At 42.9% G+C, this 72,089-nt stretch overlaps 1 long non-coding RNA gene across 1 annotated transcript; it reads left to right on the top strand.

Annotated features, from left to right (window-relative positions):
- Nucleotides 1-25,630: 25,630 nt before the first annotated feature.
- LOC121270022 lies at nucleotides 25,631-48,597 on the top strand. Its single transcript, XR_005941459.1, has 3 exons — nucleotides 25,631-25,747; nucleotides 46,162-46,202; nucleotides 48,520-48,597. It is a non-coding gene; the product is annotated as an uncharacterized LOC121270022 (long non-coding RNA).
- Nucleotides 48,598-72,089: the final 23,492 nt, after the last annotated feature.

Below are 72,089 nucleotides of genomic sequence, written 5' to 3'. Positions count from 1 at the left end.
GTGCGGTAACAGATGGCTCACCCACCCTTAGTAGCAAAGTCAGCGTGGAGCCAGCCCAGCACACCCTGCAGCCATAATACCCTGCCAGCAGGATAAACAAGGGTCAGGTCAGACGTCCATCCCTCACTGTAGAGCAGATCCCGCCCTCAGGGGCTGCTGGCCAATCCCTTTGGCTGGCAGCTCCATCAGTCCCGGCAACATGAAGGGCACGTTAATTGGCGCTGCCAGGACTGCAAAAGGAGGAGCAAGAAGGCCCAATAGATCCCTGGAGCCAGGTAAATCCACGGTCTTGGGCAGGGAGGGTTTGGGCAGGTCAGGGAGTGGGGGGTGGTGGGAGTGTTTGGGATGGGTTGGTTTAAAGGTTTAAAGCTCTGGACAGGTAAGAAGAAAGTGGGAGGCTCTATCTTAGGGGGAGCACCGATCTGATCGGCAAAGGGCAGCAGATGGAACCCCCCCCCCAACCCTTCCTTCCCACCCTTTGAAAAGATTATTTTTAAAAATCAGGCTGCCCATTGCCACCTGACTGCCCATGCCATGCGTTTTATGGAATGGGCAACGTATTATCAGTGCCAATTGGCTTGGTAACAGGCCTAATTTACCCTTGATTAGCTATTTAAGTATGGCAGGCAGGCTGCCAATTTCAGCGCCCACCCACTGCCCCGTATAATGGGGGTGAGCTCGAGGCTGCCGGGAAGGTGGTGGGGTGGGCACTTGCCCTATTCGGTGGGCCACACCCTGCCAAAAACATGCCCAGCGGGGGCATGTAAAATGCAGCCCTGCTTCAGTGAAGACGTATGCCTAAAGCTCATGAACTCATCTCCCTCTTATACCATGAAAATACACTTGGGATCCACCAGGAGAGCATTAAGGAATCCCATCCCTACTGCGTTGCAAAATAGTTTCTATGTTTTCAAATAATTAACTCCATTCCTTTGATGCCAGCCTTTCGCTCAATAGGCAGTTGGTTAGGTAGCTAATACAGCAGGACATGTACACAATGGGGCACCTTGTCCTCCATCACACAGATGTCACTATTTAATAAAAGCAGGAAGCACATTTGAAGCCGAGTCTAATCTGGAGTAATCTATGGTTTAACCCAAAAATAAAACAAGAGCCCATTTTGTCTGGTTTTTACTGCTGCATCAGACTCAGTTGTTTTTTGATGCTTCACCAATTGTGCTACCGCTACCATTTGTACATTTATTTGTTGGATTAACTATGCCTTCTGGATAAAGTCCTTTAATAACTGTGGTTCATATTTAATCCAAAAGCTACCCGAGATTTGTCAGCTGTGAAAACGGATAAACTACGTTAGAAAAAAATTAAAATAAGACTCTTTTCGATATTTAATTTTGGTGACATCTGTTTTAGTTTGAAATGTCAAATAGCTGCAATATTTTGCTGTTTACTTGAAAGGTGCAGTGAATAACTGATACTCCACATTTAATAGGATTATAAGCTTCAGAGAAGTATAGCTGTAAAGAGGAATGCTATGAAAGGGGAAGTAACTTTGGTATAGAAATACGTTGTTGTATTTATTTTAAGGAGAGAGCCCCGTAGTTGACGAGGAAAGTGTACAATTTTATGAAGTGGAATAGAAACCAAATTGATCATATCCCCAAAACCTGTTGCCATGTTCTCATTTCAATTTCAGCTGGTTGAACTGGCAGCATTCACACCAGGAGGTTGTGCATTCAAAAACAACTCCAGTGCAATACTGAGGGAATGCTGCCCTGTCAGAGGTGCTGTCTTTCAGGTGGGATGCTAAAGCAGAGCACCTGCGAACAGAGCAGAAGAGATCGGATGAAGGTATTGGAAAAAGAGCTCTTCCGGTATTCTGGTCAACATTATTCTCAAAACCAACACTGGCAATAAAGTAGAACCAGTAACAGAACGACTGCTCATTCATCAAATTTGCTTGTCTGTGGGGCCTTACTATGCACATATTTGGATTTGCCTAAATAAAAGCAGGGACTGGGTATCATGGCCAGGACTTGTCCCTTGTCGGGCAGGTTGAGCAGGGGGTGGGCGGGAGAGGTCGGGAAGGTGACTGCCACCCGCACTCAGGGCCAGACCGTGATTTCACGCTGGCGAGCCAATTAAGGCCCACCCAGCGTGAAATGCACGCTTCAGTGCTCAGCGCTGCCTCTGTGTGTGTGTGTGTGTTGGGGGGTGCGGGGGGGCTGGAGGTTGGAGGAGGGCAAACACATAAGTTCGCACATACGCACAATTGCGCCCCAGGAAGAGCTCCCTGAGGTACTGAGCTGCCTCAGGGAGATGAAGAATTTTGAAAGTTAAAAATAAAGATTTTTAAAATGTTAAAAAAAAAGTCCCCTCATGTGACTCTGTCACATGATCAGGGGACATGTTCGGAATTAGGATGGCATTCCTTTTTAAATGACGGATCGAAACCTTGTCCCACCCGCGGCTGAGGTTTCGCAAAATTGCAAAGGCCGCTTGGCCTTTTCGCCTGCCCGCCAACCATATGGTTAATCTCATTCAATTACATTGCTGATGGCCTTAATAGGCCTTTTAATTGTCTGCGGATGCGCTGCCATCTCCCGCGCCTGCCCACCGACCGAAATATTGCGCGATGAAGTCGGGACGCTCGCCCGAAGTCATCGTGCGTCATTTTACACTTGAGCAGGTCGGGCGTGCACCAGTCCACTGAGCAAAAATCCCCTGCCCCCTAAAAAACTTAATGGTGGTGAAATAGTGGGTGAAATAGTGGGTGAAATAGTGGGTGAAATAGCATGTGATAAGATTCTGTATAAATGCTGGTTCTTTTTAAAAGTAGTTTTGTTTTAATATTTACAATAATAATTGAAGTTTTCTACTTACACCAGCTGAAATCCAGAATTTAGTGAATAAGATTAAGATGAGCATTTGTAAAAGTCTGAATTCAGGGTATTGATTTGTAAGGTGGACTGAAATCAATCCTTAGCTTATACATTAAATGGCACAGCAGGTTTCTGTAAAGATAAAAAAAACCTTATACTTCTGTAAAGATAAACAATAACAACCTGCATTCACATAGCACCGTTAACTTAGAACAATGTCCAAGGGCATTTCATAGAAACATTATCAGACAAAAATGTATACAAAGCCACAGGCAGAAGTATTAGACAGTGTGAAACAAAAATAAAAATACCTGGAAAAACTCAGCAGGTCTGGCAGCATCTGCAGAAATCCGTAGTTTTTTTGCTTTTATCTTAGGTAGTGCGAACTTGTTTGAAGAAATGAAAGGTTTAATTGAGTGGTACTGATTTGGCCCTTGCTTCGAGAAAGCTCTATAACTAAAGCTACATATTAAGTTCATCTTTAATAACTTTTACTGTACAGTTCCAGCTGGGCAGAAAGTGTAAAAAATGCTATTGCCTTTAACCCTTAGGTTGCTGGCGTCTCTGGGGAACTCCAGAACCCAGGTTGAGTAAATTAAACTAAGCATTGTGGTGTGATCCACTTGAGCCGTGGCATTGACCAGATGAAGGGTTTATTCTCTTTTTGGACAAACATTCAAAACACCAAATCAGCCCAAACACTTCGCAAGATAAGAGGCAAGAGGAACCATCTCCTCAGCGGTATTTTCAAGATTTAATAAAACAAATTTTATGCCACACATATAGGATTGATCACTAAGCTGTATTTTCTGAAAGCAATCACTTAGAAATCTGTACATTCTAATCTATACAGCATGCAGATTATTTGACCTGAAATCCAGTATCAGTGGTGAGCTAAGATTCTGAGAGAGTGCTGTTTATGACCAACCTACTCCTCACCTGCCCAGACAGCTTACTCTAACTTAATCAAGCATATGTCTTGACCAAGATGAGCTAGAGGACAAGTTATCTCTTGTCTAAGTTACTAAAGATCACTGTTGTCTAGGGGAGATGTAGAAAAGTGTTAGAGATTCCTGCTTCGGTTCTAATTTGTTCTGGATGTCTTGAACTCATTCCCATCTTTTACAGACAGGATTTAGGTTTCTTTAAAAAAAGAAACCTGTAGGGGGTGACACTGAGTTGTTTCAGTACCAACAGAACGGGAAAAAAATGCAAGTTCCTCACAGCACCATAACCAAGTTACAAACAATAATAACTCTGTGCAGTCCAATGACATTACATGATGCAACTGTGAATGTCAATTCAAAAACAAAATTACCGGGAAAAACTCAGCAGGTCTGGCAGCATCTGTGGAGAGAAACACAGTTAATGTTTCGAGTCCGAATGACCCTTCAACAGAACTAAGTAAAAATAGAAAAGAGGTGAAATATAAGTTGATTTAAGGGGGACAAGTAGAGCTGGATAGAGGGCCAGTGATAGGTGGAGATAACCAAAAGATGTCACAGACAAAAGAACAAAGAGGTGTTGAAGGTGATGATATTAACCAAGATGCTAATTAAGGGTAGAAAGCAGGACGAGCAAGGTACAGATAGCCCTAGTGGGGGTGGGGTGAAGTAATCAAAAAAGGCTAAAAGGTAGAGATAAATCAATGGATGGAAATACATTTAAAAATAATGGAAATAGATGGGAAAAGAAAAATCCATATAAGTTATTGGTAAAAAAGGGGGGGATCGGAAAGGGGGTGGGGATGGAAGAGAGAGTTAATGATCTAAAATTGTTGAATTCAATATTCAGACCAGAAGGCTGTAAAGTGCCTAGTCGGAAGATGAGGTGCTGTTCCTCCAGTTTGCGTTGAGCTTCACTGGAACAATGCAGCAAGCCGAGGACGGACATGTGGGCATGAGAGCAGGGTGGAGTGTTGAAATGGCAAGCGACAGGGAGGTTTGGGTAATGCTTGCGGACAGACCGAAGATGTTCTGCAAACTGGTCACCCAGTCTGTGTTTGGTCTCTCCAATGTAGGGGAAACCGCATTGGGAGCAATGAATGCAGTAATCTAAATTGAGGGAACTGCAAGTGAAACGCTGCTTTACTTGAAAGGAGCGTTTGGGCCCTTGGACGGTGAGGAGAGAGGAAGTAAAGGGGCAGGTGTTATACCTTCTGCGGTTGCATGGGGAGGTGCCATAGGAGGGGGTTGAGGAGTAGGGGGTGATGGAGGAGTGGATCAGGGTGTCCCGGAGGGAAGGGTCCCTGTGGAACGCCGCTGGGGGGGTGAAAGGAAGATGTGTTTGGTGGTGGCATCATGCTGGAGTTGGCGGAAATGGCGGAGGATGATCCTTTGAATGCGGAGGCTGGTGGGGTGATAAGTGAGGACAAGGGGGACCCTATCATGTTTCTGGGAGGGAGAAGAAGTTGTGAGGGCGGATGCACAGGAGATGGGCCGGATACGGTTGAGGGCCCTGTCAACCACCGTGGGTGGAAAACCTCGGTTAAGGAAGAAGGAGGACATGTCAGAGGAACTGTTTTTGAAGGTAGCATCATCAGAATAGATGCGACGGAGGTGAAGGAACTGAGAGAATGGGATGGAGTCCTTACAGGAAGCGGGGTTTGAGGAGCTGTACTCGAGGTAGCTGTGGGAGTCGGTGGGCTTGTAGTGGATATTGGTGGACAGTCTATCACCAGAAATTGAGACAGAGAGGTCAAGGAAGGGAAGGGAAGTGTCATAGATGGACCATGTGAAAATGATGGAGGGGTGGAAATTGGAAGCAAAATTAATAAACTTGTCCAGATCCAGATAAGAGCATGAAGCAGCACCAAAGTAATCATCGATGTACCGGAGAAAGAGTTGTGGGAGGGGGCCGGAGCAGGACTGGAACAAGGAATGTTCCACATACCCCATAAAGAGACAGGCAATGTCAATTATTGTCTCTATATCCTGTGCTACCCAATGGTCATGGAAGGCTTCAAACGGGCAGTGCATGCTCACTTTCCAGGGGCACACAGGTACAGACAATGCTACAAAAGAAAAGCACGCAGCCAGAGGACCCCCATCCCCCATGATGCACACCCATCTTGGACATACCAATTGCTGTTTTAACAAAGTTCAGGAGCAGGCCCCCCGAGAAGATCCCCCAGTGTAGCAAACTCCCCTCCCACCCCCAACATCGAGGAGGACAAGCCTGCAAATGAGTTAGCCTGGCAAATGTAGGGCACAGCATTTCAGCCTTTAATGAAAAGTGTGGAAATGAAATTTGTGACCCATACGATGAGCTTCTCATATTGCATCTGTATTGGCAGGGTAATATACCGGCAGAGATTTGTTTTCATTCTTAACACATGAATGTTTTTAATCTGTGGTTAAAATTGCAATAGCAGCTGGTTGCTGAGATGTGCAACAACTCTGTGCAATCCTTGTCTTTTATACCTTTAAGGCTGCTGTTGTTGCAAAATAATGCCTGTGACCTATGACCCAGGATCGTCCAGTGCGTGACACACTGCAACATTGTGGTGCTCAGATGTGTTCCACAGAGGCCGCTCAGTGGAACAACCACAGCCAAAGATTCTTAATAACATCATCTTGAGGGACTTATAAAACAATTCTAATTATACCTTAAAACAGTGATTTATAAATTATGCTTCCAATTCCAATTCACTTCTATAGCTAGGCCTGTCCTGTATCTTGGCTGTGTCTCTTTATTAAACTATGAACGGATCTGGGGATGATTTCTTTTCATTTTTTTCTTTCATTACCATTGATTGTCACGTGTGTTGGAACTTAATTCCGAAAAGATTTAAGGACATGTTGCTTTAAGGGTGTATTCTGGGAATGTGCTGAGAAAGAAACTTGGATTAATGAGCAAATGCTTCTATATAGGTCACTCAGGATTAGGGTTTTATGCTGTTTATTGTTGATGTTCTGCTGATTGGGAAATCTTGGATATTTTTTATGAGTGGCTGGAAAACTCCCAGCTTTTGAAAGCATCCTGAAATCTGGGCCAAGTAAGTGTGGGAATCTGTGGATGGGAAACATCTACATTTTTGCTACTCAGTGTATCGTATTCCAAAAGATACAGAATGAGACCTTAAATTAATGGTTTTCTGATACAGCTGCTTTTCAATTAAAAATGGCAATGGACTTTTTGGCTCCACAACATAAAGCAGAGGATGAGGCTGATTTATTCTAAATGTTGCTCATTTGAAAGTTATTACAACAGCATGTTTTTAAGAAAGATGCCTTGCTGTGCTAGCAACACAAAATAAGTTTTAGGAATTTATTTTACTAAATAACTAAAACGCACTGTTTGAGAAGGTTATGGAAGCAGCTTCAATAGTAAACTTCGGAAAAGAATTGGGCATATAAAATTGAAAAGGGTTATATAGAAAGAGCTGGCGAGGAGGGTGGATCGCATTTAAAAAGGGCATGATGGGTCAAATAGTCTTTTTTTTATTTGTTCATGGGATGTGTCATTGGCTGGGCCAGCATTTACTGCCCATCCCTAAGTGGCCTTGTTCAGGGGGCATTTGAGAGTCAACCATTGCTGTAGGTCTGGAGTCACATATAGGTCAGATCAGGTAAGGACAGCAGATTTCCTTCCCTAAAGGACATTTAGTGAACCAGATTATTTTTACAACTATCAGCAATGGTTTTAATGTCATCATCATCATCAAACTTTCTAGAGAATTCAAATCCCACCATCTGCTATGGTGGGATTTGAACCCAAGTCCCCAGAGGATTACCCTGGGTCTACTGGAGTAACATTCCAGTGACAATGCCACTATTCCACCACCACCTCTACTGTACTGTGTGATTGTATAATCTTCACCTTCATGCTAATGCGTGATATTGTACATTTTTAATGTTACTATGAAAGTTGTTTCATTTTGGGACTCAAAGCTGTTTAAAAAACATGTGAAGTGGCTGACAAACTCGTGAGGTGTGAGAATATTCTATCCTTCAACTACAAGCTACTTGTTATGATGTTGCTTCGCTCCATCAACTATATTAAGCAGGCGTTTTAATTCATTCAGGTGGTCACAATTATGCACACACAAATCTTGGGTATAATGAGAAAACCTATATTTTGCAGCATCATTTTATACTGTAGTCAAAGGTTCATTTATGGCTAATTTTGCAAATGTTAATTGTTCAGTGGCTTCCCTGCCCTGTCAATGTCTTACAATAATAATTTTTTGGGGCAGTTTCAGTTTAATTTTGGCTACCAAAAAGGTATTTTTTGCAAAGATCATATCATTAGTGTCATATAGAATATATTACAATACATTGGTGCTGTGCATGACAGGCTCTATATTTGGGCCTCAGCGTGCAATGACTTATAGTCACACCTGGAGCTACACTCTGCCACCACTAAATAGGGCTTCATAAGCTTCAGAAGGTGCTGATCCCATATCTAAATTTATATTATCATAATTATGCACTGAAGGAAGTTCACGTTGGCCTGATTTCCCTGTGACAAAGCCACAGGAGATCCACTGGTTTATAAAAATTCTGCCATTGTGCTCATATCCATCTTTGAATAATCAAATATGGATTTTTTTTCTTAACACTGAGTATTTGGCTATGCAATAACAACTGTGGTATTCAACATTTTTCTGTGATGGTTGCAGACCTGATCCAGTACTTCTATATTCAAAATAGCCCTTAAAGTTGATAAAGCTGTTCAAAAAGCATACGTGATTCTTGGCTTCAAAAATAGACATAGAGTATAGTAGAAAGAAAGTTATGTTAAAACTTTCACTGGTTAGGCCTCACATTGGTATTGTGCCAAATTCATGGCATTGCCGGGAGGAATGTAGGAACTGGGTAGGCCATTTAGCTCATCAAGTCTGTGCCACCATTTAATGAGTTCATAATTGACCTATGACCCAACCTCATGCCTCTGCCCCATTTCCTTCGGATTTCATATTAGAAAGGAAGTCAAAACCTTGAAGAGAGCACAGAGGAGATTGATTAGAACGGTACCAAGCATGTGGGGTGTCAGTTATGTGGAGAGACCAGAGAAGCTGGGATTGTTCTCCTTACAGCAGAGAGCATCAAGGAGAGATTTGATAGAGGTGTTCAAAGTTAGGATGGGTTTGGATAGAGGATAGGGAGAAACAGTTCCTACTGGCAGATGGGTCAGCAACCAGAGGACAGATTTAAAATAATTAGCATAAAAGCCAGAGGGGAGTTGAGAATTCTTTTTGGACAGCGAATAGTTATGATTTGGAATACACTACCTTGAAAGGGTATTGCAATTGGATTCAACAGTAACTTACAAAGTCAAATGGATTTCTACTCAGAAAGGAAATATTTGCAGGGCTACAAGGAAAGGACAGGTGAAAGCAACTAATTATATCTCTTCAAGTGAGCCAGCACAGGCATGATGGGCTGAACGGCCTCCTTCTGTGCTGTATGATTTCCTAAAGAATATGCGACAACATAACTAAGCAATTTTAATTAAAGGAAAGTCCTGCAAGTACTTGGAATTTGAACATAAAAAAGAGGCAAATGGCTTTGAAATGGCACAACATTTCCAGTCGAGAACAATCATTTGGATCTGAGGTTCTGCTGAAGACAATATATGATGAACGATGACCCAGCTTTTCTCTTTTCAGAGATTGACCCAGATGTTATGTACAACCAGAATTTTTTTTTAAAGCACAGATAAGCTGAAAGGCCAAATGTGTCAGACATTGGCCATGTATTGGGGGGATGGTGGCATAACAGTAATGTCACTGGATTAGTAATCCAGAGGCCCAGACTAACGCTCTCGGGACATGGGTTTAAATCCCATCACAGCAGCCAGTGAAATTTAAGATCAATTAGTCTCAGTAATGGTGACCATGAAGCTATCATCGAATGTCACAAAGACCCATTTAGTTCACTAATGTCCTTTAGGGAAGGAAATCTGCCGTCCTTACCTGGTCTGACCTACATGTGACTCCAGACCCACAGCAATGTGGTTGACTCTTAACTGTCCTTTGAAATGTTCAGCTCAATGGCAATGAGGGGTGGGCACCAAACGTTGGTTTTGCCAGGGGTCTCCACATCTTGTGAAAGAATAAAGGAAAAAATGTTGCATGTTCATAGCAGCAAAGATGATGCTTCTGCAAGAGTAAACAAAAACATTTATAGTTAAAATGCATGTTTAAGGATTAAAGTAAAGTAACATATAGGTAACAGGCTATAGCTCTGAAGTTTGATAAAAAGGCTTTCCATTACCTGCAGTCACAGTCTGACGTGCGGTTTACTGTGGACATTGGTTTCAGCATTGTTACAATCACATGAGGGGAAGTCAGATGGCTCCCCTCTTTCCCCTCGCCATGTTTGGCCACAACAGGTTTTTGTTAAAATGGATATTCTTTCCAATTCCGTGAGTCTTTAACTGTTTGTGTGCTGCAGCCATAAATGACATGATCAGCCAGGTTTTCTTGAGTTTTTACACAGAAAAGAAGATAGTTTTTAGGTACTTAACCGATCTAAGTAAAAATATATTTAAAAGATGCACCAACACACACTCAAAGTTCACATGCACACAAATAGATTACAGAGTGGGGAAGATAGTTTAAGTAATTTAGAGTCCAGTGAAACTAATGAGGATATATAGTTCTTGAAGACTGGTGACTCAGTTGGCTTCAGGCTGACCTCAGCAGTCCTGTTTCTTTCAGTGTTGAAGTAGTTTAAAGTTGTAGGCGGATGATTTATCTGTCCTTCTGGAGACAGCAGCGCTGAGTTAAGTTATTTTTAAAATCTCTTTTAGCCACATCAGGGTAGTTAAAATCAGCAGGCAGAGTTCAAAACTTGCAAGTTAAGGAGGGAGGGAGGGAGGGAGAGAGAGAGAAAAGAAAGAAAGAGAGCGAGGAAAGGAACCCACTCAGGATCTTGTTCCTTCAGTACTTCAGTTGCTTGTTCTTTTCTGCAGAGAAAGCAGATGCTCAAACACACAAAAGGTTGCCTTGTCACATATCCTTCTCTCTCTAACTTACCAGACTCAAATATGGTCATGGTTAGTGTATTCCAGTTACCATGATTAGATCATAGCTGGGAATTCCCATCTCAGCCAGGGCCCTATTGTGTCTACTGGTTTGTCTCCACCCAGTTGAGCACCCAGGGGATTGTCTGGATGCTTTGCTAATGAGATAGGAGATAGACCCCATTCATCTCTTCCAAGTCAACTATTCCTGGTACAGCTTTGCTGACAGGTTGTCTCCCCTTCAATAGTTTTGGAATGCAGAAAGTACAATAATGCAAATGTGCAGCCATCTTTGACTGTGATCCCAAGTCACTCGAACTTTAAAAATAAATCAATTAGTAGTTTCCAGCCAGTAAATTCAGGAATTTTTTTTTAAATATAGAAAGCATGGTTTCAAAGGAAACCCATTAGTTTCTGCTGATAATTAAATTGCTAATTTCTCACCCACTTTTCCTGAGTCACCTCATCCAATTCAGGGCCACAGAGAGCCAGAACCTATCTTGATAGGCAATGGGTGCTAGGCAGGGAACACACAGGACAGAACACCAGTCCATCAACATGGCACACACAATTTACAGAAGCCAATCCACATAACCAACACAGGTTCAGACAGCAGGAGGGAACAGGAGCACCTGGAAGAAGCCTACACAGACACAGAGAGCAAGTGCAAACTCCACACAGACAAACACCTGAAGTAAGGATTGAACCTGAGTCCCTGGAGCTGTGAGGCTGCAGCTCTAAATACTGCACTGCCAGGCCACCTGTTACTAATTCCTATTCAAATGAATTCATCTCACTAGCAATGAAGGGCTCCCAGAGAAAAAGCAGTGCCAATGCACAAAAATCAAAATCTAACACATTGCATAAGTGAGTACAGCTTTGGTTGGGGAAAATGAATGATCACTGCGAAGTATTATGACACAGCCAAAGGTAAAAGTTGAGTCCTAGAGGGAATCCCTCTATCAATCCTAGAGGGAAACTTGAAACAATTGTCATAACCCATTTTTGCAAATTGTATGTTTTGAGATGCAGGCTTTGAATTCAGTAATAATAAGACCACCAAGTCTCAAGATTTTTTTAATATAAAACTAAATTAAGCATTTAATAATTTAACAACAAATTAACCACATACACATGGCTACAAATTCCTATTATAATAACTTTTCAACAAATCCCCAAATTATTCACGCCCAGTTAAATCTCCACCAAGGTAACAGTAACCCATAAGGGAGAGTTTTCTCCCCATTGAGGGGGCTGAGCGGGAGCAGGCACGGGCAGGCATACAGCCGATCATCGCCCACGATCGGCTGCATGCTGCCATTTTATGTGGGCGGGCCAATTAAGGCCTACCCAGTGTGACGCACACCCGGAAGCTTGCGCGCAAAAGAGCACAGAAATCTCCCTGAGGCACAGAGACAATGTAAAATAAAGGATACAGTTATAAACGGAGTGCAGGAACAGAGGGACCTGGATGCATATGTGCATAAATCATTGGATGTGGCAGGACAGGTCGTGAGTGTGGTTAATAAGGTACACAGCATCCTGGGCTTTATTAATAGGAGCATAGAGTATAAAAGCACGGAGGTTATGTTAAACCTGTGTAAAACGTTGGTTTGGCCTCAGCTGGAGTATTGTGTCCAGTTCTGGGCAACTCACTATAGGAAGGATGTGAAGGCATTATAAAGAATGCAGGAAGGATTCATGAGAATGGTTCCGGGGTGAGGAACTTCAGTTAAGTAGATTGGAGAATTTGGGATTGTTCTCCCTGGAGAAGAGATTGTTAAGAGAAGATTTGATAGAGGAATTCAGAATCATGAAGGGTCTGGACAGAGTGGATAGCACAAAACTGTTCCCATTGGTGGAAGGATCAAGAGCCAGAGGGCACAGATTTAAGGTAATTGGCAAAAGGAGCAATGGCAGTATGAGGAGAGCCTTTTTCATGCAGTGAGTGGTTAGGATCTAGAAAGCTCTGTATGAGAGGGTGGTGAAGGGAGGGTAAATTGGGACTTTCAAAAAGGTAATAGATAATTATCTGAAAAATAAATATTTGTAAGGTTCCGAGGTAAAGACACAGAAACATAGAAACCTAGAAACTAGGAGCAGGAGTAGGCCATTCGGCCCTTCGAGCCTGCTCCGCCATTCATTATGATCATGGCTGATCATTCAACTCAATAGCCTGCTCCCGTTTTCTTCCCATATCCTTTGATCCCTTTCACCCCAAGAGCTATATCTAATTCCTTCTTGAAAACTTACAATGTTTTGGCCTCAACTATTTTCTGTGGTAACGAATTCCACAGGCTCACCACTCTCTGGGTGAAGAAATTTCTCCTCATCTCAGTCCTAAATGGTCTATCCCATATCCTCAGACTGTGACCCCTGGTTCTGGACTCCCCCACCATTGGGAACATCCTTCCTGCATCTACCCTGTCTAGTCCTGTTAGAATTTTATAGGTTTCTATGAGATCCCCCCTCAATCTTCTGAACTCCTACGAGTATAATCCTAATCGACTCAATTTCTCCTCATATGTCAGTCCCGCCAACCCAGGAATCAGTCGGGTAAACCTTTGCTGCACTCCCTCTATAGCAAGTACATCCTTCCTCAGATAAGGAAACCAAAACTGCACATAATATTCCAGGTGTGATCTTACCAAGGCCCTGTACAATTGCAGCAAGACATCCCTGTTCCTGTACTCGAATTCTCTGGCTATGAAGGCCAACATACCATCTGCTTTCTTTACCGCCTGCTGCACCTGCATGCTTACCTTCAGCGACTCGTGTACAAGGACACCCAGGCTTTGTTGCACATTCCCCTCTCTCAATTTATAGCCATTCAGATAATAACCTGCCTTCCTGTTTTTGCTACCAAAATGGATAGCCGCATATTTATCCACATTATACTGCATCTGCCATGCATTTGCCCACTCACTCAGCTTGTCCAAATCACACTGAAGCATCTCTGCATCCTCCTCACAGCTCACCCTCCCACCCAGCTTTGTGTCATCTGCAAATGTGGAGATATTACTTCTAATTCCCTCATCTAAATCATTAATATATATTGTGAATAACTGGGGTCCCAGCACCGATCCCTGCAGTACCCTGACTACCGACATCAGGCTGACTGGTCTATAATTCCATGTTTTCTCTCTGCCTCCCTTTTTAAACAGTGGGGTTACATTAGCTACCCTCCAATCTGTAGGAACTATTCCAGAGTCTTTAGAATCTCAGAAGTTGACCACCAATGCATCCACTATTTCTAGGGCCACTTCCTTAAGTACTCTGGGATGTAGGTTATCAGGCCCTGGGGATTTATCGGCCTTCAATCCCATCAATTTTCCCAACACCATTTCTCTTCTAATACTGATTTCTTTCAGTTCCTCCCTCTCACTAAACTCTGTGTTCCCCAACATTTCCGGTATTTTATTAGTGTCCTCCTTTGTGAAGACAGAACCAAAGTATTATTTAGTTGGTCAGCCATTTCTTTGTTCCCCCTTATAAATTCCCCTGTTTCTGACTGTAAGGGACCTACATTTGTCTTCACCCATCTTTTTCTCTTCACATATCTATAGAAACTTTTACAGCTTATCTCATATTCTATTTTCCTGTTCTTAATCAATCCCTTTGTCCTCCTTTGCTGAATTCTAAACTGTTCCCAATCCTCGGGTCTGTTGTTTTTTTCTGGCCAATTTGTATGCCTCTTCCTTGGATCTAATACTATCTCTAATTTCCCTTGTAAGTCATGGTTTGGCCACCTTTCCCGTTTCACTTTTGCGCCAGACAGGAATAAACAATTGTTGCAGTTCACCCCATGTGCTCTTTGAATGTTTGCCATTGCCTATCCACCACCATCCCTTTAAGTAACGCTTCCCAATCCATCATAGCCAACTCGTGCCTCATACCGTCATAATTTCCTTTATTAAGATTCAGGACCCAAGTCTCAGAATCAACTAGGTCACTCTCCATCTTGATGAAGAATTCTATCATATTAAGGTCGCTCATCCCCAAGGGGCCTCGCACAACTCGATTGCCAATTATTTCTTTCTCATTCCACAATACCCAGTCGAGGATGGCCTGTTCTCTAGTTGGTTCCTCAACATATTGGTCCAGAAAAACATCCCGTATACACTCCAGGAATTCCTCCTCTACGGTATTGTTACTAATTTGATTTGCCCAATCTATATGCATATTAAAGTCACCCATAATTACAGATGTTCCTTTATTACATGCATCTCTAATTTCCTGTTTAATGCCATTCCCAACATCACCACTGCCGTTTGGGGGTCTATATACAACCCCCACTAACGTTTTTTGCCCCTTAGTGTTTCTCAGCTCTACCAATACAGATTCCACATCGTTGGAGCTAATAGCTTTCCTCGCTATTGCGTTAATTTCCTCCTTAACCAGCAATGCAACTCCACTGCCTTTTCCTTTTTGTCTGTCCTTCCTAAGCAGGATATTGGCACTAGGCGAATTGCTCCTTCAGAGACCCATCACAGATATGGTAGGCCGAATGGCCTCCTTCCGTGCTGTAACCATTCTGGCTGTAAGTTATTATGCTTCAGGACATCATGTAATCACTGTACAACTTTGACTGGAAATAGGGCAGAATTCAACTACCAGAATTGGAAACCAGCATTAACTGTTTACTCAAAGAGTCAAAATAGACATTTGCCGGTTTAATCAATGTGGCTCATTTTGGATAAACATCAATCAGTTCTAATACTAGAGAGCTTCAATGAAATTTGAATTCCGTTCTATATTTCTAATAATGATTTTCTGTCATATCTCTAATAGAATAACTTGAAAACCAAAAGGCCTACTGCAGAATAACCAGTTTTTCTTTCTCGCATTAGAATCCCTGGAGGAAGGTATAAGACACTATCTATCCTTGCTGGACTCTATCAGTAATTCCCAATATCTCTGCAGATTTCAGTCTGTTTCCAGTGATGAAATTCAAGGGTGATTTGGATAATAAACTAAGTGAAATTTACATATGTGTACACCTTTTATAAGATCTCTCAGCATTTCACATTTAAAAATTGTGTACAGCATTTTAAAGCATTCTATAGCTATTCACTGTCACTAGCTGCCTAACCTAATGGTACATGATACAGTAGAAAGTCCCGTAACCTTGTTCTTGGCATTTTTCTTCTATATATTAAAATGCCTAATCAAACTTTTTGGAAGTGTTTTTACAATGTGTTATGCAAATCTAATCATTTTGATTAATTTTCTACTCACTTCTAATTAAATGAATTGACTACTTAATTGAGTCTATCAATTTAAATTTGGATGTAAAATTTCATTAGCTTCTGTGGAATGCTGGAAGCGAGATGAGGTAAGGGATACAGAACCATATCAGCAGGGTTGGGACTGCTGTAGTTCATATCTTGTTCAACAAGAGTGTCCATGTCACTTTCATGCCACCTGAACCGACAATTTTATTCACTTTTAAGTAGTTTTTCCCTAATTATCCCCACTGTAGGTAACTTTGGAGTATCAAGATGTTTGGAGGGGTTGGACTGAGTGAATATCCATGGCATTTTGGCCTAGAAATGCAACAACATTACAGGTGCATATTGTGTTCACTGTGGCAGGTGGAATATACGTGTCCATTTGGCACCAGATGTGCCTCACCTATCATGTTGATGAAGTCTCCCGCCTAGCTCCAGGACCCATGGTGGAAATGGGCATTAGGGGCTGGATTTTTAGCCCCTGACAGGGCCGAAAACAGCATCGGGCAGGGGCAGAATTCCGCACTTCCAGCCTGCATGCTAGTTCTGTGGCTCCACCCTACCCACTGGCAATTTTCCCAGAGCCAGTATGGGGAAGGGTTGGGGGGGTGGGGGATGGGGGGGGGGGGGGGGGATGGGGGGGAGTTGGGGGGATGGTTTTTGGGGGAGGCTGGGTCACCCAGCCGCAAGCAACAGGAAGCTATTGACCCAATTAAAGGCCCATTAATGGAGGCAAACTGGGATTTCCCTGCCTGGAGGAGGCCTTCCAGCAGCAGACCATGGGGCTTAAAGGCCCTCTCTGCCTATCTGGGTACATCAGCAGCCTCAGGCCGCTCTGTAGATAGGCTCCACCTACCTAGCATGGCGGTCTGGCAGCAAAGGCCACTTTAAGTTTGAAAAAGTTGGGGAGATGATGCCTCCATTTTGAAGACCCTCTCCCTCACTTCCCATCTATGGCGCCCTGCTGCTGCTTCGAAGCTGGAAGGCCAATGATTGGCCCTCCAGCTTCAAGATCCCTCCTGCCATCCTTAACTGACCAGCAAGTCCACACTCATTGCTGCCCTGGGGAAAATCACATTGAGTGACTGTTACCCCACAGTACAGGCCTCTGACCCACATTTAAACCTGAAGCTAGGGATCAGAAACCTCCAGGGAAAACCCTGCCCTCAGCATTTTGTATATACAAATAGGGGGCCAAAGGCCTGTGACAGCCTCCTCTACAGTGATTGACATCAATATGCTCTGTACATACTGCAGCTAATATTCTTGTGTGTTTGGCAACCAAACCAAGAGTCCATAAACGCTATACTGGAAGCTTCCTCCAGAGATCTAAGTTTGCTTTTTAATTAACTAAACACATTGAGGAGTCAGGAGGAAGAGTTGTCTCTTTCCATTAAATTTTTAGGCTGCTTTTTCCTGCAGCTCACATTCCCCCCTCCTGATTAAAATCCCTCCCCCGCACCCTTTGCCCACCACTGACCCTCAACACCGAACCTGCACCCCCCCACCCCCACCCCTCCCGGGTCTGGTGAGCTGTGACTGCTTCGTTAAGTGCGTGCAGGCCCAAGTGGAGCGGAATCCAATTTCTAAGTATTTTCAAGTCAATTTTAGGCTGGGCGGTGCTGCGTGACTTTCACTTCTGGAACAGAGCTAATAAATCCAATTCAGAGACAGATGGACTGCCAGTCTATTCTTTCAGTTGTCTGCTCAGGCTTCTTTCTGAGTCAAGTTTGGGGCGGTCTTAATCTAGTTCCCAGTGGGTGTGAGGCTACAGCACAAAATGCCCTCGCAATACAATACAATTGGAACTAATTGGGCAATCTTACTCACAGGGGTCATAAGGTCACACAGTGGGAATGGTAAAGTTGCAGTGGTGTAGCTGGCATGGTTGGGGGGATGGATGGTGTGAGTGTGGGGGTTTTTTTCGACTGTTCAGATTTACATAGTTTTGATCCAGCAGCATCGCAATCTTGTCATGTCATGTTTCCTCCCTCAGGCTGATGTATAAACATTGAACATCCAAGCACGACAAACCATCAGACACCCAACTTACAGTGAATGGTGGGGAACCAACAGACCACAGCTATACTGTTGACGCTGTGATGCCACTCGTCAGGAAATTGATTACAGGCCTCCCAAATGTTGCCTAAGTGAAAAGTGAAAGTCACCGCAGTCCCAGAGAACCATCGGTTGCTCTCTCATTAGAGAGAGAGAGAGACGACTGGTAGTGGGTTTAACTTGAGGGTCACCACACCTTATTAGTCACAGACTGACAATAGGACAGTCTGCTAACTTTTAAAAGTTTAACCAAAATAGGCTGTAAAGTTCCCTGCAGATCCTTTGCACTTGCCTGAAATTTAGCTGTGCAGTGAACTCAACTGTGGTTGGTGCAAAGTTAAAACAGCATGAGACTAACTCCTGAAGGCAGTGTTACATCACTTGACTTATGCCACACATTGAAAGTCCCCTAAAACTAATTGAGGATTAGCTCAGGCATGCATTACTCATGAAAATATGTTTGCAGCAGCCACAAAAAGAAACGGTTACATCGTTAATAGCAGCAAGGTTTTGTTTAATGATTTTGATCTCTTTAACTTGTATCGCTGTTAATATAAGATTGAACAAGTTGTTCGGACAGTCCAGTACTATGCCTGGCCTGCACCAAACATGTCAATCTTGATGCTGTCACTGAGTACAAAGTAATAAAAAAAAACATTCCACTGTTCTATTATCCCTCACTCCATCAGTCATATATCCTAACCAACACTAACACATGCACACACACACAAACACAAACACACATTTTCCACACATAAGCAGGTTAAAGAGAACGAAAATTGTTCTTACTAATTACTTTTCCACAAAGCTCGTATAAGTACGGTGCACAATTAGCTATTGGAGCCCACAAAACTAGGGAAGGCATGTACAGGAAAATGTTTAAACTGTACCATATCTAGCATTTGAATTCTTTTGAAGGCTGATATATGATCCTCCCTGATGGCCCTGTAACTACCAGATATAATTTGATGCACCATGTCTAAAAGCCACAAAACATGATTGCTTTGAAAGTGTGCATTCATTTATTTAGCTGTAAACTTGTGAGACCAGCTGCAGAATTTCCAACAGCATGGCTGTCTGGAGTGGGAGGAAATGAGAGAATTAACTCTTTCAGCGCCGATCACTGCCGTTGTATTCCTCCTTCGGACTTTATGATTTGTTGTCTGTTTGAGGATAGCACCTTTAGTGCACAACTGAAAATATCCTGGGTAATTCACAGATAGAAAACAGATGCCTAGCCTTGGAAAGAAGATTAGGAAGGATAACCAAAAGATTAGTTAAAGAGATGGGAATGGAAGAGGCTATTAAGGTAAAACAGTGAGATGAGAAGGATTAGGAGGTTAGGTGGGATTTCCAATAGTAGGACCAGGTTACCTGAAGGAATTGCCTTCAGGAGTAGGGTAAAGGGAGTAGGAGGCTGAAGAAAAGGGGCCAAAGTCAGGGAATGGAAATTTTGAGGGGTGGATATAGAGTGCAGAAGATGGGGTAGGAAGAAGATCACTGGGATAGATTCATTATCATTTGGTGGTTGCAGAAGAAAACTAATCATTCATCCAATCTTTAAAAAGCTTCAAATTGCCCCATGTTATCTTACAAATAGATAGGCCACAGACTGCAAGCCTCCCCCTGCTTAACATTCCTCACGCCATGATATTCAGTTCATTCATTTAACACAGGGGTCCTAGGGAGAGTAATGCATTTTGAAAGTGAAAAATGCAGCACAGGATAAGATTAAGGATACCTCTGACATGCCTTATTTATCTATGATACACATCTTTGTGCTGCTTATTGATTACCTTGTTCCCTATTGTTGAATTAATTACTATGGATGATACACTATTCAAAGTGCTGGAATTAGAACTCTGCTGAAATTTATTGCTGATGAGGGCCACAAAAGACATCAAGGATATCTCAGCAATGACGGTGAGTTATGGGGTCCTTTCACAAGTGCGAATGACACAGGCACTTGTTAGTTATGATGCTCCTCCTGCACAAGTGAAAGAGCGTCTGGACCTCCCTGTCACCGGTGAGATAATCTGTTTATTCTGGGAGGGAGGGAGGGGGGAAGGGGGTTGATGAGATGATCTCAAGGGAAGACAGTTAAATGGTAATTCACACATGTAGAATAAATATCATTCTTGTTTCATACATAAAGCAGAATTGTCACTTACCCTGAAAATAAATTATGTTTTCTAATTTGTTAGGTTAATCTATTTCTTTTTATATTTTTTGAGAAAAGAAATGGGATTTCTAACTGATTAATATCCAGCCGCAAACTATATCGTTGACTGAGTTCTGTGGCCTATCAGCCAAGTAGTAAACTAATTAAAAAGCTTTGCATTTTATAATAATTGACTTTCCACTATTTATGACATTTTGAATACAGAGCTTTTTTTTCTCTCTTTTCCTCCCTAACTAAATGACAGCACCCACAACTGATATATTACAATAACTTGCCTTGACATTTGCTGCTGGGCTATTTGCACACATTAATCAGCAGTGCTTTGTTTTCACATTTCTTAAATCTTTTCTGTCACTTTAAAAAAAAAATTTCCAGCCAAACACGGGCTATCAGATAAATGATTGAAGGTGTTGATAAGAGGATTGTGATCGAGATTTTTTTTTGCTTCTTGCATTCCTTCCTTGGTTTTGTGGAGGGGACAGAGTGTCCACTGAGACCTTATCCAGGAGCAGATTTCAAAAAAAAAGAAAAGGGCAAAGATATTCTCTAGGCCTGAGGACAGGCCAAAAAGGTCAGGACATCTCACAGACCCTTTTTAGCCTCTTTGTCCAGCACTAGACTGAGTTGCCCTTTATGCTTGGAGGGCACAGTGGGGTCTTTTTCAAGCAATAAACAGCCAGAAGAACTCCACAGCATGATTGTGGGTAAGGTTTGATTCCATCATTGCTCTTTAGAAAGCCTGTGTTTGCTTTGCATGCAATATCCAATTATATTGTGTTTTACATACAAGACATTTAGATTGAATGTTTAAAAAGAGATATTAGTAGCAAGTTTGCAAGACACGTGTTGTAAAATCCTCTATACTCTTTCATTTGTACCTGCCAAACTGCACAGATCATGAATAACAATTAAAAATACAATTCTTAACTTTAATCAGAAATCCTACATAAGCCAATGTTTCAGTCAGTCCGATTGATGTTATTTGATATTTTCAATTTCTAGATGTTATTCTCCACAGATAATTTGAACAGTCTGCTACTAAACAATTTATGCTGAAAGGTTTACAACAGCAGTTTTGAGCTGTTCCTTTGGTTGTTTTGGTGTCTATTTAACCACAGACCATAAATACTGTGTATTTGAAAATGATGCATATTACAACATATAATAACATCTTTAAACTAAGAAGCTTGTTAAAGTTCTTTAAAACTTTCCTTCACCATAATATTGTCTTGGTCCAAATGTCCAAACATTTTTATAAATTTAGTTTCTCACATATGGGAGGCATGCCTGTGGTCAAACTGTGCAAGGATATTGTCCATTCCCACTTTGTGTGGAGGAACCACCCAACATCACTCTGAGTGAATGCCCAATGTAACCTGAAGCCAAATAGTCTTAGGTTCAACTTGTGGCCTGAACTGAATTACAGCACAGAACAGAATGTCAGACTAACGTTAGCAACCAATATTGTTTTATGGTTTGTGGACATAGAGGATTTTTGTTAAGGCAACAGTTGGATATGATAAATGACATAAGAACACAAGAAATAGGAACAGGAGTAGGCCATTCAGGCCTTCGAGCCCGATCTGCCATTCAATGAGATCATGATTGATCATCTACTTCAACACCAATTTCCTGCACTATCCCCTTGATGTTTTCAGTATGCAAAAAATCTATCGATCTCAGTCTTGAACAATGACTAAGCTTCCACTGTCCTCTGGGACAGAGAATTCCAAAGAATCACCACCGTCTGAGTGAAGAAATTCCTCCTCATCTCAGTGCTAAATGGCCTCCCCCTTATCCTGAGGGCAGAATGACATCAGTGCCCTGGACTGAAAACGGGGTTGGGGGAGGGGTGTGTGGAATTCAGAGAAGGCTTGTGGACTTGATTGCAACCCAGTAACTCCTTGTGTAAAAGGCATTGGTGAGGAAATCATGCAGGATATGGCTATGATGTTCTCTAGAAGCCTACAAGCACTCAGTGCCAAGTTGCACAGTGAAAGAAGGGGCCCTGAGACAAGATACTGAAGATTGGCTGATGTTCATAGCATCGAATTCTTAAATCAGTAATTGTTATGAAGAGAGTTGGGAGAGGATGAGGAATCACAGTTATCTGCTGAGGCTTGGGGGATCGTTCTCCTTAGAGCAGAGAAGGGTAAGGGGAGATTTAATAGACCTGTTCAAAATTCTGAGCATTAGAGTAAAAAAGTAATACGCTGTTCCCACTGGGAAGGTCAGGAACCCAGAGGACACAGATTTAAGATAATTGGCAAAATACCGGAAAGGAGATGAGAATAAATTGTTTATGAACCGAGTTATTCTGACTGGAATACAATGCCTGAAAGGGTGGTGGGAGCAGATTCAGTAGTAAAGTGCTAAAGGGAATTGGATATATAATTGAAAAGGAAACATTTGAAGTGCTTTGGGGAAAGAGAAGAGAGATTACAAATTGGACAACTCTTTTAAGGGGCCAGCACAGCCATGATGGGTCAAATGACCTACTTCAATACAATTCTCAGATAAGTACAGAAGATAAGCTTTTACAAAATGTGATTTAATCAAGTCTGTCCAGTAAAATATGTTTCTGACTATGTCTGCACTTGGGCTCCAAGACCATTGCTGGTGATTGGTCCATGTACTTAAGTGGAAATGTGGCCAGATAACTGGGGCATGCTGATTGAGAAAGCCTAAACTTGTTTTTATACAGTGTTGAAAATTACCATTCATTCTGTAACTTTCAAAAATTAGCCTGCACCCAGTCCACCAAAGTAGCATTGCCTGTTAAAAAGTTAATTTGACATTTGTTTTGTGCTGGGCTGAAGTCTGCATTTGACATTCACAGTTTTGTGAGTAATGTGTTTTATCAGCGTCCAAGGAATGTTTGGCATCAGAATGTGCTGACATTTGTCTTTCCTAATTTGACCATAATTGCGATGAAGACCCATAATTGAGGAAAGAGGGTGTAGAAAGCACAATTACACACTGAGAAGTGTCATATGCTCAAGTGTGGGCTTTGTTTTGACAAATCCACACTTACAGAGAAGAAAAACACCAATCTGCTGTTGATTGAAACTGGCCAACATTTGTGTGCGTTTGTCTATCTGGTGGTTAAATGTAGGAGGGCCACACTCTTCAATGTAGTATGTGTGTGTCATTACCTCGACCTAAGTCTAAGCTTTTTTTGAGGAGCTGGGAATTATTGGCTTTTACCGAACATCTACAAGAAATAAGGTGAGTGAAAGCACATGAGAAATATTATTTATCATATAACAAGCCACACCAATTTGCATTTATATAGCACCTGGAATGTAATGAAATATCCCAAGGTGCTTCACAAAAACAATGTTAAACAAAATTTGACATTGAGTTACAGATGGAGATATTAGGATGGATGACCAAAAGCTTGGTCAAACAGGTAGGTTTTAAGGGTTATCTTAAAGGCAGAGAGTTATAGGGGGAGAATTCCAGAATTCTCGGGCCCCAGCAGCTGAAATCTGCTTGCAGGTCCTCGTGGTATAAATTGCTGAGTGCCTCCCTCTGGAACATTCATGTCAGGAGAATGCGCACTCCCAGCACAACATTTTCCATCTATTAATGCTACAGATGGAGGATCTCAGATTGGGGGCATGGTATAGCTTGATGTGCAGTGCCAGTACATGCCAAGAGAGGGCGCAGTGAAACCTTTGCCCTCCAGTATGACCAGGGCCGCTCTTTCGTTGTGTGTGAATCAGTCAAATTCAGTTTATAGTACGTGAGACTTTGAAGCAGTGTTTTAGCCATTCTATCCATTTTCCTGCGCAAACTGCAAATCAAAGTTCTTGGCCGAAGAACGAAATCTGTCCAGAAATTGGCAACGCCAGTGAATCCATCCCAGCTGCCCAAGAAATCTATGCAGCAAGCCAGAGTGGTCTGTTTTTTTTTTATTACCCAAGGATGCTGGTGCTGTGACGCTTGTCTTGCATAAGCTGTGGTATGGATTCTGCAGCTGAAGAACAATATGAATACACACAGTTCTTTCAGAATGAAAGTTTCATACTAAATGAGACCAATTTTAACCTAACTCAACCAATCAGAAAGCCACAGGATTCGGTATAATATCCAATGTTGCATTACACATCCATTGACTCTAATGGAGTGTAACATTGGGCAGGATGTAAAGCTAGGGTTGCATCTGATCTTGTTAACATCCCATTGGGACATTAGGTTAAAATTGATTCTACTTCTGTTGTAATATAGCAGACACCTACTGGGAAGGCCCCTACTAAAGAGGAAAGCCCCCTCTTTAGGTGGATCTGAAGACCTCGGAGCTCAGCAGCTTCACCTTGATGTTATTATCACGTGAGCACTATAAGCTGGAACTGCTGAGAGATACCAGAGCTAAATAACTGGGAGTTTACAAGGATGCACTGAAGCTGCAAAGCTCAGAATTTGATCTGCCTTACCTATCAATGACACTCTGTGCAGTTCTACAAATATTAAATGGTCAGAAAATCAAGGTGGGTGTGGGCCTCAACGCCTACCCTGCAAGTTCAGCGAGCACAGATGCTCACCAGTAATGCAAAGTCATAAAATTACCTCTTGGAATAGTTGTTTTACAGGAATTGACTGTGGATTACTCACCCCAACGGCACTGGAAACTAATTGTTCCATTTTTGGTGCTCTGGAAAGCAGGGTTAGATTACGTTGTTTGTTTCTCTGGATTGGTTCAAGAGAGGCTGAACTAGGATCCTCTCAAAGTCAAACGAGTTAAATATCTACAGTGGACAACCCGCCCTGATTGACCTTCTGCACTGGTAGCTGGCCAGCCCTCTCCTGCATCACAGCAGCGCTTAAAGAGCTGTTAATGTTTAAAGGGAAGTCAGTTGTTGTCTGGCCAGACACCAAGTTTATATGAGAAGCTTTTCAATTTAATTGAGCTTCACAGAGGAAGCAAAAGGAGTGAAACTGTGTTTTTTCTTTGCCTGCTGCAGCTTGAAAAGGGCAGCAGCAGCAAATCCAGAAAAGTGGGAACAACAACAGAAAATGCTGGAAAGATTCAGCAGGTCCAACAGGACCTGTGGAGAGAAAGACAGAGTTAAGGTTTCAAGTCCATACGACTCCTCTTCAGAGTTCGGGACTTGACGGTCTTGAAATGTTAAGAGAGACCGAGGGGCAGTCAGCATCAGGTAGAAGAGATGTCCAGTCTGTGTTCCACATCCCCCCCACCGCCCCCCCCCGCCACACAGCACCCACCTGCCTACGGGAATCAAAATTTGACATCGCAGGAAAGTAGATAAGTGGCTGGTTGGTAGACATTTTGCTCGTTTATCTTTAAAGTTCATCCTTTGACTCGCCTTTAGGGAGCAGAGGAAACCGGATCCGCGGGAGACACCTCGACTCGGGAGCAGATAAAAGAGAGGGTGAGGCCCGGGGCCTTCCCTTTCCTTCAGGGAGAAGAGAGAATGGAACCTGACCGACTCGGGGGTTGGGTAAGTTTCAAAAACAAAATCAGAGCGACATCACAGGAAAACGATGGGCAGGATTTTTCGCTGAGCGGGCAGACACACACCCAATTCACTCGAGGGTTAAATGACACGCAATGACGTCGGGCAAGGGTCCCGATGTCGTTGCGCACTCACAAGATATTTCAGTCAGTGGGTGCACCCGGGGGTCGGTAGCGCGCCCGCCGACAATTAAAAAGCCTATCGAGGCCATTAAAAAAGTAATTTAAATACATTTTTGCTGCCCGTCCAATCTTACAGTTGGCGGGGCTGGCGAAAAGGCCCAGCGGGCTTTGCATTTTTCAGGAAACCTCATCCACGGTGGGGGGGGTTGGGGGGGGGTGTGGTGAGGTTTCCAACAGCAAATAAAAATAAAATAAAAATGTTAACGTTTCATGAGTAAAGTTTCCCCGCTCATGTGGCAGAATCACAATAGGGGAAAATGTTTGATAACATTTTAAAAGCCTTTATTTTTCATTTTTCTTACCTTCATCTCGCTCAGGCAGCTCTATGCCTCAGGGGGTTTTCCTGCACATACCCACGTGCCCGGGTAAACCTGCATCGTTGGCCCGTCAGCGTGGAATCGCGGTCCGGCCCCCATCGTGGGTGGCGGTCAGCTTCCCGAACGCTCCCGCTGAGCCCGTCCAATGAAGGAACAACCCTGGCCCGTAAGCTCCTTGGCTGGTGAGAAATTGCTGTTAGAGAATGCCTCTAAATAGCTGAAAATGAGAAAAACGTACTATTTTTCAAGAAGTAGCCACTTAAATTTAATTAAGAAACACAAACAAGAGGGAAGTAAATTTAAATAATGGAAGGGGTCATCAACAGTGCTATCAAGTGGCACTTGCTTAGCAATCACCTGCTCACTGACGCCGAGTTTGGGTTCCGCCAGAGTCACTCAGCTCCTCACCTCATTTACAGCCTTGCTTTAAACATGGACAAAAGAGCTGAACTCCAGAGGTGAGGTGAGAGTGACTGCCCTTGACATCAAGGCAGCATTTGACCGAGTGTGGCATCAAGGAGCCCTGGCTAACCTGGAGTCAATGGGATAAAAGCAAAATACTGCAGATGCTGGAAATCTGAAATAAAAACAGAAAATGCTGTAAAAACCCAGTGGAGAGAAAAACAGAGTTAATGTTTCAAGTCCATTTGACTCTTCTTCAGAGCTCCGAAGGAGAGTCATATAGACTCGAAATGTTAACTCTGTTTCGCTCTCCACAGATGCTGACAGACCCGCTGGGTTTTCACAGCATTTTCTGTTTTTATTATTGGAGTCAATGGGAATCAGGGGCAAGACTCTCAACTAGCACAAAGGAAGATGGTTGTGGTTGTTGGAGGTCAATCATCTCAGTTCCAGGACATCACTGCAGGAGTTCCTCAGGGTAGTGTCCTAGGCCCAACCATCTTCATCTACTTCATCGATGACCTTCCCTCCATCATGAGGTCAGAAGTGGGGATGTTCGCTGATGATTGCACAATGTTCAGCACCATTCGCAGATACTGAAGCAGTCCATGTCCAAATGCATCAAAATCTGGACAATATCCAGGCTTGGGCTGACAAGTGGCAAGTAACATTCATGCCACACAAGTGCCAGGCATTGACCATCTCCAACAAGAGAGAATCTAACCATCACCCCTTGACATTCAATTACCATTGCTGAATCCCCCACTATCAATATCCTGAGGGTTACCATTGACCAGAAACTGAACTAGACTAGCCATATAAATACTGTGGCTACAAGAGCAGGTCAGAGGCTAGGAATCCTGCAGCGAGTAACTCACCTCCTGACTCCCCAAAGCTTGTTCACCATCTACAAGGCACAAGTCAGGAGTGTGATGAATACTCTCCACTTGTCTGGATGAGTGCAGCTCCAACAAGACTCAAGAACCTTGACACCATCCAGGACAAAGCAGCCTGCTTGATTGGCACCGCATCTGCAAACATTCACTCCCTCCACCACCGACACACAGTGGCAGCAGTGTGTACCATCTACAAGATGCACTGCAGGAATTCACTAAGGCTCCTTAGGGCAACTTCCAAACCCATGACCGCTATCCTCTAGGACAAGGGCAGCAGATAGATGGGAACATCACTACCTTGAAGTTCCCTTCCAAGCCACTTATCATCCTGACCTGGAAATATATCGCTGCTCCTTCACTGTCGCTGGGTCGAAATCCTGGAACCCCCTCCCTAACAGCACTGTGGGTGTATCTACACCATAGGGGCTGCAGCGGTTCAAGAAGACAGCTCACCACCACCTTCTCAAGGGCAATTAGGTATGGGCAATAAATGCTGACCTAGCCAGTGATGCCCACATCCCATGAATGAATAAAAAAGAAATGGCAGCTCAACATTCCTGGATGTAGAGTTTTCAGACAAGATAGAGGAGGGAATAAAAAAAGGTATGGGCATAGCATTATTGGTTAAAGAGTCAATTACAGCTGCAAGGAGGGATGATATACTAAATCAACCATCAAATGTGGCCTAAGGTAAAAGCAAAATACTTTGGATGCTGGAAATCTGAAATAAAAACAGAAAATAATGGAAAAACTCAGCAAGTCTGACAGCATCTGTGGAGCGAGAAACGGAATTAACGTTTTGAGTCCTTATGACTCTTCTTCAGAGCTAAAGTGAAGTAGAAAGTGATGGAATTTGTACAGTGTAAGCACCTTCTTCAACCCTTACCACTACCATTAACACTCCCTTTGTCTTGTGTCCATGACATTTTTGTCAATTTTCCCTTAGCCCCCATCTATCACTGACCTTCTATTCTGCTTTACCTTCTTCACCCCCCTTACACAGTACAAATTCCACCACTTTCTACTTTTCTTTAGCTCTAAAGAAGAGTCATAATGGACTTGAAATATTAACTCTGTTTCTCGCTCCACAGATGCTGTCAGACCTGCTGGGTTTTTCCAGCATTTTCAGTTTTAATATCAAATGAGGCCGTATTGGTTGAGCTCGGGAATAAAAAAGGGGTAGCCACACTGCTCGGCGTGTATTATAGACTCCTAAGTAGTAAGAGGGAGATAGAAGAGCAAATAGTGGGCAAATCGTTGAGTGCAAAAACAATGGGGCAATAATAGTTGGTGACTTCAGCTACCCTAACATCAAGTGGAAGATGAACAGGGTGAAAGGCACCGAGGGCATAAAATTCTTAAACTGCATTCAAGAGAACATTTTTAGCCAGCACATAACAAGCCTAACCAGAGGAGCTGCAATTCTAGATTTAGGGCAGGATATTGAGGTCGGCGAGCAGGGGTTGAGGGGAACACGTAAAATGACAGGGGATGACGTCTGGCGGAACTCCCGATGTCACCCTGTGTCATTTCAAATTTCAGGTTGGTGGGGGTGCAGCCGAATCAGCTGTGTGCCCGCCAACCTGTCAATGGCCAATTGAGGCCTTTTAAAAACTAATTGAAGTAGTTAAAGAAAAAGAAAAAGAAAAGCTCAGCAGGTCTGGCAGCATCTGCGGAGAGGAACACAGTTGACGTTTCGAGTCTATATGACTCTTCATCAGAACTAAGTAAAAATAGAAGAGAGGTGAAATACAAGCTGGTTTAAGGGAGGGGGGATAAGTAGAGCTGGATAGGGGGCCAGTGATAGGTGGAGATAACCAAAAGATGTCACAGACAAAAGGACAAAGATGTGTTGAAGGTGGTGATATTATCTAAGGAATGTGCTAATTAAGGATAGAAAGCAGGACGAGCAAGGTACAGATAGCCTTAGTTGGGGTGGGGGGGAAGGAATCAAAATGGGCTAAAAGGTAGAGATAAAACAATGGATGGAAATACATTTAAAAATAATGGAAATAGGTGGGAAAAGAAAAATCTATATAAATTATTGGAAGAAAAAGGGGGGGATCGGAAAGGGGGTGGGGATGGAGGGGAGAGTTCATGATCTAAGATTGTCGAGCTCAATATTCAGTCTGGAAGGCTGTAAAGTGCCTAGTCGGAAGATGAGGTGCTGTTCCTCCAGTTTGCATTGAGCTTCACTGGAACAATGCAGCAGGCCAAGGACAGAGGAGAATTGTGCATTATTACATACAGTAAGCATCATGAGAGAGGAAGTACTGGAGGGACTGACACCCTTGAAGGTGGATAAATCACCAGGGCTGAATGGATTGTATCCCAACATGGTTTTGTTATGGGAAGGTCATGTATTGCTAATTTAACTGAATTTTTTGAGGAAATAATAAGGAGGATTGATGAGGGTAGTGCAGTGGATGTTGTCCACATGGATTTTAGTAAGGCATTTGACAAGCTCCAACATGGCAGACTGGTCAGAAAAGTAAAAGACCATGAGATACAAGGGAACGTGGCAGGTTGGATCCAAAATTGGTTCAGCGACAAGCTACAAAGGGTAATGGTCGATGGATGTTTTTGTGAATGGAAAGCAGTTTCCAGAGGTGTAAGGAACATAGGAACAGGAGAAGGCACTTCAGCCTGTCGAGCCTGCTCCACCATCCAATACAAGCACAGCTGATCGAACACTTCAATGCCTTTTACCCACAATATCTCCAAAACTCTTTACGTTATTGTTAATCAGAAGTCTATAAATTTCTACCTTAAACACGCTCAATGACTGAACTTCCACTGCCCTCTGGGGTAGAGAATTCCAAAGATTCACAACCCTCTGAGTAGAGAAATTTCTCCTCATCTCGGTCCTAAATGGCTTCCCCCTTATTTTGAAATTGTGTCCCCTGGTTCTAGACTCCCCAGCCAGGGGAAACATCTTAGCTGCATCTACCCTGCCTATTCCTTTAAGTATTTTGTAGGTTTCTATGAGATCACCTCTCATTATTCGAAACTCTAGAGAATGCAGGCCCAGTTCCCCCAATCTCTCCTCATAAGACAGTCCCGCCATCACCGGAACAAGTCTGGTGAATCTTCGTTGCACTGTCTCTATAGCAATAATATCCTTTCTAAGGTAAGGAGACCAAAACTGCACACAGTGCTCCAGGTATGGTCTAATCGAGCTTCAATACAACTGAAGCAAGATTTCATTACTCCTGCACTCAAATCCTCTTGTGATAAAGGCTAACATTCCATTAGCCTTCCTAATAGCTTGCTGCACCTGCACGTTAGCCTTCAGTGAATTATGGACAAGGACACCCAGGTCCCTTTGTACATCTACATTTTCTAATCTCTTACCATTTAGGAAATACTCTGCACATCTGTTCCTTCTAACAAAGTGGATAACCTCACATTTTTCCACATTATATTCCATCTGCCATGTTTTTGCCCACTCACTGAGTCTGTCCAGATCCTCCTGAAACTGCTTTTCACCTTCCTTAAAACACACATTCCTGCCTAGTTTTGTTTCATCAGCACACTTGGAAATATTACATTTGGTCCTCACATCCAAATCATTGATATATATTGTGAACAGCTGGTGCCCAAGTATTAATCATTGCTATATCCCACTAGTCACAGCCTGCCAATGCGAGAATGACCTGTTTTCTGCCTGTTAGCCAATCCTTAATCCATGCCAGTATATTACCTCCTATCCCATGTGTTTTTATTTTGCTAATCAACCTCCTGTGGGAGACTTTATCAAAAGCATCCTGACAATCCAAGCATACTACTTCCATAGACTCTCCTTTATCAATTTTGTTAGTAACATCCTCAAAAAACTCCAACAAGTTTGTCAAACATGATTTCCCAATAGCAAATCCATGCTGACCATGCCCAACCAGATCACGATTATCCAAGTATCCATTTATCATTTCCTTAATGATAGATTCTAGCATTTTCCCTACTACTGACGTAAGGCTAACAGGTCTGTAGTTCCCTGTTTTCTCTCTCCCTCCCTCCTTAAATAGTGGGGTGACATTTGCTACCTTCCAATCTTCAGGAACCATTCCAGAATCTATAGAATTTTGGAAGTTGATCACCAATGCATCCACTATCTCCAGAGCAACCTCTTTCAACACTCTGGGTTGCAGAATACCAGGTCCCGGGGACTTATCAACTCGCAGTCCCATTAGTTTCTCCAATACAGCCTTCTTACTTATACTAATTTCCTTCAACTCCTCATTCTCCCTAGTCCCTTGGATCTCTAAATCCGGGAGATTTCCTGCATCTTCCTCAGTGAAAGCAGACACAAAGTAATCATTTAGCTTCCCCATTATGAATTCTGCTGATACTGCTTGTAATGGACCTACATGTTTATTGGCCAAACGTTTCCTTTTTACATACCTATAGAAACTTTTACAGTCCGTTTTTATGATTTTTGCTAGATTGCATTGATATTCTATTCTCCCTTTCTTTACCAGTTTCTTGGCCCACCTTTGCTGTTTTCTAAAGACCTCCCAACTCTCAGGTTTACTGCTATTTCTGGCAACTTTATAAGCCTTTTTTTTAAATCTTATACAATCCTTAACTTACTTTGTCAGCCACCGTTGACTGACTTGTTTTGGGTTTTTGCACCTTGAAGAAATGTATAGGTGCTGTAAGCTATGCAATAGTTCTTTGAAGATTATCCACAGGGCTCAATGTCGGTTCCCTTGATGTTTGTTGTGTATATTAATGATTTGGACTTAAATGTGGGAGGCAGGCTTGGGAAATTTGCAAATGACACAAAAATTGGCCGCATGGTTGACACTGAAGAGGATAACTGTCGACTCCAGAGCGATATCAATAACTTTGGTTGAGTGGGTGGAAAAATGGCAAATGGAATTCAATCCAGAGAGGTGTGAGGTGAGGTAATGTGTTTGGAGAGGGAAAACAGAGCTAGGGAATGCACAATAAATGGGAGGATATTGGGAGGGGTAGAGGAAGTGAGAAATCTTGGAGGGCAAGTCCACAAGTCCCTGAAGGTGCCAGACAGGTGGATAAGGTGGTAAAGAAAGCATATGGAATGCTTTCCTTTATTGGGTGAGGTACAGGATACAAAAGCAGCAATGTAATGCTGGAATTGCAGAAAATGCTGGTTAGGCCACAGCTGGAATTTTGTGTACAGTTCTGGTCACCACATTACAGGAAGTACATATGTGCTCTGGAGACTTAAAAATGTCACCAGGGCTTCAAAATTGCTACTGAGGAAAGGTGGATAGGCTCGGGTTGTTTTCCTTAGAATAGAGGAGGCTGAGAGATGACTTAATTGAAATGTACAAGATTATGAGGGGCCTAGACAGGGTGGACAGGGATGCCCTGTTTCCTCTAGCGGAGAGGTCAATTACCAGGGGCACAGATTTAAGGTGATTGGTAGAAGGGGACATGAGGAAAAGCTTCTTCACCCAGAGGGTGGTGGGTGTTTGGAATTCGCTGTCTGGTTTGGTGGTGGGGGCAGAAACCCTCAACTCACTTAAAAAGGACCTGGATCTGCACCTGAAATACTGGAGCCTGCAAGGCTATGGACCAGGTGCTGGAAGGTGGGGTTAAAATGGGTGGCTTGTTTTTTATGTTTTCTTTTTCAGCCAATGCAGACATGGTAAAGCTGAATGGCCTCTTTCTGTGCTGTACCCTGCCTATGGTGCTAATGGTATATCTTTTGGTAGCCTGGGAGGTTTTCTACAGACTTTGTGAGGTCTCACAGGGATTTTCCCCAATTAATTTCAGTGCAGTGGGGAAGCATAACATTTTCTCACCCACACTCATTTAATCCAGGGCTTGTACCATCAGCAGCGCACACCAGAAACTCAGCCTTCACACACTATCCAACATGTTTGACACATAATCCAGAAACCAAACGGACTTGAAGTTCTACTCAAGCTGGACTGTAGTCAAACCAGACAGAAACATGCAACAAACATTTCACTAGGTTTATTTATTCAAATATTAAACATTTTGGGAGCAATCCAGGATAGTTGTACTGCACTTTTGGAATAGCATTTCAACTGAATACAGTAACTCTAACTTGCATTTACATAGCCCCTTTAACATGGAGCAGATGTGGGTCAGAAGCTCAGTTCTGGATCAAAAAGAATACAGCTCTATGCCAGGTCTAAAGCTGAAGTATAACTGGCGTAAAATGCCTAAAAGACAGCCATTCAAAACCCTTATTAAAAATCGACCTATATTCACTTTCATCTAGTCACTACTTCTAACAAGCTGACAGAGATCAACATTTCAGCAGACAGGAAATCCTAGACGTCAATCCCATGCCGTATCCTTTCTCTGTGGAATAGTGTTAGTGCAGTGTCACCAAGGTATCCTGAGGATATACTGCTTTGAAACAAAATGAAGAATCTTCCTGTGACACTTGGGGCCTATTGTTGATCTCAATAAATTATTATTCCCCTATCTCCATAACATATAAAATAAACTATTTTTTCTAAAAAAAACTATTTGAATTCCCTGTGGTATCTTATGCTTAGCGAATCTGCTCTTTACATTTAACACCATTACTCTGACTAGGCAAATCCTTGTGACTGCAGCTAGTTATAAACTAATGAGGTCAATCAGAGTGTAACCGCAACTATTTGTAAATTAACAGTTGCTTGGTAGTGCAAAACTTGACTATTGTTGAAAAGAGAGACACGTTGCCAAAACTGTCTGTCTTGTACTCATCAGGACAAATGCAAGGATGTCAAATTTCAAACAATCACAACAATTTAGACCACAGGTGAAGAGGATGCTGATTGGTTGGCAAGTTGATGCTGATTGGCTTGGCCAATCAGAGTCAACTTGCCAACCAATCAGCACCCTCTTTTCTTTAGTATAAATTGTTGTGATTGTTTGAAATTTGACATTCTTGCATTTGTCCTGATGAGTACAAGACTTAAAGCTTTGGCAATATATCTCTATTTTCAGCAATATTTGTAAATTTCCAGCTGTGGGTCAATGATTGCTGTTGTTTTTGTTTCAAACTGTTTTGCATCTATTGCAAAGCATGTCACGTTGAACAGTGACACCATTGTATAATGGGTATGCGCTAGATGCAATACTTTTAAGCAAATAAAAGGAGCAGGAGCCAGAAAGCGGGGGATTAGTATGAGCCAATAGTCTCTTGCAATTAATATTTAAAATAAATAATGAAGTGCTACTTATCCTCGATACCAAAAAATTGGGGTAAACCAAGATTTTGTTTGGTTTCTCAGTTGAATACAAAAGATCCTAGAGCACTATTCAAAGAACGTCAGGAGAGTTCTTTTCTTTTATTCATTCACAGAATGTGGGCATCACTGGTTAGGCCAGCATTTATTGCCCATCCCTAATTGCCCTTGAGGAGGTGGTGATGAGCTGCCTTCTTGAACCACTGCAGTCCAAGTGGTGTAGGTACACCCAGAATGCTGTTAGGGAAGGAGTTCCAGGATTTTGACCCAGTAACAGTGAAGGAATAGCAATATATTTCCAAGTCAGGATGGTTTGTGGCTGGGAGGGGAACTTCCAGGTGGTGGTGTTCCTATGCATCTGCTGCCCTGGTTCTTCTAGATGGTAGTGGTTGTGGGGTTGGAAGGAGCGGTCTAAGGAGCCTTGGTGAGTTCCTGCAGGGCATCCTATAGATGGTACACACTGCTGCCATGGTTTGTCGGTGGTGGAGGGAGTGAATGTTTGTGGAAGGGGTGTTAATCAAGTGGGCTGCTTTGCCCTGGATGGTGTCAAGGTTCTTGAGTCTTGTTGGAACTGCATTCATCCAGGCAAGTGGAGAGTATTCATTACACTCTTGGCTTGTGCATTGTAAATGGTGGACAGGCTTTGAAGAGTCAGGAGGTGAATTACTCGCCTCAGGATTCCTAGCCTCTGACCTGCTATTATAGCCACTGTATTTTTAGGGCTAGTCCAATTCAGTTTCTGGTCAATGGTAACCCCCGAGATGTTGATAATTGGGGACTCAGCGATAGTAATACCATTGCATGTCAAGGTGTGATGGCTAGATTCTCTCTTGTTGGAGATGATCATTGCCTGGCACTTGGGTGGCACGTATGTTACTTGCCAAGCCTGGATATTGTCCAGGTCTTACTGCTTTTGGACAGGGACCGCTTTAGAATCTGAGGAACCATGAATGGTGCTGAACATTGTGCAATCATCAGCGAACATCCCCACTTCTGTTGATGGAAGGAAGGTCATTAGTGAAGCAGCTCAAGATGGCTGGGTCTAGGACACTATCCCGAGGAAGTCCTGCAGCAATGCCCTGGTGTCCTGGTCAATATTTATCCCTCAACCAACTTCACGTAAAGAAAGATTATCTGGTCATTTACTTCATTGGTATTTGAGGGATTTTTCTGATTATGAAGTGCATTGGAACATCCACAAGGCCATGAAAGGCATTATATAAATGCTAGTTCCTTCATGAATTGGAAAATTTGTCCCATGTCCTCTTTCTGATGAGATTCTGAATTTAAATCAATGAACAGCATAATTAGAATGGAACGTTCACAGAGGATGTTTTCATTTGGAAAAGCAAATAATAGATGTCATGATGAATATTCATTCAGTTTAAACGTTCATGGCTAACACAACTGATTTTTGTTGAGTTATCTGAAATATCTTCTTCAGCTGCTCACCCAAGTTCTTCTGACTCCAACATCTGGTACATGCCTGTCTTCTTTCACACCACCTACGTCTTCAACAGGCTGGCTGCCATGCTCTGTGATTCCCTCTCTAATTAAGCCACTTCCCTTCCTTTCATTAAGCTCCGCCCTCAAAGCCAACCTCTTTGACCAAGCTTTTGGTTGCTCCCCTTAATACCTGTTTCTTTGGCTCAGGATCCATTACTGTTCATAAAATCATGAACATACTGTTACAACCACAGCTAATGTTACTTGCTGTGCAAACCGAATCCCAGAGGGAAACTTGGCTTATAGGTCACAATCTTTTTTTTGTATTCTGAAGCCGAGGAGCCATACCAGACTCGGCAGTAAGAGTTCCAGTAACACTTCTGGGGTTTTAAAAATTAAAAGGAGAAGTTTTATTAACAAAAATAGAAGAAAACTTAAGCACATAAGATTACAGTTACGCAATTAAGGTTAGTCTTACAAAACATTTCCCCAAAACTCTCTACTTGGTCAAACCCATAAGTAAACATCTTCCAGGCAACACTCCCTTATAGATGTTTTAATATGAAATCCAGTAATATTACACAAGGCAAACTGCTATAGCTTCAGTAAAGGTGTACCACACGACCTTTACCCTCTTCCACTTTGCGGTGGAATCACTTCAGAATTAAACTGCTTGCTGCAGCCCAAGAGTCTTCTGGCTTGACTGGATAGGTGAGTCAAACTGCATCCTCTCCCATCCCAGTGCTCCAGCTATCTCAACAGCTCAAACAGCCCCAGCTATCTCCAGGCATCTCTAGCTCAACAGCTATCTAACTCAATAGCTATCACCAGCTATCCACAGTAACTCTAATATACATCTTTCCCTTTCATCTCTTTTCCATTGTTCTCACACCCCTTTGAAACTCCAACTCTTCCAAATATAAGATCTTTCATGTTTCCATCTTGTCTTTGCTTTTGGGTCAATAAAATATCCTATTCCCACTACTTGTTTACCTTGGAACTGCTGCAAGATGCAAACATCTTCCTTGGCACCTCTGACTCCCCTTTGATATTCAAATCGAACTTATTTACTTGTGTCTCAAACTTAACACCTCCAACCTCCTATCAATCTCTGCCCAGCTTAATTAAATCACACACACACACATCCAGCCTTCTTTACAGAAATAGATTATATTACCCACAAATATTAAAATAAAACATCCATTCTTACAATACAAGCATATGAATTAGGAGCAGGAGTAGGTCATTTGGCCCTTGGAGCCTGCTCCACCATTCAATAAGATCATAACATTCTGTTAGCTTTCACACAGCAGAGGAGGCCATTTGGCCCATTGCACCTGTGCTAACTATGTAAGAGCTGTCCTGGCTTTTCCCCGCAAGTTTTCCCATCCAAATTCTTGTACTCTTTTGCCTCTATATGTAAAGGCCAGGATCCTGTACTTTTTTTTTGCAATAGTCTTATCAATTTGTCTTGCCACTTTCAAAGATTTGTGCATCTGCATTCCTTAAATAATTGTGCCATTTTAGTTTATATTATCCGTCTTCATTCTTCTAAAAAGCATCACTTCATAATCTTCTGTGAAGCACCTTGGGAGGTTACTCTACATTCAATGTGCTATATAAATACAAGGCGTTATTAGTTCGATGAGTTCTTAAAATAAAGAGTGCTTTAGGATTCACATTTAATTTTATTGTTACTTTTAAATGACTTCTTTGTAATGCTGAACAGCTGTAGAACAGGATTGAAAAGGTTTCATACCATAACAATTTGAGACCACGACAGCAATCAATGATTAGTCACATAATAAATGTCTTGCTGCTATTTTTTCTGCGATCTGATCTTAGACTGTCAGGTATTTACATCTTCCCATTTCTGTCACAAGTTACAGTAATTGGGTTATTATAAAGAGCTGAAATGAGCAAGCAGTACAAGGTAAGGAAATAATAACATAGATTTAAAATAACACCCACTTGTTAATCAGCTACTAATTGATACATTTTGTAATGCTACCAGTTTGTAATTAAGAGGGATTGGGAGAATTTAGTTAAATTGTTATAAATACTGCTGGAGGCTGAGTGTTGACATAGCATATTGCTAATTCCCACAATCTGTACTACAAAATGCTAAATCATGGGTTAAAAATATAAACAAAATGAGCGTCAGTGCTTAGAAAACCACAAAGGAATTGTTTTCCCATTAACTTTCCCTTATACTTTGTAATTTAAGAGGAAATCACAAACTTTTAAGTTACTGAGTAGGCAGCCCTCTTTCTGCTCATTATATTGAGCCAAAAGCCTTATAAGGGAACCTTTAAACATGTGAGAAAAGCAGCCCAGGAATATTGGGTTACAGGAAATAACTGCTCGTGTTCACTGCAATTGACTTCTAAAACGGGCTGTGTCTGGGAGCTTAGGCTCGATATACGGTGAATTCCTCTCATTTCTAATACAACAGTTGGCTTGATTGGTACCTGCCCGGCACACAGAGACAGGCCAGACAGTGGTCAGCACTGATAGTTCCTTAGGGGGAAATAAGCTTGCAGCAGTCTGGGGCTCCGAGGGCCAGATTGTTTCAACAAGAAAAACCTGGGGACAGATGGAGGGCAATAGTTCACACTTGCTGCAGCTGCATGCAGCCATAACAATGATCGTCTCAGGGCTGGCATCCCGTGTTATGCCTCTGAATCATGCCAGAGTGCTCAGATGGTACTTAACGCCACACTCTTAATACAAGTTGTTTTTTTTCAGCGAGGAGACGCTGAAAGAGAATTATTGAGGATGTCACCAACATTTTATTTAGCCACTATTTTAAAGCAAGAATTTGCATTAATATAGAGCCTTTCATGATCTCAAGATGTCCTAAAGCACTTTACAGTCAATGAAATATGCCTGAAGACAGTCAGTTGTTGTAACATAAGAACCATGGCAGCCAATTTGTACACAGCAATGAAATAATACAAACATGCAAATTAGGAGTAGGTGTAGGCCACTAGGCCCTTCATGCCCGATCCACCATTCAATAAGATCATGGCTGATCTGATTATAACCTCAACTTCATATCCCCAATAACCTTTCACCCCGTTATTTATCAAGAACCTATCTACCTCTGTCTTAGAAATATTCAAAGGCTCTGCTTCCACTGCCTTTTGATGAAAGGAGTTCCAAAGACTCACTGCCCTCTGAGAGAGAAAAAATCTCAACTCTTGTCTTAAATGGGCGGCGACACCTTACTGTTAAACAGTGACCCCTAGTTATAGATTTGTCCACAAAAGGAAACATCCTCTCCAAATCCACCATGTCAAGACCCCTCAGGATCTTAAAGGCTGCTATCAAGTCACCTCTTACTCTTTTAAACTCCAGTAGATACAAGCCTAGCCTGTCTAAACTTTTCCCATAAGACATTCCGCCCGTTCCTGGTATTAGTCTAGTAAACCTGCTTTGATGTATTTGCATCCTTCCATAAACAAGGAGGCCAACACTGTACACAGTAATCCAGATGTGGTCTCACCAGTGCCCTGGACAACTGAAGTATAACCGCCCTGCTTTTGTTTTCAATTCCCCTTGCAATAAATGATAACATTTTATTAGATTTCCTAATTACTTGCTGTACCTGCATACTAGCTTTTTGTGATTCATGCACTAGGACACCCAGGTCCCTCCAAAACTCAGAGTTCTGCGATCTCTCACCATTTAGATAATATGCATCTTTTTTATTTTTCCTGCCAAAATGGGCAATTTCACATTTGCCCACATTATATTCCATTTTGCCAGATCGTTGCCCACTCACTTAACACAACTATGGCCCTTTGCAGACTCCTTGGCCAAAATTTTCCAGCCCCTCATGCTGGTGGTCCCACCAATGTGAATGCAGATTTCAATGGCTCATCAGCCCCACCACAGGGGAGGCTGGAAAATTCCAGCCCTTAGTGGCTTCTCAACAATTTACTTTCCTACTGATCTTTGTGTCATCAGCAAATTTAGCAACCATACCTTCGGTCCCTTCATCCAAGTCTTTTATGTAAATTGTAAAAAGTTGAGGCCCCAGCACCGATCCCTGTGGCACACCACAGGGATCTGAAAACCAGAAGAAGACTGATTCATGCCTACTCTATGTTTTTTGTTAGCTAGCCAATCTTCTATCCATGTCAATATGTTACCCACTACAGCATGAGCTTTTATTTTCTGCAATGACCATTGATGTAGCACCTTATCAAATGCCTTCTGGAAATCTAAGTTCAGTGCGTCCACCAGTTCTGCTTTATCCACAACACACGTGACTCCTTCAAAGAACTCCAATAAATTGGTTAAACATGATTTTCCTTTCACAAAACCATGTCGACTCTGCCTGATTGCCTTGAATTTCTCTAAGTGGCCTGCCATAACATCTTTAATAATAGCTCTATAATTTTCCCTATGACAGATGTTAAGCCAATTGGCCTGTAGTTTCCTATAGCTTAGTGACCAGATAATCTGTTCTAATGGTGCTTTTGAGAGACAAATATCAGCCAAGACACTGGAAAAAATACCAATACTCATTTTATATGAGGTGATCCTATAAACTCTTATCACCCTTGACATAAGGATCAGCATCAGAACCATTGTTGCTCACAATTTACATAAACAATTTGGACTTCAGAATCAAAAACACTTTTTCTAACTTCACAGATGACACCAAATTGGGGCATATAATCCTATGTAATCTTATGTGAAATAGAATATGTTCCTTTGAAAGTTCCGTGGAGTGTTCCCAGTTTTAGCCTTGGCTGATATTCCCACACAAACTGCAGAATCGAGTTCTAGCTCCTGCCTGGGTGGTTGTGTTCCTGTATTCGACAAGTACCAAGATTCACTTTGGGCAACACCATTCATTCATTCATTCATTCATCCTCTCATCAGAAATCTGAGCTGCGAGGACCATCAAGTCAGCAGGGATCAAAATGGGGATAAAGATCCAATAGCACAATCCCACGGATGATCCAATTGCTCCAGGCATCTGATACTGAGCCAAACTGACAAGGACGTATTCTTTATTCTCTGATTAGTGCTGAGTTTGCCAAGCACAACAAAAGAAATTAGGGGCTGATATACCAGGATCCCCAACACTCTTGGCGAGAAAGAGGAAAAATCACCTAGTGGGTGAAGACAGGATCTAGACTCACACAAAATCAGTGGTCATTTGAGTAAAGTATAGATTACAGAGAGTATTCCTAGAACTGACTTGAGTCTCCGGAGAAGGGGCTGTGAGCCATTGAGACAATTGGAAGGGGAAAAAAATGAACAAGGCGTCGTAAATTGAACCTGTTGGGGAACATATCTTCGACATCAAATTTAAAGTTTTATGAGTTGCGGATAAAATTCTTCTTAAAACTCTATCTGATGACAGCTGCAGAAAAAAGGCAATAAAGTGGTAGCAGGGCTTTGTGCTCAATTATGAAAAGCTCAGGAAAGTGGTAGAACATGCAGGGCACTGGTTAGTTACAGTTCCAAAGGATTAGAGACTTTTTAAAGCACTGCTTTATAGATATTGCAGATTAGATACAGCTCTTTATGCTACTTTATGGGGATTCCTGATCAGAAATAGGATCTGTACTAATTTGCAACCAGCACCTAATGTATCTGCATCGCCATATGGGAGGGTTTTCAGATACAAAATAGACATCTTTAGATCAGATACCTTTTAAACATTGCAGTCTGATATCATCTAGCAAGGTATACAGGGTTGTTGCCATGGTGTTAACCCCTGGAGTTTAGGTGCATTAGAACATAATAAAAAAAAGTAGGCCATTTGAGCCCACTCTGCCATTCATTATGATCATGGAGCAGTAAGAATGGCAGAAAGCAAGTCCATTTTTCTTTCAACAATTTCGGGCTATGGACAGCATGTTTCTAGAAACAAAATTGAAGCACAAAGATATTCTTTATCCTTATCCATTACTGAAATGTTTCTGTAGACCTCCAAGAAGTTAGGCATAGAATCTACAGAACAGAAATAGGCCATTCAGCCCATATTCAGTCTATGCTGGTGACATAAGCCCTGCACAAGCCTCCTCCCACTCTACTTATTTCATTTTACCCTCACAGCTCAGTTAAAGATGAAGAAACTTTCAAAAGCTAACCTATAAATCAAAAGGAAATTTCTACAAGCTGTTGAGTGAAATGAAGGGGACATTACTATGAATAATTGATCATTGCAATGAAAATATTTGAATATTAATCACTGTGCAAGGGTCACACTTTTCCCCAAACTATGGTCTTTGTTGTCACATGCAAGCAATATAAAGATTGAAATAAGCCATATTTATATGATATATTTTATGATCTCTATGCATTCCAAAGTGTTTCACAGCCAATGAAGAACTTTTGAAATGTGTGCACTGTTATTATGTACAAACACGACACACAGTTATATCCCACACTGCAGACAATCAATTTTAGCAAGATTGATTGTGGGATAAACATTGGTCAACACACAGGGAAGAATGCCACTGTCCTTTGAAACAGTCCCACAGGTTCATTTACATCCACCCGACATCCACCATCTCCTACTTGAGCAAGTGGGGCCTTCGCACCTGAAAGGTGACACCCCTGGCAGTGTAGCACTCCATCAGTACTGCACTAATTTCAGTCTAGATTTTCTTCTCAAGCTCTGGAGTTGGACTTGAAACTTCGGACTTTGTAGTGAGAGGTCTAACACTGAACCACAGCTGACACCTGTAGGTTTTGTAACATGTAGGTTACCTGTTCTCAAGCTGTTTGACTAAAAAGGCTTTTATCATGATTGCAGTGGAACAAAGGATATCAGAAACTTCTTACTGATGAGTGTTATGTGCCAATAAAGCTTGGTAAATATGTGGTTAAATAGTTGACTATGTGTTAACTTTGCCATGTTTGATCTCACAAACAAGACTAGACTTTACAATATTTGTTGCAGTTCAGAGTATTTTAACTTTTGAGTGCATTTCAGTGGAATGTTTTGGTCTCATGCATTTTACAATACAGTTCAGAACTTGGTGCTCCCTTACTGCAGAAAGAAACTCACCTTGTAGCTTTAAAATGATTTGAAGTATTGAATGATTTAGAGTTTGGAAAACAGGTTTATGACAGGTTGCTTTTAAGTAATACAAAATAAAACAAAACATTACACCTACTAAGTGTCACAAGGCTATGCCCCTTTATTTTTGACAATTTATATATTTCAATTTTCAGCTGACTGGGAATGTTGTAATTTGAAAGGAGACAGAACAAACTATTTAAAAATGCAAGGCCACCTTTCAAGGAAATGTGTGAAAAACAAACAAACCACTCTCAGTGGAGCCTGGAGAGAGAGACATTTCCTATGATTCAGAGACCCATCAAAACTTGTAACTGTCTAAGGAAGAGACATTAAAATGCAAAGTGCTGGTTATTGAAACAATGGCTGCCACAGACAGACCCAAACCCTTACAGAAATACACAACAGGTGGAATATTTCAAGGCCAAGCTGCAGCCACTGCAAAGAGTTTAGCAAGAAGGCTTTCAGCAGGGGAAACAGGCTGAGGGCTGCTGCTCTCTCCCGCGCTCTCTTATGGAACAAGCGTATTACCCGACATTACTAGAAGCCTACCAACAAACCAAGATCTCATAATAATTGCAACATCTTCTACACCTGGCCACATCCACAAAACCCGCTAATCCAATCAGCCGCGACATTTAAAAATCTATGCTTCAAGTACAGTCAAAGGACACTTAACCGTATATTCTTTTAGCTTTTTTTCTATTTTTTTAAAAATTCATTCACGGGATGTGGGCATCACTGGCTAGGCCAGCATTTATTGCCCATCCCGAGTTGCCCTTGAGAATGTGGTGGTGAGCTGCCTTCTTGAACCACTGCAGTACACATATTGTAGGTACACACACAGTACTGTTAGGAAGGGAGTTCCTGGAGTTTGACCCAGCAACAGTGAAGGAACATCGATATGTTTCCAAGTCAGGATGGTGAGTGACTTGGAGGGGAACTTCCAGGTTGTGGTGTTCCCATGTGTCTGTTGCCCTTATCTTTCTAGACAGTAGTGGTCGTGGGTTTGGAAGGCGCTGTTGAAGGAGCTTTGGTGAATTCCTACAGCCCATCTTGTAGAGAGTGCACGGTGAAGGGAGTGAATGTTTGTGGATGTGGTGCCAATCAAGCCGACTTTATTAGATTCTAACTTCCCTTATTTCTGATACCTGTGTGTGGGATGTCATGTTTTTAATACTTTCCCCTCCAGTTTAGTGGTTAATAAATTTGCTCTTTCTTTGACTCAAGAAAACATTGTTTGATTGGCTTCTTATTGCTCACAGTTTAAATAGTTAAATACTTCTGATTTGGAGAAGGCCCCGTGAAATTTGGGACCAACCGAGAAGGTTGAATAGAGGGGAGCCAGTTCACCCTTTCTCACCCGGGCATAACATATGTAAGAGGGGCATTTTCAACAAATCAATCTGGCTTCAGTTGAAAAATTACATTGCCTGGTCAGGACTAGTTTGCTAGCCCAGAATTGCTTCTAAGGTATCTAACACCTCATGGAATAACACTTTACGTTACAGTAGCATGGGGAGGAATCGGAGCTGAAGGCTCGATAGCCCAAACAGGTGGCCGCCGACAGGGAAGGTACACCCATGACCCCACTGATCTCCCCAGGGGGTTTTCTCTTCCCACCCAGCCCCCTGAATATTTTCTTAGACTTACCTGTCTGAACTCCTGAACTCTCCTGCGTGCCTCAGTCGGGACCAGCTCTCCCACTGACACTGCCAAGGCTTCAGAGCTGCTGACCCCCTGATTGGGTCAACAGCATCAGGAGCCTGCCTGCCATCCCTAAATGGATGGTGAGCCACAGGGGGGCAGCTAGGAGGCCACCTGTGGTAAGGTTGTAAAGCAACGTCCACTGCCAACTAATGCAGGCTGGGGACTCGCTTTTCGCACCTGACGTCGGTCAGGCCCGTTATAATTTCTGACTTCACTGTTCTTGATTGTGATAAAGTAACCTTGACTCAGGTAGGTTTTATATCGGGAATATTTCAGAGACAGTACAATGATGGCTGTCAGTGGATTGCAATCACATTTTGTATTCCAGCAGCCTCTCCTGTTGTACATTCATTCTGTAGGAATGTACTGATGTAGTCAGCATCTGTGCATGTGCTAGGGTCACGGAGGGCATGTGTTTGTGAAGGATGCATGGAGCCCAGTAGTGGAGGATCCCACTGAGAGCCTATCAATCTAAATGGAACCAGCTCTACTGACGTTGCAGTCAGGAATGTGTTTTTGACACTAGACTGGGAATTGGGACTTGGTGTTTCCTGCACTATTTCAGACCAAACCAGTGCAGGCTGAATTCTGTTCTATTTACACTGCCACTAGAAATGGCTCAGTTGTGTCAGTCGCATTTGAGACATACATGTTTTGCTGTTTCTGTTTTGGGTGCATTGTGCTGTCATACAAGTGAGCATCAGCTGAGTAGGATGCTTAAATGGAGCACACATGAGATTGTAATGTCTGCAAATAACAGATGTGGTACGATAATGGGCTGATGCCTTAATGCAAGCTCTGAGCCACTGATAATGCGGATGGCAGGAGGAGTGATAATGATTCCAACTTATTTTTATATTGTAGACGCAAGACAATGCTACCATCATCAACCACTGGTCACTCCTTCTGTAAACATACCATTGATTTGAATCTAGAGTTCTCAAGATTAAATGATGTTGCTAAGCAATCTGTCATACAACATCCCTGACACTCGGTGCTGTTTGTCTATTATCTTGCATGCTCTCAGTTAAGATCTGTAGGTAAAGTCGAGAGCCCCAGATGCAGTGGGGACAAAGCAAGGGCAAAAGATACCTGTTTTTGTTACTGGTGTATAAACTCTTATGGTGAAGTGTTCTTACAGGCAAATCAAGGTGCCTTGAGGAATAACAATAGACATCTCTGACTTATATCCACAGTTGCCCTGATGGGAATCTGTAAACTGCCTGTCAACTAGAAGGTAATTTATCATAGAAATGCTTATTACATATGAACTTTCTGGAATGATTACAACATCTATACATCCCCCCTTTTCCACAACACACCCATCATTGGTATCCATTATATTTTGGAAAGTCAGTGAAATGAATGACCAAATAGCAGCTATTAATACACTGCACCATTATTCAAGCTGCTCCAGAATATTAACATTTTAAGTCCCATTTGCTCCAAATCCAGAATAGTATTGTAAATGTGATAAAATGGTTTCTTTTCAGCTATGGTAGCGCAATGGTGACAGTACTGGACTGAAAATTCAGAGGCTCAAGTTCAAATCCAATCACATCAAATGTTACAACTGAATTCAACCAACTGGCAATCTGTGAGATGGTGTCAAAAATAATAGTAATTAAAGCTACAAGATTGTCATAAAGAAAAAATAACTGGTTCATTAATGCCCTTCAGGGAAGGGAGGGGAACCTGCCATCTTCAACCATACTAAGTGGCACTTGATGTCATTCTGACATAAAATGAAATTACAGGTACAATACAACTTCTTCTTCAGTTCTCTGCCTGAAGGCAAACCCAGTCCACAACACTGCAATCTTCACCACAGGTAGGCCAGTCCCAAATTCACCCCAGTCAAAATGGGGATCAAACCTTATGCTGTTGGAACCAACCTGTTCCACACTAGCCATCCAACCTTCTAAGGAGTCTTAGTTGCTGTGGCAACTCTTGATGGTAAAGGGACCAATTTATTTCCATCACATAGGTAGCCAGGAATCACAACCACTTTCACCACCTGCCATTGGCATATGTTGGAAGGATCCACAAGTTGGTAGTCACCTGCTTGAGCCACATTATGAACACACTTTCCTTGGTCATCAAGTCCTGGAGAGGGACTTGAACCCAGAGCTTCTGATTCAGAGGCAAGAACACTACCCACTGCACCACAAGACCTCCTTGCAATGTGACTGGACATATTCATATCAAATGTGGTACATGCCATAAACTAACACACTCAGCAATTGGCAGAAGGCACATTAGGGTTAGCTCGTAAAATGTGCCTGTGCACAGTGGAGTAGAATTTATCTCCCTGTTTTTAATTGTGTGAAGAGTGTTTTGTGAATTGAATTACTTGGTTCATGCACTGCTGTAAAGACTGAAGTACATTCCAGTTATGTATAAATAGAACATATAATGAGCAGAAACAACTAACACATCTGTCATTAATATGCAATCATAGTGCCACAAGTCCTGGCAAGTAAGCCTCCAATATAATATTATCCTTAATTATTTACTCGGCATCAACCAAATGTGGCTCAAGCTTTCTTGCATTTATTTGTGCAAAACTAGAGAATAATTAAATTAAGCATTCTCAGGGCATGACTTAATTCAATCGTCTCATTATATTTTCCTGTTGTATTGGCATGAAGGTATTCTGTTTCAAATGAAGCCCAATCAAATCTATTAAAACAGCATGTTTTTGCATTTACTTTGTTCAAACACAGTGATTGCTCCTTGCACATTACCTTGAAGGTTCATTCTGCAATGGAGAGTTTGTAGAAACCTCACAGAGATTACAGGGGAATACTGAGAGAGGGGAAAAAAAAGAAGCATTGTTTCCCAGTGCACCTTTGGACAGGACTGGCCATCCATTTGTAATGTTTAAAGACTCTTTGATGCCCTATGTTATCTAATCAATCAGCCTTCTCTGAGCTGGGATAATACACCGTGCCACATGTTTTTGTAACAAATTACATTTAGACACTTTAAGACACTTTCATTATTTTAAAGCAGGTTATAATTAGTCATTGTCAAGACATGGGCACAGGTTGTGCAAATCAGAATAAATTTGGCTTGCTCTATCAGCAGTCACAAATGAAGCAATAAATTAGGAATAGTGGCTCATGAGGTCTCTGATCAAAATCCTTACCTGAAATCCTGAGAGTTTCTTATTCTTTTAATGAGAAAAATGAGCAGAAACCAAAGGTATGAAAAAAATGATAAAAATGGCAGGGTATTATCTGTTTTAATGAGTATGAGTGAGAAACATTGTTAATAAAATTAACACACTTGTGCTTTCCTTAGCTAAAAACAAAGTTGATGTGTCGAGCCTTTTGTGTTTGAGCTGAATTCCTTTCCAGAAAAGCATTACCTATGGAATTTGATGAAAGCGGATTGAGGATGTACTTGTAGGGGGAGCCTTGGAACATAGGAACGGGAGGAGGCCATTCAGCCCCTCGAACCACTAATGGTATTCTATTAGATCATGATCTGTACTTCAACCCCGTTTGCCACCCATTTTTCTATATCTCTTGACGCTCTCTTTTTTTTAGGTAAGATGCCTTGTTGCTCCACCGCCTTGACCAACCTGGGGCCACAATTTACAAGAGGTCTTCTATTTAGCAGGGCAGACAAGAACAGACTCAACAGATTCTAGTTAACTGCTAAGAATGTGTAACCTTTCTACGTTTACTAGGTTCACCTTTGCATGAGGTGTCAAATCAGATTCTGATTATTGTATGACTGAGTATGGTGTTATTAAAGATCCCACTTTACTATCTGAAGAAGAACAAAGAGCTCTCCTGTGTTTTGATCAACATTCAAACATCATCAAAGATGGATTATCTAGTCATTCGCATTAATACTGTTTGTGGGAGTTTGATGTGGACTAACTTCTGCATTTGCCTTTGTAACAGCAAAAGCACTTGTACATATGTTACTTTTCTGAGTGACGTAAGACATCGGATAAACACAGCTCTTTATTCCTCGCATGGACAAGGTAATATAAAGGCTCAAGTTGCCTTTGACAATGTGGTGGTGGACCACCTTCCTGAACTGCTTAAGTGTGTGTGGTGAATGTGCTCCCTCAACGCTGTGAGGTCAGGGGTTCCCAGGTTGCTTCTACATGGGACTTCACTGCCAAAGGCAGCAAAAATCTCCTAACGCAAGTGATGTGCATACTGCAAAATTCCAGCTTCACAGGTTCTGATTGTGGTCTGCCACCCTGGCCTTAAAACCTCTGAATAACCAGGTCAGATTGACTTCTATAGGCTGGAGAGCCTGACAAAACTGGTTTTGCACTTGAAGGCTGGCCAAAATTTAATGGTCATATCTGCCACAATGGCAATTGAAAGCTTAAAAACAATTCAGAGAGGCAGAAATGTCCTCATTTTTTCCAGCAGACAACACAGACACTGCATGGGAAATGTAGGCTTATCTCAGAGATGGGTTCAGAATCATTTTACTTCATCTTTTCATCAAGCAATCTCTTTTAATGCGAGATAAATTATTTTAAAAGTTGCGTATTTTTTCAACTGACAAATTCTTTATTTTTATGCAACACATTTTTCGCTTCAGGTAGAAAGTTTAAACTTCAACAAAGAACAGTGAAGATGAATTCATTTCATGCACCGGCTGGAAATAATTTTCCCTGTAGTTTAGAAATACTAAAGGGTTTAATTTGCTGAAAACATTTGACTTGGAGTGCACAGCTGTGCGCCTAGGTGCAGTGAATTTGTTAATTAGTGTTAACAGGATGGGTGCTAACTCTTGTCCACACTTCTAAATTATTCCTGGGAGAAACAGGTCTAACCTGGTATTAATATATTTTTGGTTTGTTAAGTGTAACTCATAGAATCAAACAATTTTGCAGCGCAGAAGGAAGCATCACAGCTCTCTGAGACAGCCATCCCTTAATCCTATTGCCCTGTCCTTAACCCACTCTCTTTTGTGAATATTTCTTTTTCAAAAATATATCCACTTCCCTTTTAAAATATAGGACGGATGTTGCTTCTACCACAGTTTCTGGTCCTAACAATCATCTGCCTTAAAACAACAAATGTTTCCTAATTTCCCGCTTTGTTCTTTTGTTGTCAATCCTAAATTGATGCCCTTTAGTTACCGAGTCACTGATTAGTGGAGATAATTTATCCCATTTTACCTTTATCAGTGAATGTGCAAACATACTGTACTCAGGATTTATTTGATTCAAGCTCTTGACGCTGGCATGAAAGTAACAATGGAAACTGGCAAGAATGTGAGGGGTGAACCACAGGAGATAATTTTTGGAACAGGTCAAAGAGGCATCTTGCTGAAACATGGGCATCACTTGAACTTCTCACTTCCTGGAGAAGAACAAGCAGGAGGTTTGAGAGGATAGGGAACAAACCATCAAGATGTGCTCCTGCCCAACTCGGTTCAACTGCTATAGATACCCTACTGTACTTCCCGGCAGAGTGCCTGATTGTAGACTTCCCTGCAGGTACCAAGCCAAATTGCGTATAAGTGACAATCAGCAAAAAGAACTCCTTGCTTCACGGTGTTACCTAGCTGGGTGGTGAACCCTAATCAGACTGACTTGCCTATTCTCAAGAGGCAAGTGGCTCCCTCCCAGGAATGCACTTGTAAAACATCATATGTCTCATCGGTTGCTCAAGATCATAGTGATTCAGACGACCTGGAGTCATAGTGCGACTCTGCTCTGCAGCAGCCAATCCACCTTTAACTGTGAGTTCCGCTACCTCATGAACTCATAATAGGCCAGAGGTGGTGCTTCATCAAACTCACCACTGCCTTCTCAAGGGCAATTAGTGGTGGACAATGTGGCCTAGCCAGTGACACCCACATCGCATGAAAGAATAATAAAAAAACACTTTATTTTGTGTTGACCAGCTTCACATGCTGACCCACTGTGTCTCTGCAAATAAATAAGTGTGGGATAATTGGCAGTGGTTTTATTATTTACCTCAACACTTCTCATCAAATCAGACACACACCGGTTGTAGATCGCATACAATTGTATCCCTTGTGGGGCCCTCTGTTTTGTGCTGGGTTGACCTTTGACCCCTAGAGAGCACTTTGTCATTCCTGCCCACTGCCCATAAGTATCTGTAGAGTAGCCATTTTGGGATAACCTTGATCCCTTTTTACAAACCTGAGCACTCGACAACGGATTGACACACTGAGTACTATTTAGTTTGTGATGCCCATATTAATGGGATTGGCAGGTGATTAACCAGCATTATTAGGTGAGCTCTAATCAGCTTAGTATGTGAAATGGAACACAACTGACCTCCAGACTGAGTTTGACAGTTTCTGATTGCTCTGATAAATAAAGGAAGAGAAAATAACACACTTGTAATGAGAACAAAATAAAGCTCTGGGTAGGTGAAAGTGAGCAAATTTGTAAAGGTTGGGGTAGATGTTAGTCTGAGCCCGCTCGCATACCCAAGCTGAGAGCTGCAGAAGCAGCATGCCTGAAGCAAGAGACTTGAGGATCGGTGAACCTTGGGTTCTCATCTGAATTGTGGCGAACTGTTGGCATTGCTCCCTTCACTGCAGTAAGCTTACGGAATATGCCGAGTTGGCTGCTGGTGAGGCAGTTGACCCTCAGTTAAGTCCTGGGGGCTGGGGAGGCAGGTGGTGACTTGGAGCTGGCTCTGCGTGAGGTGGGACAACCTTGATTTCTGCAGTCAAGGTAGATCTGCTGCTCCTTCTGGCTCCTCCAGCAAAGAGTTTCTTTATAAAAGAGGAAGACACTTGACTTCAGTTTTGCAGCTGCTTGGCTGCTGAATAATCCTGCACAAAGTAGGCGAAGAATTTGTCCAATGGGTCCTTTAATTGGTTTCCTGATGGCTAATAACTCATCAAAAAATGGCCTATAATTCCAGACCTGACTCCAAAGAGAAGTAATATATAAGCTGTCTGGACAAGGCCATATCCTACAGTTTGGATTTGACAATGCACACAGTATAACTCCTGCACATTTAAAAAATATATATCCTGGGGATATGGAATTGCTGGCACTTATTGCCCATTTCCAGTTACCCTTGGGAAAGCGGTAGTCAGGCAGCTTCAGGAACTGTTACAGTCAGTCTACTGAAGGTGAACCCAGAGTATGGTTAGGTAGGACGTTCAAGGCTTTTGCTCCACCGACAATGAATGAACGGCAATATATGTCCAAGTCCGGATGGTGTGTGACTTGTAGGGAACTTGGAGGTGAATGTTTTCCTTGCCACATCTGCTGCCCTTGTCCATATTAGGTGATAGTGGTTTGAGAGATACTGTTGAAAAAAGAACCTTGGGGAAATGCCGCAGTGCATCCTGTAGACAGCATACATTGCATTCATGGCATGCTGGTAGTGGAAGGGTGGAAGTGACGGATGGGCTGCTGATCAAGTGAACTGCTTTGTTCTGGATGTTGTCAAAAGTTGCACCTTATGAATACTTTTTGAGCTTACTTGCAGTTTATTTAAATGGTTTAACGAGTGTAAACACTCATCCATGTGACCATGAGCCATTACGATTTAAACCACTGACAAGGAAGCTTTGCACATAGCTGCAAGCAACTGTATGCTTAGCTCTCTCCAGAGCAGTAATAAATGAACAACAACAACTTGCATTTACATAGAGCCTTTAACTTATTAAAAAGGCCCATGGCACTTTACACTTGGCAAAAAGTTGATATTAAGCCAAAATGGGAGACATGAGGCCAGGTGACAAAAAGCTTGGGCAAAAAGTAAGCTTTGAAGGAGCATCACAAAGGGGGAGAGAGAAGGCCTACTGGGCTGGATTTTAGAAGCAGGTTGGAGTCGGGATTGGAGGCGGATGTGCCCATAATTTCACACCACTGGCTGCTGTGCCAGCTTGGAGCCATGATCCCAATCCTGAGGCATTTTTAGAGATGTTGGATTGGGCTCGGATCAGCTGCATATCAGCATGAGTCAGGTAGTCAATTGAGGGCAGTTGGGTCAATTACTGTGCCTATTAGGGCTCCAATCCCGTGGGAACAGGACCTTAATAGGCTCTGTAATTGACCCTACATGCACTCAATTGACTACCCAACTGGGATTTCGAGTTGGCAATGCAGGCAAGTGACATCGGTCTGGACCATGGTCAGGTAACCATGGCAGGCTCACTTATGGAGTGGGGGGAGCTGTGATTAATCTGACGAGGGGGTCCCCACATCTGCACCAGTCATGACCACAAGTCCCCAGCCGCGACTACAGGCTGTCCTATGGAGGGGGGTTGTCTCTCCATGATCATGGCCAGGCAGCTGTGGTCATTTTAAATTAAAAAAAACTCTTTTTGCACCCTCTCTATCTCCATTACCAATCAGCAGCTCCTACATCGGCTGGTGGGACTGCTGATGCGGCAGTGCTGGAGGTCCTCCCATTGACCCTGCATTGTTGGGAACCCATCCGAGACCATTCTTCATTGGACAGTGAGCCCATTCCCTGCCATTAATTGACTTGCCCTTTAAAAATTTGGAGATGGGGGGGTGGTGAGGGAAGCATGTCTGGAATACACAGGGTGTAGTCAGGACCTGGAGCTAAACCAACAGCTGGGCTCCCAACCCCAAAGTGAAAATCCCGGCCACTGTGGGGAACTGTTTGGCACCCCCAGCACACAGAAACATTTAGTGCAGCAGGCATAGTGGAAAGGGGCAAAAGTAATGCCCAGGGCCTGCAGGAGTTGGCAAGGCTTCAGAGAAAAGATGTCGGATCTCAATAAATTTGCTAAGTTAAATCATCATTGTGAACGAGAGCACCAGCCTGAAGCATAAACAGAGGGGACTTCTTCTCTGTTAACAGTTTGATTCTTTACTGCCAAAGGTTACTAACCAGTAAGAGGAGGTTTCCTGGATTTACAGCTGCCAAGACAAAAAGTGCTCTTTTTCAGTGGGTCATTTACAATGTATACTAGTTACAGTTATGAAGTCATATGGATTGGCCCAGTTACCATGCATCCCCAGTATGCAGCCTGCCTCTGAAGCAGTACAGTTGCTTGATGTCGTTAGTGCTCTATATACTTTCAGTACGCTTCAATTACTCTTCTGCTGGCAAAACAAGATGTCTTTAGTCACTACAAACTGCATTTTGTGTATGGCATAAAACACCTGGCCATTATAGGATTGAGGGAAATGGAAGATTGAAGCTTCTTCCAGGGCTAAATACTTACGTTGGATAATTTGGTCCAACTGAAAATCACAAATGCGCTCAACTCGGGTGGCTTCACAGACTTGTACAATATAATTAGTGCTTCAAGGCATTATTTTTATTGACACCCCATTTTAACATCACCTTCTCTTCCATGTGTTTCAGAATGGAAGGAAAGGTATCTGCCACAGCTGATATGTCCAAGCGAACCGGCACCCTACTGCACTGTCACCATCACTGTTAAGCACAGGCAAAGCTACATAGACTCCAAAGTAATTAGATAGGAAAGAAGAACTTGCATCTTATTTAGTCCTTTACAAATTGTCAAGAATGCTTTATAGCCAATCAAGTACTTTGCATTATTGCAATATAGGCAAACCCAGATGGGGGGCGGTGGGGAGGTGATGTAGGAACAGAACAGCAGTTTCCAAATTTTGTTTACTGCACATCCCCTTCCAGATCTTCCAGCGGCCCATGTAATCCTGACAACGTATAGGTCTAATGTTTTGCTCCCTTTGATCCTCGAGCATCATACAAATTATAACATGCAGTTACAATGTAAACAATGGCCTAATAGTACTACTCACTATTGATAGTGATGGATGAGGTTGTTTGTTCAAGCAGAGTTGCATAACACTGGGAGTGATGTGCGATGAGTTGTAAATTGTTTTGCACAGACATTGACGATAGTTTGACTTTATTCCAAGTGGTGATGAAAATCAATGTTCACACAGGTAAACTGTAGCAAACAATATCAAAACCTTGACAGCCCTGTCTGACAATTCAGTGAACTCTACGCACAAAGCCCCCGACTTAGTTTTGAGCTCACTTAGATTGGTCAGTTGCTGAGCAACTGAAACCATTCTGTGGTGTATGCTGATTGGAGATAAGGTCTTTGTATGTCATTGTCTCTTTGTATCTTTATTTTCATTGGTACATCTTGAAGTAAATTGACTACTTCATTTAACAAATTCCCAGAGAGTTTCAAAGCTTGGTCCGTATAGCCTATTATAAAAAAAGCAACAATAAATAATAAAAGTAATTCATAAAATACATCATTAACAATTTCCCCTGCATACTCCCCAGAGACATCTTGCATACCCACACGTCGCAAAGTTTAGAAAGGCATGATGCAGCGTGAGGTTAGTCACAGTGCACGGCTCAGGAGAAGCAAGTGATCTTTGCTGAAGGTCTTTGCTATATGCCTACAGTTTCAGAGCAGAGATTGATATCTGCTTAGGATCATCCATAAGATGTGCTTTCTGTGTAGAAATTACATGGCAAGGTCTGAGGGAGTAGGAGGCAGTCTAGCACCCATATCCATGCTGTTGTGGATAAGCTATTATCTGCTTTGTAGTCTGATATACAAAGGTGGCAACTCTTTTGATTCTGAAGCTGAACTTCAGTGGCATAGGTCATCTGCACAAAGCACATTTTGCCATTGCCCCAAGGGAATCCCTTCAAAGTGACTGAGTCAGTGTCACTCACCTGCAACAAAGCATTAACAAATGAGACGAACATAGAGCTAAAAAAAGAATCATAAGAGCCATTCCCGCCCCACATAGTGGATGAACTAACTGCACAATTTGAACATTACCCTGCGTATTTATATCTTATTGGTTAGAATAAAGCAGGAGTCCTGGAAAAGATGGGAATAGATGATGAAGGGTTTGTCTTATGAGGAAAAGTTGAGCAGGTTGGGTCTACACTCATTGGAGTTTAGAAGAGTGAAAGGTGGAGAGGGTGGAATCGTCTCAGATTTGCGCTAAGCACAACGTTTTACCCGCTAACCACGGTGGCAGTTTTTCACGCCGTTTTGTCCTAAACCCGCCTCATTACTTATGCATTCCCAGGAAACACACCATTTCCATGGTGGGCAGGTTCACGTTCACCCACCACACCATCACCTCGCCGTTTCATCATGCCGGGTGCCATATTTAAAGTCCAGCTGCATGCACACAGCTCAGTGTTTCCAGCCCATGACTGCAGCAGGGAAGATGTTCACAAAAGGCAAAAAGACTGCAGCCCCAGGTTTAGCAACGTGTCACTGGAACAGCTTTTGGATGCCATGGAGGCCCTCAATGATGTCCTCTACCCCCGCTCTGGCCATAGGATGGGCAGCGGCATGACCAACTCGGCTTGGGAGGATGTGGCAGCTGTGGTCAGCACCAACACCCTTCAAAAGAGGACAGTCACCCATTGCTGCACAGGATGAATGATCTCCTCCGTTCCACCAGGGTAAGTCTCTCTTCTCACACTCTCAACTCACACACTCACAAATCCATCACACACTCACAGGGATCTCACTCACTGCCAGTTCAAGGGACATCACCATTCACTCTCTCACACACACCTTCATTGTCCTCATCCTGTCCATGGGACCACTCAGCACCCACACATGCCAGGCATACTTATAGTCTGGCCTGGCAGGCATCCTGCTTACACTCTCTCCATGTCTATTCATGCAGGGCAAGCTAGCACACAACAAGAGGGAAAGGTCGCAGGCCAGTGGAGAAATGCCTGAAATCAAGGTCCTCACGGACTTTGAAAACAGAGCCATCCAGCTGGCTGGTGAGGATCTGGACCATTCCTGTGCTGACGGTGAGGTTGGCGCTGCTCTACCAAGCGAGGGTCCAGCAGTGCAACATCCATCAGGCAACCATTCTGGGATTCTGGGAATGATTTGTCTTGTTTCACAGGCTACAGTCATGCACTAATCATCACCCCTTGCTTCTGCAGGCATATCTGGGAAACAGCTGATGGAGTCCATGACCCAGCACCTCCAATCAAGCCCTGAATAAACCTCTGAAGGGGAATCTAGAGACACCCTCTTTGAAGTCCCATCACACTCTCCAGCTGCGCAGAGACACACACCTCGATGGGACATAACTTTAGAGTGGCCTCAGGATCACAATCTGGTGAGCACACCGCACTGTCTGTTCCACAGCAGGAGGTGGCAGGGACTTCCCAGTTGTCCAGCACTCAGAGTACTGCTGGAGGCCAGAAATTTGCTGAGTCAGATGAGGAGCCTCTGGACTCGGTCATGTCACAGTTGCTGCAGCTGCAAAGGCAATCTCAGGAACATCAGGAAGGGATGTCCGCTGCATGCTTCAGATTGCAAATCACGATGGAGGAGTCCTTCTGCCTTCAGGCTGAGGTGATAGCACTGGCATGCCAACACACTGAGGTCAACGCTGATATGATGGCAGCCGCCATGGAGACCTCGGTCCAGGACATCGCTCCTGCACTGCTGCACGGGCTCAACTCCATCGCTGATGCCATTGTTGACCTCCAACAGCGTGTACACAAGAGGTGTGCGGGGTAGCTCGATCTTTATCCAGCTATCCCTTCTCCTCAAGGAGTCAGCCTGGGGCTCTTGGGCACCCATAGAGAGGAGGTGTCTCCGGGAGTGTCTGGCACATTTGAATCCCCCCTTCCTGTGACCTCAGCAGTTCCAGCTACACAGGCTGAGGAGGGTGCCACTTCCACACAGCAGGACGCCGAAAGCAGGCCAGGGCCCTCCAGGTCTCGGTCCTCGAGAAGACGCCCACCAAGGTCATCACAGACAGGGTGCAGCAGTCAGTAGGCTGCTTCCATCTCTGCTGTGGATGTCCGGGGAGCACTAAGACATAACGGCAGAGTTGAGAAAGTTAATAAGATGTAACTCTTTCCAGTACAAACACGTTTCCATTTGTTCCTATTCAGATGATGTTACATTGTTTCATAGTTTGCCATTGTGAGATTTGAACTCTTGATCATGGGGTTACAAACACAGTATCATAACCACTTGGCGGCCTGGCAATGGGTGTTAATCACTTGTAAATACTGTCCACTATTGTCAATAAACTCCCAAGAATGTCTCCCTGCCTATGGCTCCTTACTGTCACTCTGATGTGAAACCTTTATGCACAAGATAAAGGCAGATGTCTCAGTCCAGGGCCTCTTCCATGTGCTTTGTGCAACCTTCAGACCAAAGTGATGATCTGGCCCCACACTCCCTGGACATATTACTGATGCCTGCACCTCGATGCTGCTTGTCATTGCTGCCAGAATGTCGTGGGCAGGTGTCACAGAGTTCCATCATTCTCTCTTTGTGGCTCTCAGCACCTTTAAGATGGGGCTGGCCCTTCATCTCTTCAGCATCTGTGACCAGTGATGCTGTGTTCCTGAAGGGGTCAGGTGCTGAAGACAAACAAAGAATCAGATGCTTCTAAAGTTTCATGGCTGCATCTCTATGAGATGACCCTGATCACAGAGCGCAAGCAAGTTGCTCATGGCCAGACAGGAGTCAAATATTCTCAGAGGCTATGAGAAGGTCTATGGAGTGTCCTCACTGCATGTCGTCATCATCCTCCTGGAATCGAGCGACTGTTAGGGCCTCTGCTGAATCTCCTTGATAGGAGCATTTTCACAGAGCATATATACGCTGCCATAAGCCAGACTGGAGTCAAACATTCACAGGCGCAATGTGAGGATCCATGATGTCTCCTCACTGCATGTTGTCATCATCCTCCACAAATCTAGTAGCTATTAGGCCCTCCCGAGTGCTCCTGCCTCGTCTAGCCAGTTTAAGGGCCTCATTGCCGTCAGCATCACCCTCGAGGACCTCCTCAACCTTATCCCCGTTGGCATTATTCTCATCAGAGGAGACCTCCAGCTCCTCCATCTCCTCCTCAGCCAGCTCCTCTCCCTGTTACAGCACCGGGTTGTAAAGGTCCCAGCAGGCGATGACGATGTGTGACACCCTCTATGGACTGTATTGCAGGACTCCACCAGAACGGTCCAGGCACTGGAAGCTCATTTTCAGCATCCCAATGGTTTGTTCCACCAAGGTGCGAGCTGCTGCATGAGCCTCGTTGTACCTTCGCTCTGCTGCAGTCTGAGGCTGCTGCACGGGTGTCATCAGCCACGGCCTCTGTAGGTAGCCCTTGTCCCCAAGGAGCCAACCCTGCAGCTTCTGTGGACCCTGGAAGATGTCAGGGATCTGTGACTCACTGAGAATGTAGGAGTCATGCAAATCCCCTGGAAACCGTGCGCAGACCTGCAGGATGCGTTTCTGGTGGTCACACACCAGCTGCACATTCAGTGAGTGGAATCCCTTGTGGTTAATGTAGCCCACCGTGTGCAGTGATGGAAATCTGAGTGCCACATGAGCGCAGTCGATCACACCCTGCACCTATGGGAAACCAGAGATCTGGGAAAATCCAATCGCTCTGGCATCCTGGCTGTCCAGGTCCCAGGTGAAATGCACAAAGTTGTGTGCCCTCACAAAGATGGCATCCGTAACCTCATGGATGCATTTGTGGGTGGAGACTTGTGAGATCCCGCACAGGTCACCTGTGGAACCCTGAAACAAGCCACTGGCATAGAAATTGAGCACCGCGGTCACTTTCATGGTCACTGAGAGTGGATGCCCACCAGGTCCCCAAGGCACCAAATCCTGCAGCAGGTGGCAGATGTGATCAGCCAGTTCCCTAGACGTGTGCAGTCTTCGGCAACACTGGTTCTCGATCATCTGCAAGAATGAAAGGCAGTGTCTATAGACCCAGGGTGTCGCTAAGCACCAACCAGCGACAGCTCGCTGTGACTCTTGGGCAGTGTGTGCGGGAGCCCCAGCCTCCCCTTCTTCCTGAGGTTGCTGCTCCTCCCTCGGCAAAGCCAGGCGCCTCAGTGGCCCTCACCTCCATCGTCTCCGCTCTCTGCACGCCACGAGGCATACAGCTAGTTCACCAGGCTCCATGAACCTGATGTACTCCTCCTACAGGATGCAAGAGAGAGACACTTGATTAATATGGATGTACTAAGAACCTGTCCTACTTAAGTGTGAAGGCCCCTTAACGCTTCCCGGAGAGTGCTGGCCACCACTTGGATGGCTAGAGATTAGTGCACTGCATGGCTGCCTGACACCCCACCCACATCGAACTACTCCAGCCGACCAATTGGCTGCAGCTGTGCCCACTGGACTGCATGCTGTGCTCTCAGCTCAGGCGCAAGCATTCTCCTGACCCACACTGCAAGACAACGCTGTTAACCTAAACCATGAGGGAGACTCGTCCAAACCAGAATGCTGACATTGCAAGGGGCTGTGATTGTTTAATTATCACTCTGATTATAGTATCAGCTTCAACTGGGTTCTGTGACTGGCACAAGGATGTCATAAATTAAGGCTGCAGATATTTGCTGTAGCTTTCTAAGAGCTGTCCGTTCATTCAACTTTTCCATTTAAATAAGGGTGGTACAAATGATTTACCTTAAAAGTGAAGACATGAGGTTCAATATTACAACAGAGATGACACTCTGTAAAGTGCTTTGAGTTGTCCTAAGGTGATGGAAGGCACTATAGAAGTGTAAGTCTTTTCCTCTTTTCTTTTGTGTTTTACTTTGGTAGGACATCATGGGATGGCTTGTGTGCTGGCTGGCATCATGGCAGCTCTTTCGGGCTCTTACTGGTCCTTGCCAGTCAGTTTCAGAGCTAGTGAAACACTGAATACAATTGCCATGGGACTCCCAAAATTTCTGGTTTCAGTTCCAATAAGCAGCAGCTCACTTTCCATTCAGCAGTCAGGTAAACAGACTACAGCCTCGGCAATGCACTGCTTTCGTAATGAGTTAGCAGCAGAATTTGGCGTGCTTTGTACTTAATACTGTGTTGGAAACAATAAGATTGATTAGCCTAATGCACACCTTCATCATTGTACTGCACAGAACCCACTTCTGAAATATGGCAAGCATGCAAGAAACAAGCAGGAAATGTGCACTGCACAAGACCCCTGCTCAGTAATCTTCCAATTGTGCAGACTTCAGGCTTCCCATTGATATGTAATTCCCAGGCATGTTTGTGCCCTTGTAGCAATTTCTTTGTGCTGGATTTTTCCTTCGTCCCTGGATCATTATTCAAGGTAGAAACAAGACACTGAGAGGAACCTCCAGAATGTATTTCAGTCTTGTCAAACCACAGGTGTATGGATCTAAAACATGAAGTGGAAATGTGCATTCTATGCTGCAAATCGCATTGATTCTTTGAAAGGTCACAATAGCAGTTCTGGTGCCAGTGTGCCTTCCTCCTCATACCATATTGTTACAATCAGGTGAGAAGGAATAAAATGTCTCCCTTCTTTTCCCACACCTCATTTGACCATAACAGTTTTTTTTCCAAAGGCTATGCTTGCCAACTCAGTGAGTGTTAACTGTTCACATGCTGTGACTGTAAAAGACAAACACAGACAGGTTTTCTTGTAAGGTTTTTAAAAGAAAATAGAATAGTGTTTATTGCACTTAAGACCCAATGTAAATAAGTATAATTTTAAAAAACGCTCCGACTTTCACACAAATATGCATTCAAGAGTTCAGGCGCACAAACTCGGACCACACACACACACATACGTAAATTACAAAGTGGGAGGATAATTTAAGCACTTTTTAAAAGTCTAAATAAAGTCAGTTCTATTCAGGTTTGGTAGATTAATGCCTTGGATGATTTCAGAATGTGCCCAGTGGTTTTTCCGAATTCTGCAACAGGGTGATTTAAAGATGTTGACAGATGGTTCCTAATTGGTCTACTGGAATCAGCAGCTGCTGGGTTGGTATTTAGATGCTGTCCATGGTGAACCAACAGGCAGGGCTTGAGCTTGCAGCTGGATGGAGGGAGTGAGAGAGAGAGCTAGTATCCACTTAGAGTCCTGCTTCTTCTGGTCCCTGGGCTGGAGAAAAACAGCTTCTTAAGACACAAAGGAGGGGTAGTTGGTTCACCTCATGATCCCCTCTCATCGACTGACCAGTTATCCAAACATGGTCATAGCAAGTTGATTCCAGGTCCATGGTTTAAACATGTATAGATTATGGCTGGACGAGTTCCTTTTTCAGCCAGGATCCATTGTGCAAATTGATTGTGACTATTTCCATACCCAGTTGAATGCCAGGTGATTTTCTGGATGTTTTGTGAAGGGGTTGGGAGATGGAAGTCATTTACATTTCTCTCAGGTGATTGTCTTCAAGCTGTTCTTCTAGACAGCCTGCCTCCACTTTAATGGCTTTGGAATTTGTAAGGTACAGTTATGATAACGTTCAACCATCTTGGAAGCTGCTTTAGTAAGTCAGTGAAATGCTGTTGTTCAGTCTTTTAAAACTCAACCAGTGGTTTCAGTCTAATAAATAAATAAAGTCATTTTCAATATAAAGCATAGCTTAATAACAATATACAATGGGAAGTAGTTGATAAACCAATTATCTCATCGTGACTGTGATTTTCACATCATACTCATGGCTGCACCATTCGTGGAAGGATCTACATCATCCTTTTATTACCACCAAGTCCCTTGGAGTTTACAGTCTTTTGACAAACATGTGCATTGATTATAGATGATTATGAAAATTCAATCTATTTGTGGGCCAATAGAAGTGACAATTAAACAGTTTCAACTCCTTTTTAAAACCAATAACTTTAAATTATCACTTTAGTCTTCATTAACAGATATGTAAGTTACTGTACTTCAGGAAACACACTCTTCTGAGGGATTTGTATAAAATTTTCTGTCACATATCAAAAGTAATTTGTGGAGTTAGACAATAGCCTAACCATGACAATCTTCATCAGGTTATCTTGGCTGTGTGTGTCCTTCAGCTGATAATACCTCATATCAGCTGATATTCACACACAGTTTGATGTTGCTTTTGAACCATGGATGAAATTCTCACCTTTTTGTAATGCACAGAGCAATGTTCTCTCTGTTCATGTTACAAGGTCAGGAAATAAAGGAAACCGACTAATTGAGAAAGACATAGTGCAACGTATAGCTATGGTGTGATGTGCTGCAAATGCATTAAGGTATTGTTCAGGCCTTGGTTGACCTTGGATGATGCTCACAATCCTTTGGGAATAGGTGGTCTCCATTCACTCAAATAACAACTTTCAGAGTGTGGCTATTTCACATTGAGTCCTAGCCCTACAATAACCCATCCATTGAGTTGCACTAGCTTAGCCATATTTATCATTACTGTTGAGTGGTGTCTAGTAATTAAGTAAATGAACCATTAGGAAATGATATTGTATTCTAAGCTACATTGTATATAAGCAGCTCATGCCCCTTCTTGTGAACAGGTCAAGAAAGGTATTGTCAAAGGGCCAGTAGCAGCTTTCTTACTGACACGCTAAGCCAGAAAACCTGGCCTCATCACCTATGAATTATAGGCTTTTCTTCATAAAATAATGTACCACTACTGGTGCAATACCATGCAATAATTGCCACCTATCACCCCTGTGCTTCACCAGGCTTAATGATGTATCAATGGTGCTGATACAGTATTAATGGACAGTAACCTGATTGAACTTTCCTTCCAATGATAGTCAAAGAGTTTGCCCTCAGGATAGACAGCAGCGTTCAGCACTCTGTCCAAATATGAGGCTGGGATATGCCACGATGAAAGTGTGAATTGGCACAACTCTGAAGAGATGGACTCACATTCATAACAAAATTAACCAACTACTATCGATGCAAAGACAGGAACCAGGAAAAACTCAAGCACAGCTTTACTGCGAAAACAAAACCCACAGAGTAAGCTAAAAAAAAAATGAATATGTCCATCTCTGCAGCACACCAACTGTGCACAAAATCCCAAGTTGACCACAGAGGTAGGCAAAGTCCACTGGAGGATTTTGTTGAGATATTAATATTTAGGCAGATGCAGTGCCAGCAGGAGAAAGTCGCACTTTTACATCCTCACAGAACTCACTGTCAGACTTACCTGCAGAATATGCAACAACACCAGTGGAGAGGAAAATTGGGGCTTACCTTAATACACAGTTTGACATGTTTACAGTTTAAAGCTTTTTCAAGAAACAATGCATTGACTTAGTGATGCTCCATTGAATTAATAATTTAATTTATTTCTGTGCTCGGGCTTATGACTGGATGACTACCTTCCTGGTCTTGTTGTATAATTAACCTGGGTTCTACAATGTTCTGACATGGAACCCACATGGACAATATAACCTTCAGATTACACAGCTGCAGTTAGGTCATCTAGTGGGATCACATTAATATCCTACACGCTAACATCAGTGTTTTATTTTTGTCATCAAACTCCTAAAAATATTTCATGCAAAAAGCGTTTTCAGAAATTCTTTCAAATGTTTTTTTTCCAATGTCTTCATGTGGGTTTTTTCCCCCCTCTTTTAATAAGTCCTGGAAGATCTATTCAGACATGTGGTATTGCTGGGCCTTAGTAGGCAGTAATTTTAATCAGAGAATGTTATTCAGTAGCTTAATGGCCACTCTTTGCTATAGAACATCATGCACACACTTCCAAGAAATGGTTGTTGAATCTTATAAAGGCCTACTTAGTTTGTAGTGCAAAATTGTATCTGATTCAGCTGAAAAGCCTCTGGTGGGATGCTAGATCTACAAACTGCTGGACTTGAACATCGCCTGATGTTAAATTTTTGAATTTGAGCTCCTGAACCTAGACTCTTAGAATTTTTAAAGCTTTTTGTTTCACTTGAGATTTTGGGTGTGTAAAATAAAATCTTCCATTCTGTCTTTTGTTGCTGAGCTGTGCATAATATCTTTTGCATAATCCTCAAGGTGGCACTGGTTCAGCCAGAGCTCCTACAGTTGGCCTCAGCACCCTTTGGCCTCTTGAAAGGAGACACTGGCCACTATTCATGTGGTGTGGATGTCAACTGAACATCAGCAGGACCTGCAGTGGTGCAACCCAAGAGCGAATGTCTTGTCTACGGTCACACTGAGGCTCACACCTATCGCACCAGACACCAGCATGGAGTAAATCCCATCAGGAGGGGAAGCATGAGAATACAATTGCCAAAAATAACCAACAATATTAAAAATACTTCCTTAGCAAAATATTGCACAGCATGAAAGTGGGACATCAATCAGCCGTAATCATATATATCATATGTCCTTCTCGTTTCCATTCTACACCTCAACACCCAGGTATTGTTCAACTATGGTGCCACTAGAAATAGGACCAATGGTCATATGTAGGTCCTGTTGTCAATTGGAGAAGCAAACCTACAAAAATCCAATCAATTATTTCTTATTTTTTTGGTATTCCTACTTACAATCTTCCCTTCATTGGAAGCCAACTTTGTGCTCTTGCAACTTCATGGTTTAAGATTTATTGAATGAATAATGTATCAGTAGAAGTTCACATGGCTAGAGTAATAATGAATGAGCATTAACAGCACCTGAGGGATTGAACAAGACTGTCTTAAAGATGCAAGTCCATATGCACAGTGTTGCCTATTTTTGAATGTAGTTTCTGGATGTTGCCTTGGATGGGAACCTGTCTTTTTATCCTTCAAATGGAAGAAGCAATTGGTGAATGTATAAAACAACAGCAAAAACTTGCATAAGCACCATTGGAAGTTTGAAATCTGGTACAAGTAAGCAATTGTTCTGCCTGTCCTGTGTGGTTTTCCTCAAATGTATGGTCTCTCATGGTGTTTTTCTGCCTAACAAGCAGATTAAAAGGTACTGTGAGATTCCATATTATTTCCAGTACAAAAGCAGCTTGTTCACTGTGTGGAGCACTAGGCCATATATTTCACCTATCAGCAAAACTTTATATGCCATCAACTCTGACACTCCTATGCAGTACTGAGGGAGTGCTGCACTTCCAGAGGTGCAGTCTTATGGTTGAGACATTAAGCAGAAGGCCCATGTGTCCTCTGAGTTGGATGCAAAAGATCCCATGGCATTATTTCAAAGAGATGCTGGAGATTTTCCCCAATGTCCTGGCCAATTTTTATCCCTCAACCAACATCTAAGGACAGGTTATCTGGTCATTATCACATTGCTGTTTGTGGGGCCTTGCAGTGTGCAAGTTGACGGCTACATTTGCTACATTACACACTTTTTAAAAAGTACTTAATTGGCTGTAAAGCACTTTAAGATGCCCTGAAGCTATGAAAGGAAGTCTTTCATTTGAAAGCTGAGTTATGTGGTGAATCTGAATAAAGAGTGGGTGAAATTGTAACCTGACCAAAAAGTGGCCACGGGACCTGAACTTTGACCTTAAGAAAGCTGTAGATGCATAAGAGCGGCTGAAGCTGCACAGTACCCCAGGGAAGGCGTGAGAAATAACGGCATTGTAGACAGGAAATTTGTCTCAAAAACTAACCCTCCTAAAAATGCCGATGCAAATCATTATTTAAATACTGTTAATAATGAGAGCTGAATTTTAAAAGAAAAGTTTTCATTCATGAGGCATGAGCCAGCATTTATTGTCCATTCCTAATTGCCTTTGAGTAGGTGGTAGTGAGGCATCTATAACTGAGTGGCTTGCTAGGTCATTTCAGAGGGCAGTTAAGAGTCAACCACATTGCTGTGGGTCTGGAGTCACACACAGGCCAGACTGTGTAAAGATGGAAGATTTCCTCCAGTGAAGGACATTTGTATACCAAATGCGTTTTTATGACAATCCAGTAGGTTCATGATCATTATTCACAAGACTAGCATTTTATTCCGGGTTTATTAATTAACTGAGTTTAAATTTGCCCAGCTGCCGTGCTGAAATTTAAACTCGTGCCTCTGGAGCATTCATCCATGTCTCTGGATTATTAGTCTAGTAACATTACTACTGCACTACCAGGGATGCGCATGGTGATGTGTTTAAAGCCCTTTGTTGCCTACAATGAACATTCTGCATCAGAATAAACTGAGATATTTGGTTTGCTTGATAGGAACACCCCACATCAGACTGATGTGGGAAATGAGCAGCGCACATTCACTGTAAAACTCTCGTGTTAAAGGAATCTGTGAAGAAAGCAGTTAATTGCAATTAGAAGTGCTCACTTCTATGAGTCAATCCATATACTGGGTATTAAATAATGGAGCTTGTTGTAAAGCTGAACAAGCTGAGAACCTACTTTGATCCCATGGATTTAAATTGAGCAATTAAGAGGTCTCATTATCCAATCAAAACAGTTGAAGATTGCCAGAAAAACTCAACAAAGCCAAGATTTTGTTTGTAACAGATGCCAGAAAATGGGTTCTGGCAAGTTAACTTGGGCACACATTCAAGGGGGATGATTTCCTCTATTTTGTGTAACACAACCATAAACCCATATTTTATAAACAGTTCATAATTTAATTACAGGTAACACATGCACCTTACTCCCAAGTCTGTTCTTGGACTTTCGTATGCTTTTTGGAAGGTAACACTGGTACAACCTGTTTGTCGTTGTCTCAACTCCAGAGAGAGATGAACGTATGAAACCTTTGAGAGATTTTTTGGAGTAGCAGTCAGTATAGACCTCAACAAGAATCTCCGAAGCTTACTTAAAAAACACACGAGAGAAGTTAAACAGAAACATGCTTAATTTGTGGTTTACAGAAGTGCCAGACATAAATCACTTGTCAATTGCTGATGGGTTGTAATCAGATCCAAAGAACATTGATGGTGGCCTGCAGATGTCTAAACGAAGTAATATCTATTTGTTCAAGCATTTTTTGGGTATGGTGAACTTTTGTTCCAATGTGTTCACCACATGGCCAAATCAAGAAGGAATTTGCACTTGCATAACTCCTTATCAGATCCCTGGAGCACCGTAAAGCGCTTCACTAATTACTTCTGAACGCCAGCATTACTGATAATGCAAGGTGAACCACTGAGATGTTTAGGAGGTAAGATGTGCAAAAGCATTGAGACTCATTAGTGAGCTGTGACTGAAGTTTCAAAACTAATCCAGTCCTTGTGTAGGAACATGGGAGCAGGAATAGGTCATTCAGCCATTTGTGCCATTTCATTAGATCAGGGCTGATCTGTATCTTAAATCCATTTGACTACCATGGTTCTATATTCCATAAAATTGTTGAATAGTAAAAGCATATCCATCTCAGTTTTGATATGTTCAGTTGACCAAGCCTGCTCTTTATGGGGCGGGTGGGGGGGTGGTGCGGTGGTGGGGGGGAGCGGTGTGGGAGTGGGAAGTGCAAGCATTCCAGATTTCCACTGCCCTGTGTGTCAAAAAATCCTTCCTGACATGACCCTGAACTCCTTGGCTCTAATTTTAATGTTGAGCCCCTTTGTTCTGGATTTCCCACTGGAAGGAATAGTTTCTCTCTTTCCACCGTATCAAATCCTTTATTCATCCCAAACACTTCAATTAGATCACCCTGAAATCTTCTGTACTCAAGGGAATAGAAGTCTCGTCTATAGGGTACTGTAGTGTAAAGGGGTGACAATGTATCAGCTCTTTACATAGTAGCCGCAGCCTTTAGCCTTAAGGAGCTGCAGATGAATGGTATTTTCCCATCCCACTGACAGTGAACTCTGACTGGTGCAGGCACTGAACAGTGCCAAATCAGATTTAAACCCCAGAGACTACGTCTACATCGAAGTGATCCAAAATATAAATGTCACATCATACAATCATTCCTTACTTGTTTCCCTCAACATGTTTCTGCATGAGAGGTTAATGGTTAGAGCTCCGAAGGGAAGCTTATGTATGTGCCACCAGAGGCTATGGGCTAAAAATTTGTTCTAGCCCATTTTTGTTCACAACCTGTCCACACCTATTCACATTGGAGCAGGCAGAACACGAGCTTGGTTACCTGATTGTAGCATTGGTCTGACCAGGGCCTATACTGCTGGCTTTCAGAATGCACAGCAGGGGGCCGGGCAACATTCACTCACCTCATATGTTACAGCCAATCTGCTCCATTTAAAGGCAGTCTGCTCATAATAAAGGGGAGCTGCGCACATTAGAAGACAGCTGCAGTTTGCTATCTGTACTGACCTGTACTGGTTGTAGGAGCCACACTAATGGAACACCAGGAAAGACAGATGTGGCACTGGAAGCAATAGCCATGGAGGTGGAAATGCAGAGAGGGGTCATGTTTCTGAGGCGCTAAAGGACTACCTTCCGAAGGAAATTGGGGCCAGGTGACCAGGGAGGTCAATGCAAGGAGTCTGGCCGTGAGGACCTGAGAGCCATTAGACATTTAAAGGCCTTAGGTGGTGGTCAAGGTAAATGAATGCACCTTCAATGGACTTCACACCCACAGCACCAGCAATATCTCACTGCTCAATACATCACACCACCATCAACAGTCTCTGGCACTCAGAATTTATGCCTCATATCCATATACTGCATCTCACCTTCATTCACATTCCCATGATGCCAGCGTCACACCCAGCTCCCATTGCTTTCAGCTATTCAACTATGGCAAGCCACATCACCCAAACACATTGCAACATGATCACTGACATTCTAACCCCTCACCCTTTCAGGACTCGTCACCTATAACCACCGGATGCAGAGCAGAACTGGTAGGGGGTCAAGGACAGCTGCCTCTCCTGAACCTGACAAAGGAGGTGGTCATCCCCATCATGGGGCCATTTGTGACAGACCTTGTGGTATCCAGGATCACTGAGAACATTAAGGATACCAGTACATTCTTGCTGATGACCCTCCTTAACTCCCCACTTACACTCATTGTGCTGTCTGGCATGATGAGCAAACTACAGTTGGTGTCACCATGGACCTCTTCCTTTCCATTCAAACCCCTTCCCTTCACTCCAAGCCATTGTTTCCAGGACTGTCACTGACCTCATCTCCTCTGGAGATCTTCCCTCCACAGCTTCCAATCTCATAGTGTCCCAATTCTGATCAGCCTGTTTCTACCTTCTTCCCAAATTCCACAAACAAGACTATCTTGGTAGACCTATCATTTCAGCCTGTACCTGCCCCACTGAACCTATTTTTTCCTATCTTGACTCTATATTTTCTCCCCTTGTCCAGTCTCTTCCCACCTATATCCATGAACTCTTCTGATGCCCTATGTCATTTCAACAATTTCCAATTTTCTGACCCTAATCACCTCCTCTTTATTATGGACATCCAAAACCTCTCCACTGCCTACCATAATGGTCTGAGGGATCTCCACTTCTTCCTTGAACAGAGGCTCAGCCAGTCCCTATCCACTACCAGCCTCCTCCACCTGGCTGAACTCATTCTCTCATTGAATAATTTCTCCTTTAACGTGCCTCACTTCCTCCAATAAAAGGTGTTGCATGGGTATGCCTGTCTTTTTGTGAGGTAAGTGGAAAATTCCTTGTTTCAGTCCTACTCAGGTCCCCTCCCCAAACTCTTTCTCTGGTACATTGATGACTGTATTGGTGCCATTTCCTCCTCTTGCCCAGAACTGGAAAATTTAATCAACTTTGCTTTCAATTTCCACTCTTCTCTCACCTTCACATGATCCATCTCTGACACTTCCCTTCCTTGACTTCTCTGTCGCCATTTCCAGTGATAGACCGTCTACTAAGATTTATTATAAGCACGCTGACTCCCACAGCTACCTTGACTGCATTCCCTCACACCTTGTCTCCTGTAAGGACTCCATTCTGTTTTTCCAGTTTCTCCATTTCCATTGCATCTGTTATGATGATGAACCTTCCACAATGGAACCTCTGATATGCATTTCTTCAACTGAAGGTTCCTCCACCCACCCTGCCCAACCCCCACCCACTGTGGTTAACAGGGCTTTCCACTGAGTCCGACCCATTTCCTGCACTTCTGCTTTCACCCCTTTCCCTCCCTCCCAGAACCACAATAAGGTTCCTCTTGTCCTCACTTTCCACCCCACCAGCCACCACCATTTCATCCACCTCCAGCATGATGCCACCACCAAACACATCTTCTTCTCCCTATCCCTGAAAGCATTCTGAGGGGACTGTTCCCTCCATGACACCCTGGTCCACTCCTCAATCACCCCCCAAAACCTAGTCACCTTCCACAGCACCTTCACATGAAATTGCCAGAAACCTGCCCTTTTACTCCATCTCTCCTCACCGCCAAGGCCCTGAACATCCCTTCCAGGCAAAGCAGCAATGGCACTTGTACTTCTTTCAATATTGCATTTGCTGCTCACAGCATGGTCTCCTCTACATTAGGGAGACCAAATATAGATTGGGTGATCGCTTTGCGGAACAACAAAGCTCAGGTCACAAGCAGGACACCCAACTTCCAGTTGCTTGCCATTTTAATTCACCACCTTGGTCTCAAGCTCACATTTCTGTCTTCGGCTTGCTGCAACACTCCAGTGAAGATCAACACAACAGCAACTCATCTTCCGATTGGGCACTTTAGGGCATTCTGGATTCAACATTGAATTTAACAAGTTCAAGCCATGGACTCTGTCCACCATTTTGATTCTGTTTGTTTGCCATGTGCTGTTCTTAAAATTTGTTTTTCATGTTTCTGCTTTCAGACAGAGCTGTTTATTATTCTGCCATTTGCACTCACTCTGGTCAAATGCTTTGTTTCTTTACCGTAACCATCACCACTCCCTTTGCCTTTCATTCCATGACATCTTTGTCATTTAATCTCTCCTATCTTCTACCCTATCCCAGGCCTTCGCTTTTGATCTTATCCCCTCCCCCCTTTCAATGGCATAAAACTTATCACATTTCAACCATCCTCCAGTTTTGAAGAAGAGTCCTAATTGACTCAAAGCATTAGGTTTCTATGCCTCTCCAGAAATGCTGCCTGCCCTGCTGAGTATTTCCAGCAATTCCTGTTTTTATTTCAAATTTCCAGCATCCACAGTATTTTGCTTTTATTGCAGCAGCATAAGTTAGTCTAAATCACCTTACCTGCATGGTGGGTGCCTAGCCCTTTAAATAACACTGGTAGTGGGTCCATCTTGTATCTGTACAAATCTTCATTGGTGAGTGACAAGTGGGTATGTTGAAGGTACCTACATGACCCAAGTTTGTTAATTGTGCTTCAGATCAGCTGTTTGAAGTCGCGGTTTGGTAAATTGAGAAGTTTCCAGCATCCTCATGGCAAGCCTGTATGAGCGCCCTTCCAAGAAAAGAGGATCGCACAGGCTGCATCAGAAGCGACTGGAAGCTCTGCACACTCCACTCAGAGGGTATCCAGGTCCATAGCCCCAACTCCAGTGTCAAATTTCTCAGCCTGTATATTTCTAAGAGCTTGG

The sequence above is a fragment of the Carcharodon carcharias genome, chromosome 26 (assembly GCF_017639515.1).
Source record: "Carcharodon carcharias isolate sCarCar2 chromosome 26, sCarCar2.pri, whole genome shotgun sequence".
In the NCBI taxonomy this organism is placed as follows: domain Eukaryota; kingdom Metazoa; phylum Chordata; class Chondrichthyes; order Lamniformes; family Lamnidae; genus Carcharodon; species Carcharodon carcharias.
The sequence above is the reverse complement of the archived record's forward strand: the minus strand, read 5'-3'. Positions and strand labels throughout refer to the sequence as shown.